This window comes from Pantherophis guttatus, chromosome 1 (genome assembly GCF_059756535.1).
Source record: "Pantherophis guttatus breed Tessera chromosome 1, ASM5975653v1, whole genome shotgun sequence".
NCBI classification, from domain to species: Eukaryota; Metazoa; Chordata; class Lepidosauria; order Squamata; family Colubridae; genus Pantherophis; species Pantherophis guttatus.
Genome location: NC_142063.1, coordinates 82,430,464 through 82,502,552, shown reverse-complemented (window position 1 = coordinate 82,502,552; position 72,089 = coordinate 82,430,464). Strand labels below are relative to the sequence as shown.

Sequence of the window (72,089 nt, the reverse complement as noted above, 5' to 3'; positions counted from 1 at the left end):
AATTTTCTTCCACTCAGAGGTAATAAATGCTAAAATAATTTGGGCTAAAAATTTCATTTCACATATATGTACTACTAAATCAACTTTAGAATATTTTGCTGAGATATTTTCCTTTCCAATTTTAATGAATGTTTTATTTTTCTTATAATGGGAAAAAAGTATCTTCTAACATTAGCTCCATGAGTATTATAATAGAGATTTTAATTCCACAGCCATTCTAATATCTCCAGCATCATATTTGTATCATCATGATATAAGAGATCAATCAATTCTCCTTTGTATGCCAGATGTCTTTATTCATATATATATATATATTAATCTGCAAATATTCCACTTGCCCTCAATATCTGTTAAATACAAATAGCACTCATTTTGCAAAAGTGCCCAAGAAACAGTCTACAAATTTTATTATTATATCTCACATTTCAATTCCAACACAATTGTATGAAAATTCTTGACAGTCTATGAGCTGAAAAAACAATAAGTAACAATAATATTTTAAACTATGAAAACTTCTAGTCAAAAATACAAACATACATCCCAGATCACTTCTGACATCAAGACTCAATGCCCTCCAGAAAAGTTCCATTGTGACAAACTTCCAAAAGTCACTAGACTTGGGGCCAAATGGGAGGCCATTCCAGAGAATAACAGAAAAACATTTCTGGGCTCCAGCCCTGTTGATGTTCCCAAAATGGGGAATAAGTAGCTGCTTCTCCAGAATGATCAAAGCGGCTAGATTGATTCCAATGGAGAAATGCAGTTCTGAAGGTACCTTATTAAATCATAAATGTCTTTATATGTTAAAACCAAGAGTTTAAATTGCATTCGAAAGTTGAGATGAAGCCAATACAAGACCACCAAAGAAATGTGTATGTGTCAACCAGCAAAAACCAAGCAGTATCTAGACCTCTGCTTCTTGTTCCAAGTGAAGTTTCCAAGTAGTCTCTCAAGACAACCACGTGTTAGACCACATTGTAATTGTCTATGCATGTGGTAATTAATAAGGGTGTAAACCACTCTGGTCTGGGCCTCCCAACTCAGGTGAGAACAAAACGGGCACATCCGCCACAGCTGTGCAAAGGCCTTCCTAAACATGGCTTCCACCAACTGATCCAGTAAAAGCTATTCATCCAGGAGAGCAATCAAATCATAGACCTACTTTTTCAGAGTTGGTACAACCCCATGAAGAGACACCGGGGAGTATGGAGGAACCTCAGTGTACAAACAGTAGGGTTACATTTAAGTCTGTACTGTCCCATTCAGACTCTAACCCATTCCCTAGGTCTATAGGTACTGGGAAAACAAAACAGACAGCCTCTCCAATGGGAGCAACGGTTGTTATGCACTCTTGAGCATTTTCAGGATACTAGTAATACCAGACTCCAAGTCACCAGATGGTCTATCCCAGAAGCTTCATATAAATGTTTAACATCAAGGATAGATAAATGATTCCTGCAGCATCTACAAGGCAGCAGCCAAAACATCATTCTCTCTCTCTCTCTCTGATCACTATTAACTAGAACCAACAATTGACATCAATTTACATTTTTTAAAACATAAATGAAAGCTTGCATTTAAATATTGATGTTCAAAATATGCATTCCCATTTTTAGACTTTCTTTTCTAAACCTCTTTCTAAGATTGTAAATGGATGGTCAGTGTATCATCTTACTATCTATTGCTTTATCTTTGCATTCATGGACCTTGAAAATTGCCTTCTGCCATCACCTGATTCCCCCCCAATTTCTGTTATTCCTGGGAAAGGTTTGCTTGTCCACTTGAATGGTACAGTATAGTAGAATCCATTTGAAGATATGCCCTAGCACTAGTTTCAAGCCATTTCAATCAGAGCTCAGAGGCTGCTGAAGAAATGTGAGCTGTCTCTGATATAAACATATCATATTACAATTCTGCTTATCCTGGCTGGACAGACCTAATGTACCTTGAAATAAGTTTTGTTATGATGAAGTAGAGAATTGATCTTGGAAGGTTTCTGCAGGCCAAAGAAGAGTATAGAGTCATGAACATCATGAACAATGAAATCTAAAAGAAATACACAAGTATCAAAGGGATAGTATATGTATATTGCTTCTGCTTGCTGACTTCTTTTAAAGGTTTTTTTTTTCTTATAATTTATTTGCATTTTTCAAATGGTAAATCATACTTCCACATTCTTAACAACCAGCAAAGTTCTTCCAACTTCTAGTATTTTTTTTTTTATAACAAGAACACTAACAATCAGTGTTGGGCTCTCTGTAAACAACTTGACTTGAATTCATAATTTACTGGTGTGCAGAAAAAAACTGATCTTTCAGTTTTTCAATACATGAAATCTTTCAATACTTCAATACATGAAGTATTGAGAAAAAAATAAGCAAAAACTTGAAAGATAATTTAATGTTCCAGAGAGAAGTAAGCATTAATAATAATAATAAAAATTCACTGCCATATTACTGAGCAATAAATAAATAACTGGTTAAATACCCCAAATATATGTGAATTGTATTTTGGGTTTTTTATTATTATTATTATTATTATTATTGTTATTATTATTATTATTATTATTATTATTATTATTATTATTATTATTATTATTATTATTAAAAAAAGACTCAACAAAGGAGAGCTTTAAACTGATGATAGTAAGAAACTACAGAATATCTGGACTAGCCTTCACAGTCACAGGTATTACATACTTTGAATTTTGCAGTGTGAAATTATGTCTGGACTTCAGAAAGTGAAGCCTACAAGAAAAAGCCTACAATCTAAAATGTGTTCTAGATACACTAAATACACTAAATGTATTTAGTGTGCATAAATGTATTTAGTGTGCATAAATATTTCTCAAAGACATCCCAGGTTCCAACTCTGATTTTTATAACGGCTTGGTACCCTATAAGGTTTGGAGAGAATCTTGCAAATCAAGATGCTCTTCATGTCATGGTAACAAAAATATCAGATCCTTCCTACAAATATTAAGATTATAGGCTTTTTATTGCATATTTTTCTTCTTCGCCTTGCTAGAGTAGCAGATGGCACAAGATGGACATTTCTCAAAATTAACTAAGAAATTTCTACTGCTGAATAAAAGCTATTTACTTGTGGTGGGGAGTTTCTAACTTTACATTGACTTTTGCCACTTAATGAACTGTATATTTGCATTCACTTTGAAAAGAGAGAAAAAAAGATCTTCTGCCAATTTATCAGTGGGGTTTTTTGGTTCACTTGGGAAATACTTAAGCCATAGAATTAATGTAACATCTTCACTAAACACGAATTATTTCCTGCAGGGTAGAAAGAAGATACTACAGAATTCTTAGCCATTCTTCATCCTATTCCCCTGCTAATATTTCAAAATCCTAAAAGTAAGGTCTGGGCAGCTTTTATAAACACTGGGGAAAGAACAATAGTCATAATTAACAGAAAGGAGGACCCAAATTCTTCATGGGATTTTCCTCTCCTTCCCTCAGTGTGTATGTGCATATTGTTTTTATCTCCCTCCACTCCTCTTAAATTGTACTGAGTATTTTAGGAGTTACCTTTGAGTTTATAAATGTTTCCCTTGTCAAAATAGCAGAAAACTGTAGTATCCATTTTCAGTAAGAAAAGTTTCTGGGAACAGTCTAGAAGGACTTTTACAAGTGGTTTCTGACCTGACCCACTAGCTATTTACCCTTTTCATAATCTATTGCTGTTTCATCAAGTCAGTGGAAAGTTAGGGAAAAAAAGTTTCTTCAGGATGTGACAATTTTGGAAGGATAGAGGTGGATTTAGAGGCAGACAATGTACAACTTTGAATGAGAATTTGAGACTGGGAGTCACTCAATCTCACAATTTTGGCCATTACTGTAGATAAGAGTAACAGAGTTGGAAGGGACCTTGGAGGTCATCTAGTCCAACCCCCTGCTCACGAAGGACACCTGTATTAAGGATTCAAACCACCGAACTGCCAACCTTTCTGATCAACAAGCTCAGTCTCAGCCTTTTCATTTGTTTGCTTATTTGTTTACTGATGCCATTCTGATGATTATTTACTCTGAGCTGCTTATCTACCCAACATCTGTGAGAACAATTGTTAATTGTACATAAGAAGATACAACTTCCCCTTTTAAACTGAAGAACAGAAAACTACATTTCATTTTGCCTGTAGTCTGATAGGCAAAACTCTGCCTACAGCCTGGAGTTCAGTCTTGCTGGGCTCAAGGTTGACTCAGCCTTCTATCCTTCTAAAATCAGTAAAATGAGGAGCCAGATTGTGGGGGCAATATGCAAATAATGCTTCTATATTATAAACCACCCAGAGAGCTCTGTAAAGCACTACTGGGCAATATATAAGCTTAAATGCTATTGCTAAATGCTATTGCTATATGGATCACAGCAAGAGGCAACAGCCAAGTCACAAATCCATGTCAAGTTGTGCTCAAATAGTCAGATATTATTGGATTCTCCTTAATCCCAGCAGGGTTGAAAGCATCCAAAATTCCAGGGGAAATGTTTGTATGTGTGTGTGTTTTAATAAGCATCAGGCTAATGTTCTGATTTCTTTTAACAATTCCATTTTTACAGCCTTTTTCATTTTGAGGAGGAATTTGAACACTTAAGCCATCACTGCACCATATAAGACTCACACATAAGAATGTTTAAAATTAATTTACTGAAAATCCAATATGCTATAACAGCAAGCCAGTTCCAGCAGGTTCCTAAACAATATGTTTACTTATAACATCTGGCTTGTTAAATAAAAATAACCATCTGTTCAATGGCAATTACTTTTAATATTATGCGCAATATGGCAGCCTTTTTAAACACCTAAGTTGACAGAGAAATGACATTTCAACAGTACATCCACTGCAGTTTTTAAGAGGTTCCTACTGTGTGGAGTATTATGATTTTCAGTCCTACTTCTGTTTCTGAAGGTGTAGCTCACACATGGCAGTTAAAAAAAAAAAGCTTGCTTAAATGCTGCTAAAGTGACAAGTAGTTCTGGATAAAAAAAGGAGAAAGAATTGCTTTCCACTTTTTTCCCATTTACGTCTATTTTAAAATGCATTTGTCAAGGTTTGACAGCTGAGACCATTTCAAAGGAACCATTTTGTCCAAAAGTATTTCTCACTTGAAAGTTTAATTTCATACTGTCTTTGAAAGTGCACAGTTCATTGCCTTTTCAGGATATTTTTGAAAAAAGGTTCCCAGTTTAGCCTACTGCCCTGGCATTCACTAACAGTCTCCCATTCAAGTAATGACCATGCCTAATCCTACTTAGTTTCTAAGTCCAGACAATTTTTAGGAAGTTGCATGGTTTTCATCTTGAAATGATGTTTCGGAGTCATAATTTGCTGTTTCTGTGGTATCTCTTCCTAATTAATTCTAATGTTATGTGATATCTTAATATACTCCATATCACTGATAAATAAAACTTGCAGAGGGTTTGAGTGTAAGGCAAATGTTGAAGCATTAATGGAGAACAGTGGAGGGTTTCAAATTTTTTTACTACTGGTTCTGTGGGTGTGGCTTGGTGAGTGTGGCAGGGGAAGGTTACTGAAAAATCCCCATTTCCTCCTGATCAGCTGGGACTTGGTAGGCAGAGAATAAATGGGGGCGGGGTCAGTCAGAATTTTTACTACTGGTTCTCCGAACTACTCAAAATTTCCGCTACCGGTTCTCCAGAACTGGTCAGAACCTGCTGAAACCCACCTCTGATGGAAGGACATCAAAGCATTTTGCTTTCTTCATTTCCACTAAACTCACTTTAGGTTGTGAATTGCGAATGCAACCCTTAATACTCACACCTTTACTGTACTTGTCTCTTTCTATATAGTTACATTCCACTCCTGCTCCTGCTCCTGCTCCTCCTCCTCCTCCCTTCACAAGACTCTCAAACCCCTTTTAGCTCCACTATTCACAAGGCATACAAGACTATATAATTGATACTTTAAGGTGTAAAGACATTTTCACTGACTTTTTTTGTCTCTTGCTCTGTGGCAAGATTTTGTGTTGCTTTCATGTTCTAAACTTTTATCTTGCTGTTTTGTCCAGTATTTTAATCATTCTTCAATAAAAACAGCATGGGTGGGATATCTGTCATGCTGTGACAACAGGATAGTTTTTAATTGCCTTTCATGAAAAGTTGCCTGGGTGGAGGAAGAGGAAGAAGAGGAGGAGGAGGAGGAGGAGAAGGAAGTGGGAAAGAGAGAAATCTAATAAACTGCAAAGAGGCATAGTATTGTTTGCACTTATTAACCCTATAAAGAGTTATGTTTGTACTTCTGGCCATTCATCAATATCTGCCATGAAAATCTGTTGCTTGGAATTTTTTCCTTCTTTTATATTTGGGGGGAAATGTCAATTGAAATAGCCTAAAACTGAGCTTAAGAAAATGGCACAGCCTATTCTTGTTGAGACCTTAATAAAAATATTGTGCATCTGCTTTTTCTTTTTCATGTAATTTTGTCACCCACAAAAGTTGTCTCTCAAACTTTCCTATAGATGTTACACTGGGTGGCCCCTGATTCTGCTATACCAAATCTCTGTGTGATTCTCTCTGTCTCTCTCTCTCTCTGTCCCTCACTTTCTCTCTCTCTCCCTTCCTCCCTTCCTCCCTCTCCCTCTCTCTCCCCATCTCTGTCTGTGTAGATAAACCTTTTACCTTAACTAGACATTTATATTTTACTGAAGACATCTAACAGATATCACAAAGATGATCATACAATTATATCAGTGCAACTATATAACATATAACTATATAACATAGTTATGTAGAACATAAATCACTGGTAAGAAAATGACTTCTGTGCCTCAGTTTGTGTGTGTCAGATGAAATATTTCATTGTATATGCACAATTATCCATATATCTCAAAATTCCAAGAAGTTGCTCCAATCAAACAGAAATACACTGAGGTAAAACAGGCAAATCTGTGAATGAATAATACTATTGGCAAAATCTGTCTCTCACAGTAATTTTCCTGTTGTTTGTTATCCTGGAGATGCTGTGTACAGTATCTTGGACTTGAGATCCTGGTTTTTTTTTAAAAAAATAATCTGTTTCAAGCATAAGCCCTGGAACAGAGATACTTCAATGAAATTGGCTGTGCCTAATACAATGCATCTTTACAATAAAAAGTACCTTTCCCGCTCATTTAATATTCCTGGTTTGTCACTAGCTAAAAAGTTATCTGGTTCTCTTTCACATTTCAAAATTCCTTGGGTTGAATCTTGATTTTTCTCATATTTCTGGTTACAGTTAAAGTGAAATGGCTACCCTCATTTTGTTTGAGGACACCTGACTTAAAATGTCAATTTATCACCTGTAACCTAAGCAAGTTTAAGATACAGAGAATTTAAGAGAACAAAGACAAATCAAGTAAAATGATTAAAGAGAATCAACAACACATCCTAATCTTTAGGGTGGGAGATCAATAGTTCTTACTCCAGACACTTGAACATTAATAAAAGAAATCAGAAGCAGGGAAAATGGGCAGGGCCAAACTGTCTATCTGTATGCAGAGGAACAGCAGGTAAAATTGCACAGTGTAGTATCCCCCCTGTAAGGAAAGCATCCTCTTTTTCTGTCATCACTATCATTTCATTGTCTGTCTTCTGGATCTAGTCCATAAAACTTCTTCCCATTATACCAACCATACACACTATATAGCCAGGACCTTAACTGTGTAATTCACATTACAATTCAAAATATAGCTGTGTAGTTGGAATAAACTATACACAACAGATCTGTCAGCAAGGAAATCTAACTGATGCACAATATTATACACACAGACTGTAGGTAGCATGCAACATTACTACACAGCTAAGCAAACTTGAGGCTTTTTCCAAAAAAACAGCCTGAAATATAGAGTAGAAATACTTTGAAGCAGTTCAAGTGTGTTTCTGCCACAAAACTATTGATCCTAGGGGTTAAATCCAGTAGGTTCTGACAGGTTCTGGAGAACCAGTAGTGGAAATTTTGAGTAGTTCAGAGAACCGATAAGCAGAAATTTTGAATAGTTCAGAGAACTGGCAAATACCACCTCTGGCTGGCCCCAGAGTAGGATGGGAATGGAGATTTTGCAGTATCCTTCCCCCAGGAGTGGGGAGGGAATGGCTATTTTGCAGTATCCTTCCCCTGGAGGGGGGTGGGAATGGAGATTTTGTAGTATCCTTCCCCTGCCATACCCACCAAGCCACGCCCACAGAACTGGTAGTAAAAAAAATGAATTTCACCACTGATTGATCCTTTTAATATTATCCAGTAAGACTGGATTTCTGGATTTTAGTTAAGCCTAATAACTATTTACAAACTCTTTCAAGATGAGACTATTCTTTTTGTTCTCAGGACAGTGTTGTCATTATTGCAACCACTATTGCCTGCTGGATCTGCATTAGGTTAAAGCTGAAGTGAGATTTATAAACAATTAGGCCATCAGAACCTCTTTGGATTAGCCACTTTGCTCACATCCCATGATGGTATGAGGGAAGACTTTGTGAGACTGGCCAAGAGATGCTGCCAAGGGGATAATCAGATAAGAGATAGAATAGCCCACAACTGGATTGTGGGAAGAGCAAGAAGTTCAGAAGGAACCTTCCCTAGTTTCTTGGACTGTAAAGGATACAGAGGAGAGATGTACTTTCAGACTTGCCAGATTCTATCAATTATGATAAAGTAGAATTATCTTAGTTTGTGATTTCCAGTTTATCTCATAATTCCCTTCTAAGCCAGCTGTATTATCTAGTTGCACACTGTATTGTCTCTTATCTAATTATTTCTTAGCAACATCTCTTGGCCAGTCTCCCAAAGTCTTTCCAACATACTGTCACAGATACTGATTGTTAAAGTTGGATAGATAGCTACTGTGCCTTATTCCTTGCCAACAGGAAGTGCCAAGTTGGCCTTCCCTTCTCCTATAAAGTTTGGGTTAGACTTCTGTGTCAGGGAACATATGTGTCTGTGTCATTTGGAGATGGTGGCATAGCTGTTGCATTTATACTTATGTGAATATTAATGTCACTTGAATGTGCCTGGTCTTCCACCTACCTCCCAACAGGAAGATGGATCAACCAATCAGCATGCAGGATGCGCATCTCCAGAAAATGCGTAGGTGGGATTTGAGAGGTGTGCGCATTGGCAGACATTTGCAACCTATGTATATCAAGCCCTTTGCAGCGTAGTATGTGTCAATGCCTGCACACAGTCGTAGACAAGTCTAATTCAAGCTTAAGCAGCAAGAAGAAAAAGGAATAGTATTGCCACACGGATCAATTCTAGGGTGATGTGGCTTTTTGAAAGCACTCATATATCATTCTCCACTGCCCACCAGCCTGTAATCCACTTTACCATTAAAACTTTTTTTTTTTTAAAGAAGATCATCCAGGTTATTTGTTGTCTATGGCAATAGAATAAATATCTAACTGTATTTTGTTGCATTACATGCTGATGTTGTACTGCTGAAACGTCATGATATGACTCCACTCATTATCTTGCTGGGACATCTGTCAATATTAATACAGCAAGTGTGTCTAAGCAAGCTTTCTACTAAACAGATCACAAATGCACACACTGTTTAAGTAATTAAATGGAAGCCTAGGGACAGGAGATTAACATACCAATTATTCTGGATGATATTATATGTTCAGATTTTGCTTTTGTTTATATGGCAAATCCACATGGTGATGGATGAGCTGTTACTTTTCTTAATTAATAATATGACCAAGAACAATATCATCAAACTGGGCATCTTGGGGCCACCTTACAAAGTGCTTGCGGTGCAAATTTAATTAGTTTAGTAAATATCTGAGATATCTTCGAGTAAGAGCACAAATCGTGATGTTGATTTATGAAACACTATCCTATCTGTTTTGGTAAATTGCCTGGCAACAATATCAGCAATCTTTCACTAGCTTAATAATCAACATTTCCATCACTTGGATGCTATTATGCTTCCAATATTGCTTGTTTTTAAACTATGGCACTTATTAGGGAGGTCTGAATTGAACATCACACTATTGAATTAAAACAGAAAAAAAGTGTACCTTTTTAACACAGAGACAGACACACAGAGACACAGACACAGAGAGAGAAAGAGAGAGAGAGAGAGAGAGAGAGAGAGAGAGGGAGGGAGGGAGGGAGAGGGAGAGAGAGATGCTTTCCCTGTGAAGAGAGCACAGAAAGAGAGTTCAAAATGAGCAGGACAATTGAAAGAAATGAAGCAATAATAAAGTTGATGAATCATATTTACAATAAAAATGTTTTAAAAAGGTATTATCATTGGCCAGCAAAAGTAAGAATTTAACTTCTCACTCTATCTTATTTCTCTCAATATTCATAATTAAACAATGAACCTACAATATATAAAACTAGGATTTAGCTTTCCATTGCTATAAACACTGTCCAAATTGTACCTGAATCTTCTACAAATAAAGGACCTCATTTGGAGGTCTTTTCTTGTAAAGATAAGACACATGAGATTTTGTTTCCTAAATATACAGATTGTTCTATAGCAAGGGTGTCAAATGGGCAGCCCATGGGCCGAACTTGTCACATGCAGACCTTGTCTATCCCAGCTCCATGAAGGGAAAAAACATCACGAAACATCACATGACGGCAACATGATGCCGCAAGTTTGACACCCATGTTCTATAGCAATACTGATCAACAATACTGATCAAGCATCCTAAACTGTGCTTAATATTGATAGAATACTTTTTCTCTCTCCTTTCTCTATTTCAACCTTTCTAATTTATCTAAATAATAGAATGTTAATAATGTTCAATTAATATTGTTTAATCATCATTGTATCAAAATGTAGTCAATATATTAAGATGAGCTGCGGTGGCTCAATGGTTAGAATGCAATACTGCAGGCTACCTGCAATTTGATAGTTCAAATCTCACTAGACTCAAGGTTGACTCAGCCTTCCATCCTTCCAAGGTCAGTAAAATGAGGACTCAGATTGTTGGTGGCAATATGCCGATTCTGTAAACTGCTTAGAGAGGGCTGGAAAGCAATATATAAGACTAAGTGCTACTGCTATTGCTATTTATATGAACAAAATAAAAAGAATATTGATCAACTGGAGAGAGGAAAAGGTAGAGTCTAGAAACCAAGTGACTCTGCTCCCCAAAGCTTTCAAAATGTGCTCATTTTTTGTCTTCTTGAGCTGGTTTGTTGCTGCTGCCTTCATGAGACAGAACTTAAGTCTACTTTCTCCTTTCCTTTTCCTGCCAACATTTTTTGGGAACTAGTTCTCCAAACAGTCAAACTGCAATTAACAACTTACCTCTTCTCTACAATGCATCTGTGAATAACCTCTCAATATAATGGAACCTATTCCAGCAACAAGACCTGTGTATATGGAAAGACAACATCCACAGACTTTCATGCTGTACTCATGGAGGTATGCCATCAAGGTCAAGGAACTGATTATCTTTCTTTAGATGTTAAATCCATCTACAAAGCTCCTGTACAGCTTTGTTCTTAATCAGAGGTTGTTGGGGTTTTTTGCATTACACCTACCTGGAAGTACATTTCAGCAAATATTAGCTATTCTAAATTCAAAGCAGCAAAGGAACTAGGCCCTGAATCCCTTAGTCAAGTTTGCAGACTGTCTACAATCTACAGTCAAAAATGTAGACTGTTGCATAAGAGCCTAAAATAGCCTGTTTGATTAATGTCATTTGCCAAATAGTGTGGAGCTGATGCAAAGCTGCAACCATGGCAGTGAAAGTTAAGTTATTGGAGACTAAGAAAAGAGAGGAGGTGTTTGCAATCACTCTGGGAAATATGACAACTTTTCTAAATAGCCTCTTTTTCATTGAGCTTTTCCTAGCATTTTTGTAGCATTAATAGATGTATTGAGAAAATGCGCTTATCCTAAAGGCAAAATATAATGCCAGTTTTAAAGAGGGCAGGATTTAAGAGCAGTTAAGGCCAGCAAAGAAAAGAATGTATCCTAGAATGTAAATGCTTTAAACTAAATCAAAGCTTTTTGTAAATATTTGGAAGTGAAAGAAATAGATACAAACACCATACTGAGGAATAGAAAGATTGAAATTACTAGTATTAATGAAGCCTCAGAAAACTCTTTTCTAGTGCATGATTACAAATTCTTATATGTCCTTGCCTTCTATGCTAATTAAATAAACAAGTTAATAATAGAAAATGGTGATTAGAAGCCTCCAGTGCAACATCCAGTTCCATTCTTGCTTTCTGCTTAAGTGGTGACTACACTATTGCCAGGTAATAGATGTCATCAGAGCCTGCTATTATTTTCAATGAATAATTGGACAGAAAGGCATACATTTTACTAGGAGAGAAAAATAAAGCTAGTATTTTTCAACCACCTCTTTGGATGATTATACTAAAAAGTGGAAAACAGACATTAGAAGGGAAAGTAAATGAAAATAGATCAGTAGAATATTTGGAAAAATAAGTAGAATGCAAACTTATACATGAATGTGTATGCGTAAACATTAGTACATGAAGTTGGGAAACTAGCACTATAAAAATGAAATATGTCAGATTATCAGTTAGGAGGACTACAGAGTGACAAGAAGACAGTAAGCCAGTTGTTTGCAGTTACTGAAGCAGATTGAAGCAGTTAAAATTGACATTTCTTTAGATAGCATCACAGTCTGATTGCCAGAGAAAAACAGAAAAACAAAATATGAAGACACCCTTCACTATGAATTGTTGCACTTTACCATAATCCAACTGTATTGTCCAGGATCTTTCTAGCATGCCCATTACATATCTGCCTGTGTTTTTATTTTTAACTCATGTATTTTCTTGAGAGAAAAATTGACATTGCCAATGAAGTAGCACAGCATTTGGTGCAACGTAGAACTGCAAATCCAATGGCAGTCCCAAAGGTGCTTTTTCAGGGGGGCAACTGGACTTTCTTCTTTTTTTCTTTGAAGATGTTTCGCTTCTCATTCAAGAAGCTTCTTCAGCTCTGACAGGATAGTGGAGAAGGATTTATATTCCTTGCAGACAGCTGGTCACTTGCATCATTTTAGAGGGTTGTTGAAGCACTTGGTGGTTTATCTGTCCTCAGGTTCACCTGAGTAGTGCTCCTGGTTCCTGTAGTCTGCAGTTTTTTCTCTGGGAATCGACTCCTACTCCCACACCATTCGAAGGGTGTTCATCCCAAATTGTATAGCTAAAAGTCTGTAGAGATTCTCAGTCATCCAGGTCATGGTTGTCCCAAAGGTGCTTTTTCAGGGGGCAACAGGACTTTCTTGTTTTTTCTTTGAAGATGTTTCACTTCTCATCCAAGAAGCTTCTTCAGCTCTGGATCAGCTTCTTGGATGAGAAGTGAAATGTCTTCTATACAGCTACTATTAACCTCTAGGGTCTGCTGTGAACATGCTCCTTTCTAGCTGCTTGCTGAATTTTCTTTCATATGGTCATTTTGGTTTAACTTGCAGAGAGACTGGATGTTGATTCCCCAGCTATGTCGAGCTGGAACATAGTGTCACTTGCTCCTCATGTAGGAGTTGTGAGTCCAAGAAGACCACTCAGATTGCACATTACTTTTGAATGGGGAACCCCATTCAAATGTAAAGATGGATATTCCCCATATCAATGTGATGTTAATATCCATGACCACTCAATCTTGATAGGATTGAGCTGGAGTCAGTTTCTCTCCCTCTATGTCTGCACAGTTTGTAGGTACTGTGACAGGCCCTTAAGAACCTCATTTGGCCAATCCAGTATTGAAAGATACAACCAGATCCCAAAATGTCAGAACATCACCCAGTGATTTCATATAGATGATAAACAGAATGGGAGAAAGCATCCAGTCCTGAGATACCACACAAAGGAGAGGGCTAAAGAGCAACCAGAGATTAAAATGGCCCCCATTTTAATACTCTTCCAGAAGGCACTGAAGACCTGGTCCTGCAAGCAGGTCTGGGGAACCCAGAGCAGGATGGAGCCCATTAAATGGCTTGTGTCGCTGGGGCGAGGGGGAGGAGGGTGATTTTATTATATTATACTATATTAATTTATTTGATTCTTTTTATTAGTTTTATTGTTTCTGTTTACAGAAGTTTTATATTCTGTAAGCCATTTTGAGTCGCCATGGGTGAATAAGTGGCAATATAAAATAAATAAATAAATAGATAAATAATAAATAAATAAATAAATAAATAAATAAATAAATAAATAAATTCTGTCCCTCATCTACCCCCAGATTTACTGGAAAGTGCAAAGGAAAAAAGAGAACTACAGTGAAGTAGATCCACCAATTCCAAAATCCTGGAGCTAGTCTAGAAAGATACTATGGCTGACATTAAAAACTGCTGGGAATGACTCAGATGCATCTTGGCTTTACCACAGGTTATCAACAATGCCTGGCTTCATACTAAATCATGACTTGAAAGGCTGGGACTAAATCAGTGGGGTGAAATTCAAATTTTTTTACTACCAGTTCTGTGGGGTGGCTTGGTGGGCATGGCAGGGGAAGGATACTACAAAGTCCCCATTCCCTCCCCACTCCTGGGGAAGGATATTGCAAAATCTCCATTCCCACCCCACTCTGAGGCCAGCCAGAGGTGGCATTTGCCAGTTCTCTGAACTACTCAAAATTTCTGCTACCAGTTCTCCAGAATCTGTCAGAACCTGCTGGATTTCACCCCTGGTCTAAATCTTTCTTAATTGTGATTGCTTAAATTCAAAATAGGTTAACAATAACATTGCCTTGTTATTTCTTGTGATGCTATGAAGAAGTTCTGGAGATTTTGGGGTTATCTTGGCATGAAGCATGATAGTATGCGTCAGTTTACTTTTTTAAAAAAAATTGAAGGCATTTCTCTCCTGTTGTATATCAGCATAAATATTGGCTGTGTTTTACATGACATTTATAGCCCCTGAGATATTTGCCAATATGGAGGTGTTTTTTTGTTATTTGAGTATCAGCAGTTTATGCTGTAAATCATTCTCTATATCTTCTGAAGATACGAGCTCCCCCCGGAGATACGTAGGATCCCGGATCTGCGCACCTTCCGCCGCGCGCTTAAGACTTTTCTATTTTATCAAGTTGGCCTGGCCTAAATCTTCCCCCTTTTTAAATGTGGAAATTTTAAATTTTTAAATTTTAAATTCATCTTATTTATAGGGGTATGGGTAAGGCGTTTTAAATTAGGGAGCCATTTTGGATTTAATTCTGTTTTAAACGCATTTTAATTGTTTATATTGTATGTTTTTTAATTTTGGCTGTTCACCGCCCCGAGTCCTTCGGGAGAGGGGGCGGTATAAAAATCTAATAAATAAATAAATAAATAAATAAATATACCTTGAGAACAATTAGGTATCTGCCAAGTGATCATGACTAAGTTTGAAACAAACACATTTTATATGGCAACAGGTCAGACACTTTTCCATCAGAAGGTGATTCAGGTCTTCCAGGAAGTAGCCAATGTTAATTAATTTAAAGCAAAGAAATGCTACTAGCATCTCCAGTTTTTAGCAGGAAAAAAAAAGATTTTTCACGGAAGAATCACGAAGAATCTGTGAGGTATTTAACCAATATTGATACAGACAGTAGGTTTTCTTATCTATCAGGATTGTATATGACTTTGCATAGGCATGAAGTGGCTTGTCCCAATAAAGTGTAATAGCTCCAATTAGTTTATAGTCCCACAAAGCTTTGGCTGTGATTTCCCTGAATTTTGGGCAAAATGTTAGAGGGGAGAAATGATTAAATTGAGAGAAGTAATCATGTTTACAAAACAACAACAACAACAACAACAACAATAAATATAGCAGGAAAACAGATGGGAGAGCAAATAACAGGGGCTGCTTTTCTATTATACATTTGATAATCTTCAGGTCCCCAAACAAGAAGTTACTCCTTAAAAATAAATTCTTCAGAGTTGTTCAATATGCCAAAGTCAATGAGCATAATGTGTAGATTGCTAATTTTAAATATTAGATGCTCAGATTTCTCCTCAACTAACATACATGGATGTGCTGTATGAAAAGTACATGCCCTGGAACATTACAGAAGTCTTTCTTGGTAGTACCCCCTGCCTTTTGGAATTCTCTTGGCCCTGAGATCCAGCAGATCTAGCAGATTCATAGGCTTCTGCAATGCAAATGTATACAGATCTGGCTTTTCCTGCAAGACCTATGGTAATATGAGGCTGAGTCCGGAGAAACTCTACAGTTTGAAACATATATAACAGTAGCAATAGCACTTAGACTTATACTGGCCCATGAGCAGTTTACAATGTCAACATATTGCTCCTAACAATCTGGATCCCCATTTTACTGATCTTGGAAGGATGGAAGGTTGAGTCAACCTTGAACTGGTCAGGATAGAACTCCTGGCTGTGGGCAGAGTTAGCCTGCAATACTGCAATATACATGCATATGTGTGTGTGTGTGTGTGCTGTGTTTCAGGAGACAGGTATGCTTTGTTTTCTTGGTTTTAGGTTTTTTATTTTGACTCAAGCTTAGCATCACATTAGAAGCTGTGTAACATTTTGCAGGTAGTGTGCCTTCTATTCCAATGCTTGCAAGAACTATTAGCTCTTCACAGCCTTTTATAAAATGAGGAAGGTAGATCTTGAAGGGACGGATGTTCCAAAGGGCATGGGATGTTACTAGGGGATTTCTAGGCCCCATAGATAGCACCATTGAAGAAAAGAATATGGAATATGCCTGTCCTATTCAACCTAGTGGAACAGGCAGATACAGTATTTTCAGGGAGAAGTTCTACAAATAACCTAGCCCTATGTCAATCAGGGTTTTAAAGGTGGAAAAAAACTGGAAGCTAGTAGAGCATATATAGCAGCATGTAACACAGATGAATCATGGGGCATCAAAAATTGCTGTCCTGTCCTTTGTGAGCCAGTTGTAATTTCCGGATGTCTTCAAAGGCAGTCTCATGGAGAGTGTGTTGTAGTAATTCAGTTGGATTACTACAGTGCCAGCAGATTATCTTTCTCAGTACCTCATGTAGAAGTTAAAGAGGTAAAGGACCTGAGGGTTAAAATCCCTTACATCCCATACAAAAAATAGTCAGAGTCCAGGCCAATGTTTCTCAGCTTTGGCAATTTGGCAGCATGCTAGTTTAGGAATTCTGGGACTTGAAAGCTACACATTTTTTAAATTGCCAGGGATGAGAAACACTGGTCTACTCTCAAAAGTAGATTATGATGAAGGCTGTGATTTGTGATGATTTTATTAACTTAAAGTTGCCCTAAAGGACAATTTTTAAAAAATCTACTGGTGCTATCAGAAGAATAAAAAGAAACTGTAGACTAATTATGTGATTGTTTTTAATACCCTGCCTTTATTTGAATAAAGAGGCTTGTTAAGTGCAATATAGATAACTCCTGTACTTAAATATCTTTATTTATTTTTGTATAAATTATATAAACTGCAGAGGCTCAAGGCTGTGTACAAAGTGAAACACACACTGACCAATATAAGAAACAATAATCAACAATAATGGCAAAGATCATCCTCTAGCAGATTAATTACCAAAAGTCTTCTGGAAAAAAAAAGAGATTTAATGATTCCCTGAAATGGGACCATTAGCTAATTCAGCTCTTATATTGGTGATGTTATCAGACAAAACAATCCAATTGTTCAATAGCATACAGGCAGCTGCAGCTTGTACAGTTTGCCTTTAAAGGCAACACCTTGTAGAGCAAATTCCATGATCTAGATACAAAGTGTTAAGGTCATGGTTACCCATCTTTAGAATATCCTATTTTATATAAGGCTATCATAGACACATCAGATGAAGTTAGCCAAAGTGCAATGTTCTGATTTGTAAGGATGGTGACATCTCTTCAGGATTGGGTGCTCTCTCTGGCCAGTCTCTTTATTGAATAATCCCCTTGTAGGTTTATCAGCAAAGTGATATCATCGAGTGCTGAAAAGGGAGCACTGTGTGCATTCATCAAAGCCGTGACCAGGAAGAGGAGCTGCCCAGGGGGCGTGCGCGTGCCGGATAACATACTTCTGGTTTCTGGCGTGCACATGTGCACTGGCCATCAAGTCTTCTGGTTACTGTTGTGAATGCGCATACACTGATCAGCTGGCAGCCCGCATGCTCACAGCATGCATGCTCATGCACATGTGTGTCCGGCCAGATGCTTCCAGCCCCGGAGGAGGCATCCACAGTTCTGCATTGGGGGGAGGAAGTATTCATCTTGGACTTTTGAGATGGGAGAGGCCAGAACAAGGGGCAGCACCAATGAGAATTCTCCCTGCTTGAGCGTCATCGGTCTCCAGGCAGAGTCCTTTGGGACTTCACCTGAAGGAGGAGAGACAGTTCTGCTGAGAGAGAGAAGCGGAGAAAGTGGGAGGGGGGAATCTTGGCCTGAATAACCAACTTGGTCTTCTTCTCTGTGCAGAACTCTCTCCTCCAGTGGGTGAAGTCAAGGGAGACTCTGCATGGAGACCGATGATGCTGCAGAAGGGAGAATTCTCATTGGTCCTTCTTCTTTCTGGACACTCCCAATTCCAAAACTCAAGGAAGCCGCATTCCCGGCTCACAGACCAGATCTTCTGATTTTTGGCACTGCCACACGCACAAAGACCAGCTGATCGTCATGTGCACATGCGACAGAAACCCAGAAGAGGAAGGGGCAACACTGCACATGCCAGGCAACATGGCTCCACATGCCACCAGTGGTGAAATCTAAAATTTGTTACTACTGGTTCTGTGGGCGTGGCTTGGTGGTGGTGGGATAATGTGACTGGGTGGGCGTGGCCATTTTTTTTTTAACTTTTAAAACCATTTTTTCTACAACCTCTTCGGTGAAGAGGTTGTAAAAAATGCTTTCAAAAGGCTCTGATGATCCCAGCTGAGTTGCCTGATCAGCAGAGACTTTTTTTTCTTTTAAATGCCTTTGACGATCAGGCAACTCAGGTTGGATCGTCAGAGGCATTTAAAAGAAAAAAAGGCTTTTTTCTTTTAAATGCCTCTGACGATCCAACCTGAGTTGCCTGATCGGCAGAGACTTTTTTTCTTTTAAATGCCTCTGCTGATCAAACAACTCAGCTTGGATTGTCAGAGGCATTTAAAAGAAAAAAAACCCTTTTTTCAGGGATTTTTGCTACTGGTTCTTCGAACCCCCTCTTTCATCGCTACCAGATCGATCCGGTCCGAACCAGGAGCATTTCACCCCTGCGTGCCACTTCGGGCACGTGTGCCATAGGTTTGCCATCATGGATATAGACAAATAGATTTTGGCAACTTTCTGGAACTCATATCACTGTAATTAACGGATAAAGAATTAAAGATGCATAGCTTTCCTGAATTCAGGTAGTAGATGAGATAACTAAATCAGTGCAGATTTCCATCTGTCAATTATTTGAGATATCTGTTGAAGGAGGAAATAGAACTTCCAAGTTAAAGTGCCTGGATGAATCAATCCAACTTTTGAAACATGTATGTAAGAGGCTTTTGTACCCATTATTTAGGAAAAAAAACAGTGATATGTGGAAGAGGGGAAAATTAATTCAAGAAGTTCAGAGATAAGGAAAAACTATTCAGGAGTCATAACATATCTGAGTAAAGTTTACTTCACTCTATCCTAGTAAAAAGCAGGTAGCATGTTTCCATCAGGTGACACAAAATACTTTAAGTACTTTACGGAATGTGAATTAAGTACTTAATGGGATGTGAATTGTATTTGGGAATATTAAATGTAATAAAATAAAATCTGAATAAAATAACAATGAATGTAAAGTAGCATTGCCAGTTTGGAGTTTAGACCAGGGGTAGGATTCAAAAATTTTAGCAACCGGTTCTCTGCCTGGTTGCTGGGTGGGTGTGGCCATAGTGGGCATGGCCTACTTGGCTTCCTGCACCACAGTGGGGGGGTGCGTTTGTGCCATCCCCAGGCTTCAGAGGCTTTCCTCAAGCCTCCCGGAGGTTTGGAGCTCCCTGGGCTCCAAAGGCCCTCCAGAAACTGGAAACAGGCCGTTTCCAGACTTCCAGAACTTCTAGGAGGCCTGTTTTTCACCCTCCCAGAGCCTCTGTGTGGGCCCTGCACTTACCTGGCATCCAAAACGGGCCATGTGGAGACTCCTGGGATGGAAGGGGTGGGGTGGGCAGGGCCAGCCAGTCCTTGCAACTACCGGTTTGGTGAGCCAGATGTAAATTAGCATCCGGTTCACCCAAACCACTCCAAACTGTTCAAACTGAATTCCACCCCTGGTTTAGACACAGAATATATGTACAGCAATCCAGGGGTAAGTAGTACACATTCCCTTAGCAGCACTTGTGCCTTTTAAAGTAGTGGCCTTTTGCTTGCAGACTTTTAGAGGCAAGTATTATGGAATTGTGTGCATTATGTGTGATTGCTTATGGTCAGGCAATGGCAAGCAGAGATAAACTATATATACTCTTCCATATTACATATAGAATTTAAGTATGGAGGACACTCTCTCTGTCTCTCTCTCTCTGTCTCTCTCTGTCTCTGTGTATATATATATAAAAGCAGATACAAAAGCACACACACACACACACGCACACACACACACACACACACACACATATATATGTTTTCTCAGGTTTTCGCAGGTGTTTGTATGTAGGTCTTTGGTTATTCGGGTCTTCTCCCACGTAAAATTGAAAGTGTCTTGGCGACGTTTCGACGAAGTCTCATTCGTCATCTTCAGGCTGGTGTTCTCGGCTTCGTGCTTCCAGGAGCAATGTGAGATCGCAGCTGTCTCTTCCTTTTAACTGCTAGTGGGGGTGTGAGCTGATTGGGTGGGAACTTGGCTGTGTTCTGATTGGGTGGAGGTGTGCTCTGATTGGATGGGGGGTTGGTTGTGCTCTGATTGGCTGGGGGTGTGTTCTGTTTGGGTGGGGGCTTGGTTGTGCTCAGCTTAGTCTGAGTTGCAGGGGGATTTGAGCTGGTGAGCTGCGTTGTTGTTGTTTGGCTTCGTGTTTGTGGCCGTGCGAGATCTTCATGGTGGGTGTCAGTCTGCTTCATGTATGGATTGGAGGGGTTTAAAGTGGCTAATGATGCAGCTGCGGTCTGGCTTCTGGTCCTTGGTCGTGGCTCATTATCAGTGTGGGTTTGAGTCTGTTTTCTGCGTGGATGTGTGGTGGTGACATCCTGTGTGGCTCTCGTGAGTGTGGGTCTGGTGTCATTCGTCGTGTTAGGGACTCGTTTGTCAATAAGGGCGGGTTTCCAAATGGCTGGTAGGCGGGAGGTATCGTCTCGTTTGTTCATGCTGTGTGGGCGTTTTTCTATCTCGATGGCTTCTCTGATTATTCTGTTGTTAAAGTGTTCAGTTTTGGCGATAGTTCTGGTCTTTTTAAAGTCAATATCATGTCCTGTGGCTTTAAGGTGTTGGACCAGGGAAGAAGTTGGTTCCTCTTTTCTGACTGAGTTCTTGTGTTCTTCTATGCGTGCATTTATTCGTCTGTTGGTTTGTCCAATGTATGTGGTGGGGCAGGCGGTGCATGGGATTTCATATACTCCTTGATTTTCTAACTCAATTTTGTCTTTGGGGTTCCTTAGGATGGTGGATATTTTTCGGTTTGTGCAGAATGCTGTCTTGATGTTATGTTTGTGGAGGATTTTGCTTATTCTGTCTGTGGTGCCTTTTATGTATGGGAGGAGTGCTTTGCCGTTTTCTTGTTCTCTGTCTTGGATTTTAGTGGGGGTTTCTTTTTGGATTAGGTTGGTGATCTTATTTCTTTGGAATCCATTGGATGTTAGTACGTTAGTGAGAGTGTGTAGTTTGGTTTTTAGGTGTTGTTCGTCAGCTAAGCGTTTTGTTCTGGAAATGAGTGTCTTGGCTACAGAGTTGATCAGGGCAGGGTGGTGGTGTGAGAGTGCGTGCAGATAGCGGTTTGTGTGTGTTTTCTTCTGGTAGATAGTGTGTCCTAGGGAGCCATTGGATTTTCTGTAGACTAAGACATCCAGGAAGGGAAGTTGGTTGTTCGCTTCTGTTTCCATGGTGAACTGTATTTTGGGGTGTAGGCTGTTGAGGTGTGTGAGGAAGTTGTCCAGTTTTTCTTTCCCATGTGGCCAGATTATGAAGGTGTCGTCCACATATCTGAGCCAGAGTTTAGGTTTGTGATCAGATTTTTCCAGAGCTTGGGTTTCAAAGTATTCCATATAGAGGTTGGCAATGACAGGTGAGAGGGGTGATCCCATGGGTGCTCCTTCTGTTTGTTTGTATTTCTGTCCATTATAGATGAAGTATGTGTTGGATAGGCAGTGGTTGGTCAGATCTAAGATGTGCTTTGGGGGGTTATATTTGTTTTGGATAATTGTCAAGGCTTCTTTGATTGGTACTTGGGTGAAGAGGGATATGACATCGAAGCTCACGAGTAGGTCACTGGGCTGTAAGTTTTGTTGCTTTATGATGTCTATGAACTGGAATGAGTTTTTTACGTATGAGGTGATGGATTCTGCATAGGGCTGTAGTTGTTTGGCGAGAAATTTGGCTAGGTTTTGTAGAGGTGAGCCTATGGAGCTGACTATGGGTCTAAGTGGGGTTCCTTCTTTGTGTATCTTGGGGAGACCATAAAGCTTAGGGCATCTGGATGATTTCTCTCTGGGAATGATTCTTTGCTGAATCTCTTCGCTGATGGGGGAGGCTTTTATTTTGGATCTGGTGGTTTTTTCCAGGTAGGTGGTGGGGTCTGTGTTTAGGGGTTTGTATATGGAGTCTTGGAGTAGGTTGGTTAATTTGGTTTGGTAGTCAGATGTTCATAACCACCGTGGCATTGCCCTTGTCTGCTGGTAGGATTATTATGCTGGTGTCTTCTTTCAGGTTAAGTAGTGCTGTCTGTTCCTCTTTGGGTAAGTTACTTTTGGGTGGCTTGCTGGTGCAGAGGATGTTGGTGATTTCGAGTCTGATTCTGTTTGCGTCGTCGGGGTTGATTTTGGTCAGGCTGGTTTCAACTCCGCATATAATGGTTTCAGTGGGGATGCTTTTGGGAGCGACTGCAAAGTTGAATCCTTTGGAAAGGACATTGGTTTCGGCTTTGGTGAGGATCCTATCTGAGATGTTATGCACTGTTTGTTTCATGTGTGGCTGTGAGGGTGGAGGGGATTGTTTCTGGCGTTCTTGTAGTCTTCGGAGTTTGTTGGTGTGTGTGTCTGTCTTGAGGGTGGTCTGTGTTTCGGCTCTCCAGACGGCAAGTTGTTTGGATTTGTCCCAAAGTGCGGGGTGGATCTTGTTGCTGAGTTTGAGGTGAAGTGTGAGGAGATCCTTGTTGATTCGGTCTAGGAGGAATCTTTTTCTGTGGAGTTCATTTCTGATTAGGGCTAGTTCTGTTCTTTTCAGAATGCGTTTGGTGGATGCAGAGTTGGAGTGGAATTTCAGTTGGAAGCCTGTGGGGATTAAATTTTGAACAGAACTGCCCCACCACATACATTGGACAAACCAACAGAAGAATAAGTGCACGCATTGAAGAACACAAGAACTCTTCTTGTGTGAACCCTCTTCACCCAAGTACCAATCAAAGAAGCCTTGACAATTATCCAAAACAAATATAACCCCCCAAAGCACATCTTAGATCTGACCAACCACTGCCTATCCAACACATACTTCATCTATAATGGACAGAAATACAAACAAACAGAAGGAGCACCCATGGGATCACCCCTCTCACCTGTCATTGCCAACCTCTATATGGAATACTTTGAAACCCAAGCTCTGGAAAAATCTGATCACAAACCTAAACTCTGGCTCAGATATGTGGACGACACCTTCATAATCTGGCCACATGGGAAAGAAAAACTGGACAACTTCCTCACACACCTCAACAGCCTACACCCCAAAATACAGTTCACCATGGAAACAGAAGCGAACAACCAACTTCCCTTCCTGGATGTCTTAGTCTACAGAAAATCCAATGGCTCCCTAGGACACACTATCTACCAGAAGAAAACACACACAAACCGCTATCTGCACGCACTCTCACACCACCACCCTGCCCAGATCAACTCTGTAGCCAAGACACTCATTTCCAGAACAAAACGCTTAGCTGACGAACAACACCTAAAAACCAAACTACACACTCTCACTAACGTACTAACATCCAATGGATTCCAAAGAAATAAGATCACCAACCTAATCCAAAAAGAAACCCCCACTAAAATCCAAGACAGAGAACAAGAAAACGGCAAAGCACTCCTCCCATACATAAAAGGCACCACAGACAGAATAAGCAAAATCCTCCACAAACATAACATCAAGACAGCATTCTGCACAAACCGAAAAATATCCACCATCCTAAGGAACCCCAAAGACAAAATTGAGTTAGAAAATCAAGGAGTATATGAAATCCCATGCACCGCCTGCCCCACCACATACATCGGACAAACCAACAGACGAATAAGTGCACGCATAGAAGAACACAAGAACTCAGTCAGAAAAGAGGAACCAACTTCTTCCCTGGTCCAACACCTTAAAGCCACAGGACATGATATTGACTTTAAAAAGACCAGAACTATCGCCAAAACTGAACACTTTAACAACAGAATAATCAGAGAAGCCATCGAGATAGAAAAATGCCCACACAGCATGAATAGATGATACCTCCCGCCTACCAGCCATTTGGAAACCCGCCCTTATTGACAAACGAGTCCCTAATACAAAGAATGACACCAGACCCACACTCACAAGAGCCACACAGGATTTAGCCACCACACATCCACGCAGAAAGCAGACTCAAACCCACACTGATGATGAAGCACGACCCCGGACCAGAAGCCAGACCACAGCTGCATCATTAGCCACCTTAAACCCCTCCAATCCATACATGAAGCAGACTGACACCCACCATGAAGAGGTAGCACGGCCACGAACACGAAGAAAACAAGAGCAACACAGCTCACCAGCTCAAATCCCCCTGCTACTCAGACTGACCCGAGCACAACCAAGCCCCCACCTAAACAGAACAGTTCACACCCCCACTGGCAGTTAAAAGGAAGAAACAGCTGCGATCACACACATTGCTCCTAGAAGCACGAAGCCGAGAACACCAGCCTGAAGATGACGAATGAGACTTCGTCGAAACGTTGCCAAGAAACCTCTAATTTTACGTGGGAGAAAACCCGAATAACCAAAGACCTACATACAAACACCCGCGAAAACCTCAGAAAACAAATATATATATATATATATATATATATATATATATATATATATATATATATATATATATATATATATATATATATATATATATATATATATGCTCTCTCTATATATATATATTATATATTTATATATGTGTGTGTGTGTGTGTGTGTGTGTGTGTGTGTGTGTGTGTGTGTGTGTGTGTGTGTAAAGAAAGAAGCAGACATTCTGCGAGCTCCGGAACTTAAAATGTTAAAATAATTATTTTTTTTTATTTTCCTAAGCTTTAGAATATTTTGTGTTTTTATATATATATATATATAGAGAGAGGGGGGCGAGGGAGGGAGGGAGGGAGGAAAGGAGGAAAGGAGGAAGGGGGGGAATCCCCCATACTTAAATATGTTTTGCTGTGACACCACTGAGTTTATCTCTGCTTGCCATTGCCTATATACGCGGGAGAAAACCCGAATAACCAAAGACCTACATACAAACACCCGCGAAAACCTCAGAAAACAAATATATATATATATGTTTATTGGACCCGTGTCCCTCCTGGTTGGTGCTGGCCTCCCGGGAGGTTACACGAGGCTGGCTCCAGGGGATCATAAGTGCTTCTTTGAGTGAGGGTGCCTTTCCTGCCGCCTTGAAAGAGGTGGTAGTGAGGCCCCTCCTCAAGAAGCCTTCCCTGGACCCGGCTGAATTAGCCAACTATCGTCCAGTCTCCAACCTTCGTTTTGTGGCGAAGGTTGTTGATAGCGTGGTGGCACGACAACTTCCCCGGCACCTGGATGAAGCTATCTATCTGGACCCGTACCAGTCGGGCTTCAGGCAGGGGTACAGCACAGAAACGGCATTGGTCGCGTTGGTGGATGATCTCTGGAGGGCTCGGGACAGGGGTTGCTCCTCTGTCCTAGTCCTATTAGACCTCTCAGTGGCTTTTGATACCATCGACCATGGTATCATGCTGCAGCGGTTGGGGGGGTTAGGAATAGGGGGCACCATTTTGCGGTGGTTCTCCTCCTTCCTCTCCGACCGCTCGCAGTTTGTGTTGGCAGGGGGACAGAGGTTGACCTCGAGGCATCTCGCATGGGGAGTGCCGCAAGGGTCGGTCCTCTCGCCTCTCCTGTTCAACATTTATGTGAAGCCGCTGGGTGAGATCATCCGTGGTTTTGGGGTGAAGTGTCATCTGTACGCTGACGATACGCAGCTGTACATCTCCACTCCAGACCACCCCAACGATGCCCTTGATGTGATGTCCCGCTGCCTGGAGGCCGTGCGGGCCTGGATGGGGAGGAACAGGCTCAGACTCAACCCCTCCAAGACCGAGTGGCTGTGGCTTCCGGCGCCCCGATATAGTCAGCAGGTGCCATCGCTGACTATTGGGGGTGAATCTTTGCCCCCCACAGAGAGGGCTCGCAATCTGGGTGTCCTCCTGGATGCACGGCTGTCTTTAGAAGAGCACATGACGGCCGTGGCCAGGGGGGCCTTTTATCAGGTTCGCCTGATTCGCCAGTTGCAGCCCTTTCTGGATCGGGACGCCTTGCGCATGGTCACTCATGCCCTTGTCACCTCCCGGTTGGACTACTGTAATGCTCTCTACATGGGGCTCCCCTTGAAGAGCATTCGGAGGCTCCAACTGGTCCAGAATGCGGCCGCGCGGGTGGTTATGGGTGCAACTCGTTGCGCCCACGTGACACCCCTCCTGCGCGAGCTGCATTGGCTCCCAGTGGTCTTCCGGGTGCGATTCAAGGTGTTGGTTACCACCTTTAAAGCGCTCCATGGCATAGGACCCGGGTACCTTCGAGACCGACTTCTGCCACCAATAGCCTCCCACCGACCAGTCCGCTCCCACAGAGAGGGTCTCCTCAGGGTGCCATCGGCCAAGTTATGTCGGCTGGTGACACCCAGGGGGAGGGCCTTCTCTGTGGGAGCCCCAGCCCTGTGGAATGAACTGCCCCCGGAAATACGTAAGATCTCCGACCTCCGGGTGTTTCGCTGCGCTCTGAAGACCCTGTTGTTCCGCCAGGCCGGGCTATTAACATAACGTTTTAAATTGGGGTAATTTTAAATTCCTGGGATTTTAATTGGAGCCTAATTATTTAATGATTTTAAATTTTAACTGTTGTTTTTGTTTTTGTGTTTTTAAATAGGCTGTACACCGCCCTGAGTCCTTCGGGAGAAGGGCGGTATAGAAATAGAAATAATAAATAAATAAATAAATATATATATATATTTTGATGGAGGTCTGTCTGCAGCATAAAAATCTGATAAATGTCTATGGTTGACACCATCTCAGTTCCATTTACTTAGGCATTAGAAAACGTGAATCATGGGAGGTTTATAGTTTGAAAGACTGGGGCTTAAGGTGTGTTTACCTAGAGCACTCATAAAATACTTCATGAAAAAACAAAAACCCTATATCTTTAAACTGCTACTTTTAAGCATGTGTGTGTATGTGTGTGCGTGTATTTATAGATATAGATAATGGACTTTGGAAAACAGAGTGGACTTTCAGCAATCTCACAGTTTTCCCAGTGCTATATAAAAACAAAAAGTGTCTTTGGTTCACTATGGCATTATTTTGGAAAGCTTGTCAAAGTAAGTATAGTGAAGCAGCAAAGGAGAGTTCACAGGTTTTTCCCCAAGCTGAGTGAAATGAGTGAGGAGGTAGAGTTCATGGAATACAGTTATAAGAAAGAAAATACCCCCCAACAAACAATGGAATGTCAGTTACACCCATAACAAAAATGCAGGTGGGGGAAAAAAAATCTACATCTTGAAGGTATAATGAGGAGATATGGCTTGCAGCGTACTACTTCTTGTTTGTTTTTAATATAATGCAATAAATGGGTGAGGGCTATAGTAACAAATCTGATAAAATCATCATGTATAAAAGTTTTAAGGCTCACTTAATTTATCTGATAGTGCCAACCCTCCCTCCCTTCCTTCCTTCTTCAGATGTGAACGTTAATTCAATAAACAATCCAAATACTTGGGCAGCTCCAACTTTGAAATAAAGGCATCCAACCAAGAATATACAATGCTAAATCTCCCCCCCCTTAGACCCCTTTACAACTCAGAGTATTCTGAAAGTATTCTGAATTTTCTAATGCACCACAAAATGTGAATCAACCTTCATTCTTGTCTAAACCTTAATGAGGCATTTCACCATATGGAACGGATGTGCTCCATGTCTCTGTGAAACGTCAAGACCCAGCTAGTCCGACATGATGCCTACCTTGATTTGACAAGAGCGGCCACTTTGAAAATTTGTACAATCCTATCCTCGCCCATCTGGATAGTATCTTTCACAGTTTTCAATAACCAACATATACAAAACCACGGGCAGGATCAATACTATAATTGGAAATTCATATTTTACCATTTTAATGCTATTTCCATAGTACTCTATTATTATTGGGTTTTTTTTAAATAAATAGCAACTATAACACATGTATGAGTTCAATTATAAACACAGGATCTGACTGATAAATAATAATAATAAAACACCTCCCAAAATTATTTCAATTATTTTTTCTAAAACTGAATGCCCATTCGGTTTTAGGAAAAATAATTCTTTGGGAGGTTTTTTTCTTTTTTAGTACTTAGTACTTTAGTACTTTAGTACTTATTTTAGTACAACTTCTTGGCACAACCTACTAATGCAGCAATGGCAATATTATTTTCACAGAAGGAACCTTATTTTTGGCATGTTATCCTGTCACAAAGCTCTCTGTCTCTATCTTGTACTTTTTTTAATGGAAGCATTCAGCGCCAGTAAGCTAATAAGAATTGCAAAGAATATTGTACACATTGTTTTCAAACAACAACAACTAAATACTTTTGCTGAAATGACAGGGGAAATAATACACAAAATGGCATATTCAGTATTAATCCAATATTATTGCACGATATTTTTTTTCCCTATCATAAATTGCTTATGAAGGATTTTAAACTGTACAACATGCTACCCACAGTGTTGCTAGGTAATTAGAGAAAAAGCTTTGCTAATGGAAAGCTTTTTGGCCTGTGATACAATTGTGGGCAGGCTGATTAGGCTGAATAGCCACAAAAGCTGTGCTTTGTGGTTCTCCATTATCCTGATTTCTACTGAAAGAACTGCTGCACACGTCGTCACAAGGTGTATTTTTGCATGCCTGGCCTATCTCTGTGTTGTAGCTGTTATTCACTGATAGCAAGCCCAAGTTTTCATTTATGTTCTAGGAAATAATTTTGCATAACTTAAAATAATAATCATCATGAGCATGCCTTTAAAATCTTCCAAAACTTAACTGCTATTATGATGCACAAACATATTTTAGCCAAGTAAACAACCATGGAAAATTACTTTTAAAATCTATACCTTGAACAAAGAATGTAAGAAAAACATCCTAAACATAAGAGAATGACAACCTGAGACTCTAAGCTGCATGAAACTCTTAAACTCCTTTTTTCTTTATTAAATAATTGCATTTCATTTTGAAATGGAAAAAGATTGAAAACTGTAGTAGAAAGAGTACAATAGGTTTGATTTTAAAAAAAGACACTTCTAAAACCCTTAAGAAAAAAAAAATTCATGGGCCTTTATTCCTGAGTAAATAAACACATCTACTGAACTGGCTATTTTTCGAATCTGTACCTGTACCTGTACCTGTACCTGTCTGTACCTGTACCTGTACCTGTCTATGCATTTCTAATATGCATTAGAAACTTACTGGTATTTAGCTCACTGGTATTCACACCAGTCTATGTTCTGTAAGGGAATGGCCTCATGGCAAAATAGCAAATGGGAGAAGACATCAACAAATTCACATCTGATCTGTTGACATCACCATAAGGGAGAAAGAAGATACGCATGAATCACAATCTTAACTACATGAGCTGTGCAGATGGCCATAGTATCAGGATACCTGCTATGAAAGTGTTGTGATAGAACAAATCATGCTTTGCCATTTTTTTCATCACTGTTTATACCAGGTGTTTATGTTCTTCTGAGGGAAAAAACAACAATAACATATGGGGTTAATAATCTGTAAGCAGATTACCTAAAGGCTTCATTTGTAAATATAAGCATTACTTGGGATCTCCAGCAAGTGAATGTGTTGCTTATAGGGAGTTCTGATCCAGAAACACACAGAGATTTTCTTTAAAAAAAAAAGAACATTACCTATTTCCCCATTGTAGGTACTTTAACTGAAATTATTTTAATTTAACCGATAGTCTCCTGCGTATTTATTCCTATACCTGCTTTATAAATAATTCATTCTCATCCAGTACATATAGTGACACAAAACTAGATACTGAGAAAAAAGCTTTCAGGCAAAGCATTTTGTACCGAGGGAAGGTGGAAGTGGATATATCTTAGATTCTTTCATAGTTGCCTAAGTACACTTCTAATTGTTAAGGGATCGGATTGGAAACTCTGTAAATATTCTTGATTCTAGGCATGTTAGAATTATGGTGATTACTTTTTGCCTGAATTCTTACTTTATTTGAGGTTGATATGGAGAAAAGATAGGTAGGAAGATAATCAACTTATTTTTATTTTTAAAAAAGCATGGAAACTAGAAATGTAAATGAAATCTGCCACAGGGTTCTTTCAAGGAAAATCACAAGATTCACTGCCATAGTAGTATCGACATTTAATTCACAAAGCTAATAACATTCCTCTCAAAAATGTTTTAACTCAAACATTGCATTAAAATACATTTATTTGAGGATTCACTGAAACATAATGTGTGATTTTCATGATTTGCCATATCTCTTTGATCATGAAGACATATTCAGAGATACATGCTTCTGGACAGTCATTGCTGGGAAAATGAAACCAGTAGATGAGGATCGTTGCCCCATCTTCTTCAGTTGGATGTCTGATCAGTGTTGCCTTTTTCTTGCAAGCAGTAATATACAGAGGAAGGGAAACTGAAGCCAGGGAACCTACCAGTCACTTTCTTTAACCTGTTCCCATCAAAAACATGTTAAGAATGATAGCACTTTACATCATTTTTTTCTGAGCCATAAGAGACCATCAGGGCAACACAGTAGGTTTTCTGCAATTCACAGACTAGAGATATGTACATTATCCCTTTGTCCAGTTATAATCAGAAAGCCATTCTATGTTTTTCAATTTAAATGTATTACTGGTTAGGAGACATTAAAGCAGTATCAAAATACAATAAAAGCAAGTTATCACAGCAAAGTATTAATTTAAGCAAATAATTAATATATTTCTGCATCAAGGTTTATAAAAATAATGGATTACCAGATCTATTTAAGGCACAAACATAAGGGAATGATTTTTCATAGTCATAATCATAAGTTTATTTGTCAAGCATATGTAAGATAACAGGTAAAAGTATAAACATAATTTGAATACATGAAAAAAGTAAGTAAAAAGGAATATTAGGACAGGGACGGTAGGCATGCTGGTGCACTTATGCATGCCCCTTACAGACCTCTTAGGAATGAGATGAAGTCAACAGTAGACAGTTTAAGGTTGAAGTTTGGGGTTGTGGGGGTTGGGGAAGGAACTACAGAGTCAGGTAGTGCATTCCATGCCTTGACCATTCTGTTACTGAAGTCATATTTTCTGGAGTGGTTTACCTTGAGTTTGTATCTATTCTTTACTTGTATATTGTTGTGGTTGAAACTGAAAGCAGTCATTGACAGGAAGGACATTGTGGCAGATAATTTTAGGTACTTATGCTTAGGTCAGACTGACGTCAGCATAGTTTTTTTTTTCTCCAGAAAGCTGAAATATTTCTTTATAAATTCTTTTATATATTTTTTTTAATTGGATGTTTTATTTAATCATTCATACCTTATGTTCGATGGATCATGACACTGTAAAATATTCTTTTAAATTGTTTTGTCCATTTATTTATTCTTTAGATAGATTACATTTTCCGAATTGGGTTTATCAGGACACCATTCTGCCATTTCTTTTTAATAACATTCTGTGACTGTCTATATATCCATAGGGAAATGTTCAATGAACAAATAACTTTGACACATTTTACTTTATGTTTCTTCCTAGCTCTGGTGCCCTCAATAGGTGAAGAAACACTGGCATATTTTCTGTCAAGTTTGTTTTTGCCACTAAAACCTGCCTATATTATTTGATACATTAGACAAAACACCTAAAGTTGCTCATTAAAGTTAGTTTTTCAGCTTGATTAATGACATAAATTTACCTCAAAAATAACAGAGGAAGGAAAGAAATCCATATGGACTGTATCAAGCTTTCAGCAATAAGTCTGGGATGTAACAAATAGTAGAGGAGAGACCATAGCTCATCTTATCCTATAGGATTTTGGACAAGGTAAACAGCACTGATTAGGGAATAAAACAAATCTTTTTCTGAAAGCTGCCTAAAAGCTAGATCAATCACTGCTTTCTTGGGTTCAGTATAAATCCACAGCAGTATGGTATGCATCCAGCTAAGTTATTGTGTATGTCATCTTTAAATTTTCTCTGATAGTTCAAGAAGCTTCAAATATTTAAACCAGGAAGGTAAGCCCACAATACGGCTGTTTCTACTTTCAGCTGTATTCATTAAAGGTAAAGGTAAAGATTCCCCTCGCACATATGTGCTAGTTGTTCCCAACTCTAGGGGGTGGTGCTCATCTCCGTTTCAAATCCAAAGAGCCAGCACTGTCCGAAGACGTCTCCATGGTCATGTGGCCGGCATGACTAAATGCTAACGGCACACAAAACGCTGTTACGTTCCCACCAAAGGTGGTCCCTATTTTTCTACTTGCATTTTTTTATGTGCTTTCGAACTGCTAGGTTGGCAAAAGCTGGGACAAGTAATGGGAGCTCACTCTATTAAGCAGCGCTAGGGATTTGAACCGCTGAACTGCCGACCTTTCAATCGACAAGCTCAACATCTTAGCCACTGAGCCACCGCATCCCATTATTAATTATTAAATAATATTCATTAGCTGTGCTTATTAAAAATGTGTATGACATTCTGTAATCTAATTTTTTAAAAATTAAATCTAGAATTTATAGCCTCCTCCTCTGCTAGCCCATTTTCAAGTACATCTATCATAGTATTCTGATATGTTTTCTTATATTAAGCTTCATATATTTTTGCATTATTGCTAATAAAATGTAAAACAAAAGAATTGTTGATGAAGTTCCTCTGTTTAGAAAAAAAAGGGGGACTGGGTGCAAGGCAGGAAAAGTTGAAGTTATTAAGTTAAATTGTAAGGTACACAGGGAAAATGGAGCTGGATTATTTTGGCTGCTAGTTATGTTAGACTACCATTAAAGTTTATCCAAATGCTAAGGCCCAAATAGTGGGAAGAAAGATAAAAATGAGTCAGCAGGGAAATCAAAACTTGTAACCTGTTAAAGTAGGGGTGTCAAACTCACGTTGTCACGGTGGCATCAAGTGACGTATTGCAACTTTTTCCCGCTTCGCTAAACCAGGTGTTGGCATGGCCAGCGTGTGACACATCCGGCCCACGGGCCACTAGTTTGACAGCCCTGTATTAAAGAGATAAGAGGTCCAAAGAGACTGTCATGCCCTAGCACAGGGCTGGGCAATTATGGCTCTTTTATGAACTGTGGACTTCAATTCCCAGAATTCCTGAGCCAGCATGCTGGCTCAGGAATTCTGGGAGTTGAAGTCCATAGGTCATAAAGGGGCCATAGTTGCCCAGCCCTGCCCTATCATATAATTTGTGTATATACTGTTGTTTTTCTCTGGTCTCATCTAGTGGCTGGGGCCAAATACCAATATTTATTGTTTGGAAATTGATCCAGCCCTTTAAGACATCCATCTTTCCATCATCCCTGATTCCAAAAACAAGTGCATCCTGGGAAGCCAGACTCAATTTTCTTGAGCAGTCTGAGGAAACAGAAGCACCAGGAAGAATCCAGCTTAATCTGTGACACATGTTCATCTGAGGACAAAAATCCACATCTCATACACACAGCATCACTAATGAGACTGTTTTATTGGAGGATAGGTGATTTTAGCTGCATGTCAGGCTGCACACAGGGTAACATTTAGTGAGGAGAGAACAGAGAGCAAGAGTTCCCACTACAGAGCATATGTCAAAAAAGTCAAGTTGGAAAGTGCAACTGCACAATTGAGCCCTTCCCCCTTTTGTGAATGCTCATGAGGTAGAAATAAGAAATGAATTAGGGACAGATACTCAGCTAAGGAACGTGGTGGCTCAGTGGCTAAGATGCTGAGCTTGTTGATTGAAAGATTAGCAGTTCAACAGTTTGAATCCCTAGTGCTGTGTAATGGGGTGAGCTCCCATTACTTGTCCCAGCTTCTGCCCACCTAGCAGTTCGAAAGCACGTAAAAATGCAAGTAGAAAAATAGGGACCACCTTTGGTGGGAAGGTAACAGCATTCTGGGCGTCTTTGGCATTTAGTCATGCTGGCCACATGACCATGGAGACATCTTCAGACAGCGCTGGCTCTTCAGCTTTGAAACGGAGCACTGCCCCCTAGAGTCAGGAATGACTAGCATATATGTGTGAGGGGAACCTTTACTTTTACCTTTACTCAGCTATGGAACCCAGACAAGCAGAGAGATTCACATATATTTAGTCTGGAGGTACAATTTATAAAGTGGGAGAAAAGAAAGGATAAGCTTAGAAAAAAATTGCCTAAGGAGATAAATGGACCAAGAGGTAAAAAATTATTTTAAAGAAGAGGGAATAATATTAATGAATAAGGAAGAGGTAAAAAGGAAAGAGGTAAAAATGAGACTTTTTTTCTTGCTAGAGCACTTTGCCCAGCTGGGTTTCCACTTGCTGCAACTAACAAGGGAAGATCCAGGGGATTGATTAACATACTCAGCCTATGCAGGAACAAAAATTTCAATAGCTAGGAAATCGCCCAATGAATTGGATGGGGGAGGAGGAAGGTTTGAATAATTGAGAGGAGGAGGAGGAAGAGGAGGAGGAAGAAGAAGATGGAAATCTGACTTTTTTAAAAAAGGATCAAACATCTAGATTATTTCAAAAGAGTTTTACAGAGATTGCAGGAACAGAAAGTATTTTGCAAGGTATAGGGAAAAAATTGATTTGCTTAATTACACAATCTACTTACTCTATTGCGTAGGAGAAAGGCAGTCTTCTGTCACTGAGAAAGCCTTTCTGCAGGACACAAAGAGATTCATTCCACTGAACTGCCTACTCTTATTTATAGTGACTCTTGTATTTATATGACACTATATTTCTACAGTACTACTGCATGTATTAAAATTGCTTTTGTTTGCTTAAAACTAGAATCTGAATATGTTTCTTATTAGATGCCCAAGAGCCACAGCAACATTATTCCCTTAGAATTCCATCCAAGTTTGTTGAAATTTTTGGCAGTAGATTTTTATTTGATGTGATTGGCAAAGTTGCTGAATAAGGGGGTGATGGCAGATCTCAGAGGGTATCATCTTTTAGAGCTCAGTTTAATCTCTGTTTTATAGCAAGGACTATTCTGATCATACTGTTAGAGTATCCTGTGATTTCTTATTCTGCTCCTAATATACCGGACATTTCTTAACTCTGTGGTTAACTGGAAACCAATTTTAAAATGGGTACACAATTTTGTATAGTGGAAAAGGCACCAGGCTAGAAACCATGAAGTTTAGCCCCACTTTAGGCATAAAGCCAGCTGAATGACTTTGGGTTAGACACTGTCCATCAGCTTTAGAATTTACAAAAAAGATTAAAGTCTTATTAAAATTCTATGAGAGCTTGCTGAAGATAAAATACAGTGCTCAAAAAAATAAAGGGAACACAAGCAGAAGACATCCGAGATCTGAATGAATGAAATAACCTTATTAAATACTTTGTTCATTACATACAATAGTTTTGTGTTCCCTTTGAGTTGTTTGAGCAGTGTATAAACTACTGTATGTAAAGAACAAAGTATTTAATAAGGCTATTTCATTCATTCAGATCTCGGATGTCTTCTGCTTGTGTTCCCTTTATTTTTTTGAGCAGTATACATTTAAGATATCAGAGAAAGCAGTAAATTGGGCTTTTCTTCTTGTCTCAAGGAAGCTTTTGCCACTCTAGGTTGAATTCCCTGTCAGCATGTCAGTTCTTTATAAATCTAAATACTTTCATATCAAAAGGCTAGTTAATTTAAATTAATCTTCTCATAAGTCAATGTAAGACTGTTATTTTTCACAATAAATGGACTTAGTATTTAATCCATTCTCTGGCATGTTTTGTGGGCAGATCTAGACATTGAGATCCTGATGTGGATTTAGACTTCAAGAATGTGGGTGTGTGTATATATGTGCATGTGTGCACGCACACATACACCACAACACATACACAAATAGATAAACACACACACACACACACACACACACACACACACACACCACTCACTGGAATTGGCCATGAGGAAAGAAGGAAAACTATTTATTATATTAGCCCCCACACACACTCCAAATCCCCTAAGCCAGTAGAGCAGTGGTGGGATTCAATTTTTTTTTACTACCGATTCTGTGGGTGTGGCTTGGTGGGTGTGGTGTGGCTTGGCAGGGTGCGGCTTGGTGGGCATGGCAGGGGAAGGATACTGCAAAATCTCCATTCCTACCCCACTCCAGGGGAAGGATACTGCAAAATCCCCATTCCCTCCCCACTGTAGGGGAAGGATACTGCAAAATCTCCATTCCCATCCCACTCTCGGGCCAGTCACAGGTGGTATTTGCCAGTTCTCTGAACTACTCAAAATTTCTGGTACCGGTTCTCCAGAACCTGTCAGAACCTGCTGAATAGCACCCCTGTAGTAGAGGAATCTATTTGGTTATGGTTATTAAAAGTCACCCAACTTAATTGGCGTTCTTGATCTAGATTGAAAGGATTGATATTGATGCATAACGCTGAAAGAGCAGTAGCTTTTCACCCTTCCAAACCATATGAGACTTGTTTCCCATTGTGGTTGTCCATTGAAGGTAATTTCTACTACCATATTAATAGATGATGCATGAAAGTGTTTCCCTTCTAAAGAGTTCTTTACCATCTGGATGTTGTTCCCAGGGGAAATACCCCACAATCTTTTTCATGTGTTTGAATGTTTAGCCAAATCTGAGAAGTACACCAAAGCAATTGAAACAGGGATAGATTAATATTTTAATTTAGCATTGTTGTTAGATTAAGAGTGTCCCATAGTAGAACATCCTGATTTACACAACTCTGTAGCTTAAATTATTGATTTATAAAATACTGTGCCTCCTGTAGAGTATTTAATTTATGTTTCTTTAGTTTTTGGTCATTGTTCTATATCATATTGGTTTGCCAATATTCAGAGCCCTCAGATTTAGAAAATAGAATTTAAAAAATGAAATGCAACCAAATATACTACAAATAAGTAAGAAGAAATATTGAACAAAATTGAATCTTGGCCAGATTAAAATAAAAATGTTTTCCTATACTGTCGATACACCTTCTTTTTTCTATTAAAGTTGGCCTGTAATATTTCCAATGAATTTAGTCCCAAAGAATAACATATTTGTTTCAGGTTTTAATTTAATGATATTTCCATAAGGAAAAGCTAGAGATGATGGTTGGGGTTAGGGAAAATAATCTGAATACCAAGCAAATATCTGTGCAGCTTCATAATCAATTCAGATACAAATAGAAATATCTTCATCGCTTAACCAGGGCTTTGAAAAAGGTACACAGAAAATTGCATGTCAGAATGATAAATCTGTCAATTTGTAAAACTGCTTATTATTATGGGGTTGGTACTGACAACAAAATGAGAAAAAGCTTCTGGAAACGTTCAACCTTAGAGAACACCACACACCTGATCTTCTTCATTTCTACTTGCACAGAAGCTCATTCCATTTGCTCATGTTAATATTTTTCCCTGGGACATGTCTCAGAAGAAGAAACACTTACAACTTTTAAATTAAAAAAGGTATCATACTGTTTGCAGGAGTCTAATGGAAATAGAGCATTAAGCATTAAAACATATATTTTATATTTTAAGTTCTGTAGTATTATTAATATTATTTTTTAAAAATATTTATTTAATGGTGTCAAAACCCATATTATGAAATTCTATTCCTGAGAATTCCAATCATGATGAATTTTTGAAAAAAATGGATTCCCTTGGCCTACCTTAGAAACTCCTTAAATAATTAGCACTGTACTTATTAATGCCAAATTATGAAGCTGGTGGAATACATAAGCACATCAGCTCTATTTGAAAGGCATCCATGTTATTATGGAAGTATTCTTTCTTACCAAAACCTAAATGTTTGGATATTAGTGTTTAACTTTCATTCTTTACGTGAGTAAAATAATTAAGGAAGGAAATTAAAATGAAATTTTATGCATCCCTGTGTGTCTGTGTGTTTAAATAAAACCCGCAAAACGTGGTAACTCTAAAATCATACTTTTAATGTGCCTTTTTGGACTAACTATTTGTTTTGCTTTATTTGCAGAACAGGACTACAATTGTGAATCTTACTTAACATTTGAATATGTATGTATGTATGTATGTATGTATGTATGTATGTATGTATGTATGTGTGTGTATGTATGTATGTGTATATATATATATATATATATATATATATATATATATATATATATATATATATATATATATATATATATATATATATATATATATATATATATATGCATATTCTTTCTAGCCAGGTTTTACCTACGTAAACTAAGTTGTTTTGCAGCTCTGGTTGTGTGAAATCTCATTCACAAGCTTCAGGGCTTTTTTTCTGTTGGCAAACTGCAACTCTGTGTTGCTCTCTGGGAGACTCAGATAGCTATTTCTGCCTTATAAGGCTTCGTCAGTGAGCCACACCCACTTCTCAGATATTCCCCCTGTAAAGGTACAATGTGTCTTTTTCTTTTTCGTAGGCTTTTATGTGCATATTCTTTCTAGCCAGGTTTTACCTATGTAAACTAAGTTGTTTTGCAGCTCTGGTTGTGTGAAATCTCATTCACAAGCTTCAGGGCTTTTTTTCTGTTGACAAACTGCAACTCTGTGTTGCTCTCTGGGAGACTCAGATAGCTATTTCTGCCTTATAAGGCTTCGTCAGTGAGCCACACCCACTTCTCAGATATTCCCCCTGTAAAGGTACAATGTGTCTTTTTCTTTTTCGTAGGCTTTTATGTGCATATTCTTTCTAGCCAGGTTTTACCTACGTAAACTAAGTTGTTTTGCAGCTCTGGTTGTGTGAAATCTCATTCACAAGCTTCAGGGCTTTTTTTCTGTTGACAAACTGCAACTCTGTGTTGCTCTCTGGGAGACTCAGATAGCTATTTCTGCCTTATAAGGCTTCGTCAGTGAGCCACACCCACTTCTCAGATATTCCCCCTGTAAAGGTACAATGTGTCTTTTTCTTTTTCGTAGGCTTTTATGTGCATATTCTTTCTAGCCAGGTTTTACCTATGTAAACTAAGTTGTTTTGCAGCTCTGGTTGTGTGAAATCTCATTCACAAGCTTCAGGGCTTTTTTTCTGTTGACAAACTGCAACTCTGTGTTGCTCTCTGGGAGACTCAGATAGCTATTTCTGCCTTATAAGGCTTCGTCAGTGAGCCACACCCACTTCTCAGATATTCCCCCTGTAAAGGTACAATGTGTCTTTTTCTTTTTCGTAGGCTTTTATGTGCATATTCTTTCTAGCCAGGTTTTACCTACGTAAACTAAGTTGTTTTGCAGCTCTGGTTGTGTGAAATCTCATTCACAAGCTTCAGGGCTTTTTTTCTGTTGACAAACTGCAACTCTGTGTTGCTCTCTGGGAGACTCAGATAGCTATATATATATATTTGTTTTCTCAGGTTTTCGCGGGTGTTTGTATGTAGGTCTTTGGTTATTCGGGTCTTCTCCCACGTAAAATTGGAAGTGTCTTGGCGACGTTTTGACGAAGTCTCATTTGTAAATGAGTTGCAAATGCTCCTGGAAGCACAAAGCCGAGAACACCAGCCTGAAGATGACGAATGAGACTTCGTCGAAACGTCGCCAAGACACTTCCAATTTTACGTGGGAGAAGACCCGAATAACCAAAGACCTATATATATATATATAAAGATATAAAACTAAAAAGCATATATATATATATATATATATATATATATATATATATATATATATATATATATATATATATGCTTTTTAGTTTTATATCTTTTAAATGGAACATACCTGAAAAATCAAACCAGCTGACTTTCCCTTAATGTTGATAACTGGATCAGGATATAAAATCATGGCAACACTTAAACATGGATACATCACAGGTAGTGGCATTGATCAAGTGGGTATATGAGTTATCCTCTCCTGTTGAAATCAATGGGTTTGGCTGCCTCAGGCTATTTGGTTAACATCTTTAAGTGCTGGACCCAGGTTGCCTAGGCCCATATTTTGGTTATTTGTACAGTCCAGATTGCTTCTGTGTGGTTCACTCTTATGTACTGAATTCAGATTGATTGATTAATTTGATTCTTACATGGAGTCTTGCTGTGGGCTATGAAAAAGAGAATGGCTTTTGCAAAGTGTTAATGTCAAGCAGAGTCATAATCAAGCAAAGACTAGAGCTTCACTCAGATCCAGTGAAGTGAACTGAAGTGGAACAGCTACTCATTAGGCTGATCTCACTTCCTCAGATGCCTGGCTTCTGCTCTGATTAAAGCTAATTGTGCTGATTATAAATAACAACTTATTGTTAGTAACACAATTGTGCATCAATGAAACTGTGACTTTGGGAGATAATTTCTTTAATTCCCTTCTTTCTAGAAACATTGTTGGGATAACTTTACTTTTCTCTTTATCGGGTTTCATCTTACTGATGGTGGGAAGGCTGAATTAAAATAGAATTTGAAATATAGGCTTGCCAACGTATTTGCCAAATCCAAACTGCTGGATTTGAAGAAGTAGTTTCCTGACTTCATCCAAATTAGAATTAATCAAATAAAATGTCTCTGAGTGAACTTTACAACCAGAAGGTAGCATCTGATAAGAACATGGTGTAACATTACTATGGGCTGATTTGGGACATTTAAGTTCTACATTTCAAAGGAACTCCAAGGCCATCTATTTCTGTTGATAATAGCACTTTTTAACATAAATAATATTCTTTATTATGATCATATATTAATTTTCACACCAGGGTATTCTATTCTATTATTTCAAATTCTGTTCATCAGGGTATTTCAAATTATATTCAAAATCATCAATATATAGTTTTTGTTATTTGTCTCTTTCCCCTTCAGGTCATCAGGCAGTTTCAGTTTGCCTTCTATTGTAAAACTCATGATCCATCCTGGCAATCATATATTGTATGTACAATGAAGGTCCTTAGTGGCCTCTGAGCTTGGTTGTTTTCTTGCAGACATTCCATTACCCAACTAGGTAACATCATCAATGCTAGTAAGGAATAGAGTTTTCTCTCATTTTATATTTTAATAGCTTGCCTTGTCCGTGTTGATAACTAATTAGGCTAACAATCAAGAAGCAAACAATGCCCCAGTCAAGGAACTGCTAAACAATCTAACAACAAACAGCCCAAACAAATAACCATAAGATTACACCCAACAATACTGACAGGGCAAGCCATTAGAATATAAAATGAGAGCAAACCCTACTCCCTACTAGCACTGATGATGTTACTTAGTTGGGCAATGGAATGTCTGCAAGAAAGCAGACATTCCAAAACCACTAAGGACCGAAACCACTAAGGACCTTTCATTTCCACCCCGAGATATAAATATTATCTTCTATCAACATATGTACAAATAAAATATATTACCTGTTCCGCCTATAAATAAATTTTAAAAAAAATCTCTCTCCAAAAATAAAATAACATTTTGAACCAGAAAAGTGGATGCATCAAATGTGGACATTTAGTCCATCTATCCAAAGAAGCCCAATCTGACAAGACATTGTTTTCAAAGCATTTATGAAATAAAAGGGGGGGAAAAGAAACCGAGAGCATTAAAGTAAAATGCAAGGTGCTTGCTGAAATAACAAACCGTAATGATAGACAGGAGGAATATATAGGGTTCTTTCTTTAACTTCTATTCTTCAGATATTTTATGAAGAAATAAATACAGATGGACTCCCCCGTCTTTTTTCTCCTACTCATCCAATTATAAGCAATTTAAAAAAGAAAAATTTGCTTACATAACTTATTTTCAGCCTCAGCATGAGAGTTTGATTTTTGGGATACCTTCATTTTGTATAATGCTATTTTAGCATTATTTATTTGAACTTACTTCTGTCATGTTTATCAGAACTAGCCTTTGAACCCGTTTGCATGGATTGGGAGGTCTCTGGGATGTAGAGAAGCCATACTTGTTCCCTTTTCATTTTTACAACTCATTTTAGAAATTAAAAATAGAAGATATTAATTATTCCTAACTTCAGAAAGTTGTAGAACTTCCTTAGTTGGAATGCAGCATGCAGACAAAATTGTTTTCAATCCTCTTCCTATGGCAGAAGCTCAGATTCCTTGAAATAGGAAGCCCACTCTCTTTCCCTAGATAATTGGCTGCAGCATCAAATTATGGTTATTGTTTGAAATGCATTTTCCCTAGGACTATGTTGATAACCTTTTGATAACTTAAAACTGGGACATATGTCATGTATTCTGGCTTAATAACGAATAAGCCAAGGCAATATAGCATCTGAAAAAATTTGTTGTGTTTTTATAAGATGTGACACACTCAGGATCATAGGGATAGGACGGGATGGGTGGGTAAATGTGGATGATGGATATCAGCAGCGTTCCAACATTGTAGTGGAACTCACAGCAGGATGGTACAACATTGTATTCATCAGTCTGATGAAAGCAATGACTTCCTGTGAGCACTGCTGTAAGTTCCCTCAATTTATTCTCATAATTTAGTTTGCAGTCTTTTAATAGAATGGAATAGAATAGAATTCTTTATTCACCAAGTGAATAAAGGACATACAAGCAATTTGTCTCTGGTGCATAAACTCTCAGTGTACATACAAAAAACAAAGTAATAAGTCATAGATCATAAATCGTAAGATACAATCATAAATCACAAGATAGAATCATAAATCACAAGATACAAAGAAAATTTGGTAATCATACCAATAGGAGAAAGTAGTAGGAAAGATGAGAGCTGAGAAAGATGAGAAGATGGCAAGGATAATAACACAATACAGCCTACTATATGGATTAATATCTTTATCCATAAAACAGTGCTATGGGAGTTAGGTGTTTAGCAAAGTAATGGCATTGGGAAAGAAACTATCTTTGTGTCTAGTTGTTTAGGCATGCAATGCCCTATAACGGTGTCTTGAGGAAAGAGGTTGAAAGATTTTTTGTCCAGAATGTGAGATGGGGGGTGGGGTCTGTAAATATTTTCTAATAACCCTTGTTGTTCTCTATGAACCTGGAATGGGCTCTGAGACTAAGTCCAAATCAGAAGTATAATTGGAGAAGTTGTCTCAGGCTTGATCCTAACTTAGTTCTCTTGAACTAAGAAAATGAACATTTGAAGAACAGTTGCAGCAACTGGGTATGACTAATCTAGAGAAAAGAAGGACTAGGGGTGACATGATAGCAATATTTCAGCATTTGAAGGGCTGCTACAAAGAAGAGTGGATCAACTTGTTTTCAAAAGCACCAGAAGGCAAGACAAGAAACAATTGATGGAAACTAATCAAGGAGAGAAGTAACCTGGAATTGAGATACTTCCTAACAGTAAGGACAATTAACTAGTGGAAATGCTTGATTTTAGCAGGTATGGCTGCTTCATCACTGGAGGCTTTTAAGAAGGGACTGGACAGTCATTTGTCTGAAATGATAAAAGGTCTCCTGCTTGAGCTAGAAGACCTTCAAGATCCCTTTCAGCTCTATTCTGGTTGATTGAACATAAAGGTGGGAAGGGGAGAGACACATTCAGATCTGCAAGATTCCGTTATTGTAACTTTACAATAACTTTAATTCATTAACAATTATAACTTTGGTTTTCTAGTCTGGACTACTCTGAAGGACTGACAGAATTCACTTTGGTTTGTCTACATACTTTTCTAAAATAGAACATCCACTAATAAACACAATACTGGAGATGAATTTTGAGTAATACAAAATGTAGAGGAAAGACTAATTGTTATGCTTTAGATATGATACACCTACTAATAAAACCCAAAACTATGTTTGTCTTTTGGCAACTCTTTAATGACTGATTCATATCTAGCTTGTAACCAATTACTGCCCCAAAGCTATCATCACAAGTATTATTGTCCAAATAATACTTTTGTACAATAAAGTCCAAAAACTTTACATTTAACTCTATTAAATTTTATCTTATGATTATTATTTGGTTATATTTTGGATATTTACTCCATCAGTAGAAATACCAAGCTAGGTCTTGGCCTGCTTTCTGTGATCAACAAAATAAGTTATTCCATCGAAATATATAATCTAGCAATTTTATAAGCATGGCCTCAACTCTATCATCCAAATGCCTAATAAGAGCATAAAAAATCAGCCACAGATCATTCTTAGCACTCCATTCAACATCACTTTGTTATTTGATAATTCCCATAGCTGGGATAGCTAATTTACTGTTGCTGTCAGGCCTGGAAGCCATCTTTTGCATTGGGCCTTCAGGCCTGCCACATTTGCTACTGTGGGAAACTGGGAGTGGGGATTGTATGGAGCATGGGTGATATATAGTCATAATAACATTCCTTTCTCAGACAGCCAAGGACATCTTGCCCTGCACCTGGAGGGCTGGAACTGGGAGGCAACTCCAGTTGGGACAGTGATTTGATTGGGCCATGTGACTTGGACAGTGACTTGTGGGCACTGGGCAGGGACTTGAACTTTCCTTTGGGTGGGGAAAACCTGGAAGTTTTCAAATTTGGGTTTTCCCAGATGTGTCAATATGACATCTCTAATAAAATGAAACTTTAAGGAACATCAAGCCTGACAGTAGCATGACTTGTCTAAAAAAAAAAAAAAGAGTCAGACAGATATAACTCAGAACAAGGTAACAAAGTCATCAGTCATGGTATATTCCTGCAGAATTTCATTTTGTTCCCAGGATTTGACTGCACAGGAGGTAGTCCAGTAAGATTTCATTTCATGTACAAACATTCATCATTATAATCTTGCTATTGTCATGTTGTCCCCCCTTTAGAATGTGTTAAAATGCCAGACATAACTGATAAAGTTGTTTCAACATGGGAAGAATTCCTGGAAAGAAATCGATAATAATTATACAGAAAACTTCCATGTCTCAAGAATTGTCTGCTGATTTAATATGATTTCTTTTCGGACATGTCAAGTGGCGAATGAAAAATCAGTAAATTGTGATCTCCAAACAGAAATTACAATCTTTCAATTGTCAAATGATTAAGATTGTCAAATGATTAAAAAAATAAAGACAATGTTGTTAAATGTTTATTCCTTATTTTACATTCATCTATATACTATTAAAACTCTCATGATCATAACCTTTAACTGAGTGAAACACTGTGCATCATAGGACAATTTTTGAACCAAGACACTTCAAATGGACTATCTTACAGAAGATCCAAAATCTATGGCCCATCTTTCCTCATAGAATGAAATTTGGAAAAGTTATGGCTGTTTTGATGCTCCTGCTGCTCCTGCAGTCACATATGTTCCATGACAGTTTCCTAGTCAGAGCAATCATTGCTCCCTCCGCTCCCCTCACCCAGTAGCAGCCACTTAACTGCCTGCTGGGAAAGGAAAGGAAGGGAAGGAGATTTCTAATGCTCCCTGCCAGATTTTCACAAGGAAACTCAGTAGAGAAGCCATCAGGAAGTCAGAAGGCACTTTTGAACCTCCTGATCTTTTGCCCACCCATGGTCATTTTATTTCTCTGTTTAGGTAAAAAAAAATAATATCTGAAACGATGACCTAATAGGGCATAGATTGCCTAGTTAGAAATAAAATGATACAACTGGGCAAGCATATGAGACTAATATATTGAAACTATTGCTTGCTTGATGGGTTCTTTTTTTGGAGAGGGGAGTGGTAGTATGTTGCACAGTTTGAATCGAAAAGTGAAGGGTTGCTTTGTTAAGTGTCCAATCATACTTGAATGGTTTCTATTACATCTTTGCAAAGCTAAAATCAATAGCAGTAAATGACAAACACTTAACATATACTTTTAAAATGGGCTACCAATTTGGAAATAAATCTTTTTCTTCATGGTAGAGATTTTGAGATTAGAAATCTCATATTGTTTCGTTCATAAGTAAAATACCTGATTTTAGAAGGAACTCTAGTGTAACCACACAGCAAAAATCACTCAAATATTTTTGTTGACCCAAGGAACCTGAAGGCCTTTTGGTCAGTGGTGGGATTCAGCCAGTTCGCACCACTCCGGGAGAACCGGTTGTTAACTTTCTGAGCAGTTTGGCAAACTGATTGTTGGAAGAAATCATTAGGGCAGAGAACTGGTTGTTAAATTACTTGAATCCCACCACTGCTTTTGGTCCAGGAGATTGAAAATCACAGTCACTCCTTGCTGAAGTTTACAAAGCTCAGCATTTTTGGCAAAAGTGTGAGCTGTTATCTAGGTTACTGTGGCCATAAGTTATTTCCATATAATGACTTTTTAAAAGATCTACATGCACACACATGCACACACACACACAAATATATAGAAGAATTACCCATCTCAGACATTTAAGCTCCTCCTGGTTCTTGATCAGATGGAATGTGCACAAATATATTTTCTATATTATAAGGTAAATAGCCCACATATTTTACCTCTTAATATTTTAGTTTCATCATATATTCTCTTCTTGCACAGAAGTATATAGAATTTTGGTTTATGACCATAAATAAATAAGTTAATTTAAAGCCCTTATTTGCTATTACTTACTGATTATAGCTCATTACTAACCTAAAATAAGTTAGAGTAAGGGAAAATTGGAATACATAGTTGAAGTTTCATTGTTTATTGCTACTTTATGCCCCATCAAAGCTCCAAACTAAGATATAGTGATGTAAAGCAAGAGTATTTGGGAGAGAAAAAAAAAACCGTCCAAAAATAGCTTTACAAATGACTACTTTTCACTAGCCTGCCTTTGGTTTGTTTAAAAATGTGTGGTTAAAATAAGAACATGTGGTGATATATGAATACCTGCCAAAGGCATTCCTGTTCTTTAAAATTAGAAAAAATTCCTATCAAATTTTCAAGGACAGTTACTCTTGAATCATCTTCCACACTTGAAAATATGACAGAAGCTTGAAAAATACAGAAGTTATTTTTGTTTATTCATATTCCCTTCAAGAGAAATAATGAACTTTTTCAGACTCTTTGCCAACAAATGAACATCATTTTGTCAATTGATTGGTAATTGGTTGTTTTAGTGTTTGTAAACTCATGCATGTGCTATCAGTGATAGTGCCTAACCATCTTACGCTTAGTTAAGGTCTTCCTCAAAGGACCACAGTGGCTCACATGTTTAGGATGCTGGGATGGAGTTTAGCAAGCCTGTGTTTGAGACCCAAGAGCTGCTGTGGAGTGAGGTTGAGCTCGCGTCCTTCACTCCAGCTCCTGCCAGGGAAATGAAAGGAGCCTCCAACTGGGAGTCCACCAGACAACAATGATGTCACTGGCTAATCCTTTCAAGCTGGAAATGCTTTAATTTCATTATTAGCAGTTTCAGTGAGAAATCTGGTTTTATTTCATCTGGGTATATAAGATTTGTTCTTCTTGTGTTGAGTAGATGACAGAAACTGATGATTTTATGGTCGCTTGCGATTGGGCTCAGAATTGTTAATGCATTTTTTTAATGATTTCAAGATTCAGCTAATCCTCCTTTTTTTTTAATTATTTGTAATTTTCCCCCTTACTTTCTGTCAAAAAGATTGCCATTTGCTGGGTAAGTTTTTCTTCAATCTGTTTAGAAAGAAAAAAAAGTATATGTTTAAACTTTTGTAGAATTCTAAAAAAAAAAAAAAAAACTCAGAGAAAAGGTAACTGTAGTGTTGATTTCAGAAGTTTTAAATTGATAAAGGGTACAGTTGGATTTCAATTAAAGAAGGATTTAGAAGTTCATTAAAAGGATTCTTTCCAGTGGGAAAAAATATCTTGTTTATATTTAAACTGATAAGTTGACTGGGAAGGTTAGACACTAGAGGGCACCAGATGGTTTCCTTAAAAGAAATGTTAGCAATTTGGGTATAGGAGGTTGACTTCGTGAATTATTTTATTCTGTAATGGAACCAAATGTGTTCCTCTTGTTCAATGTGTTATTGAAGAGAAACAAACTTCACTGAATAAACCTGAAACATATTTTAAGAAGGATTTAAAAATAACAACCCACAAGAAAGAAATGGGAATAATGGATCTACAAATGGAATTTAATGATAATTTAAAAACACAAAAGGGATTTATTGGAGTTAATATATTGAGATTGCAAAAAGACTTTGACCAAAATGAAAAAAATTTTGAGAGAAGAGATAAAGAAAGTATGTAAAAGCAGAACTTGTTTTGTGGGACTTAAAGGTCACTGGGAGAAAGAAGAAGAAAAAAATACAAAACTGGCTTATTTGATCATGATTAAAATAATGGGCTCTTATCTCTAGTGAAGTCTTTTTTTTTTTTTACTGGGATTGGATAATTATTATTCATGATGATGTTTAATTGGGGTATTGGATATAATTTGTAATACTTATATTGTAATACTTATATTGATTTTTATATAAAAATGAGCTGCTACATTATAATTGTTATCTATAGATGTTGACATACATCTGATAACGTTTAATGGAAATTTTTAATTGGGACTGGTGATGAATTTGATGAGAAGGAATAGGAGGAATATCTTTAAATGGAAATGGAGATACCTAAACTGTTATTTATAGTAACTCTTGCTGGATTTTTGATGATTAATAACAAGAGGTGAAGAATTAAGAGATGGTTTTATAGAAGATGGGATGAAGTATGGAATGAATAAACATTTTGTTGTATTCGAAGAAACAGTGATAAGTTATTATGCTATTATTATAATACTTGCAGGAATTCTGTAAGCATCTTGCTGAACAATATTTTTGTCTTTGTGATGGTGGTAGTGGAGGAGCGCTTTCATTTTGTCATTGAAATGAGATTAGAGCCAAATTATTAATTGTAGGAGATATGCTATGTGTTATCATCTATGATTACAACTATACATATCTTTAATTATTCTCCATGATTTTTCTTAACATTACCACCTTTGTACAGAAGCCCCTCAAATTCTAATTTCTATTGTCCCCATAGACCTTAACCTTCAATTAAGCTCAGGGCTTTTGTAGTCTAAATTCTATTCCAACTATGTATCTCAAGCTGTAAATGTGTCATGATCTAATCTAGTTTTGTGGAAGTCTAATTATACTATTTCTGAATGTAACATGTTTCTTTTTCTGTAGTTCCTTTTTCACAGGCTGCTTCTATATTCAGAAAAAAAAATTCATCACCACTGTAAACCTAGCACAAATAGGATGTTGTTTTTCCTACAAAAGTGCAACACAAATTAAATGTTGGTTCAATACATGACTTAATATAGTGTTACCAAAGTTGTCCCATATGGCCAATACCTTTCCATAATATTTATTTTGAAATCAGATCTTTTCAGCCCAAATTTCCTTCATTGATATTGCTTTCCTGTTTTATTACTTTGAGTTCAACTTGCAGAAAGATAATAGCCTATTCTTTGTGCTTGGAATAGCCTCTTTTAATTGTTCCTTGCCATGATTTCATGTTCATAGTTTTATCTATTTTCCTTCTCATTATTTCTTCTTTTATAGCTAAGTAGTGCAATTTTAATATGAAAATGAAAATAAGGAGAATAACTGTAATTAAAACCTCAACCCCCCCCAAGAAAAAGGAACAAAAAATGATATTAAGGAACAATTAAATAAAACTATTCAAAGGGCAATTAATTATCTATTTATACTGCCCTGCTCAACAAGAAGCAATAATGAAAAGGAGTAGAATGTAAGAATTCTGCAATTTTAAATAGTCTCTATCCTTATTTAATGGAAATGGCAACAAGCATATAGCTGGATAGTGTCACTAAATACAGGGAGAACAGGAGTTTCTTCAGTATGCTAGTAGATGAAAAGGCTACTTTTAAAATACTGAACACTTGTTGCAGATCTGTTATGCTTTCTTTAATGTGTAACTGTGATTTATTTAATTTATTCAATTGGTATTACCTCTCATATTTCACATATGTGACTCAGTGGGGTTCAGAACAATTAAGAATAACATAAAGAGTACAAAATAGAAATAAAACAACAAACATAGAAGCATGTTAAAAGATTATTATTAAAAATTCAGTTCAACATAATCACAATGAACAGGGAAGTACGAGTAATACTTCATATTCAGTTTAGCTATTGAAAGCCTCACCCTCCTAGCTGTCAAAACAACCAGTATAATCTTGAACTGCATCAATGTTTATATTACAGAGAAAGTTCTTCTGTCTATGGCACTGGTCAGATTCCATATGGAATCATCCTGTTCTGGTTACTATAGTGACAAGAATGTTGACAAATTGGAAATAATCACCTCTAAATTTGCCAGCATAATGCCAGCCAAATGCTGGCATTATGCTGGAATGTAAAAAGAATTTACATTCTTTTTTTTTTCTTTTTGAACAAGAATGCAAATGATCAGCTGTCTGCAAGGAATATAAATCCTTCCATTCCCCACCATCCAGTCAAAGCTAAAGAAACTTCTTGGATGAGAAGCGAAATGTCTTCAAAGAAAAACTAGAAAGTCCAGTTGCCTCTTGAAAAAAAAAAGCGAAGATATGTTCTGGTATGTCAGGAATCCAATAATCAGAAGCAGCAAAGTTAATTCACCCGAGATGGGCAGGTCAATTTCCATTTTTTCACAGTCTGATGCAACACTCAAAACCCAACAGGGCAAATTTCAGAAAGAACACCCTACACATATCTTCTGAACCCAACCAGTTCTTGGATTGGCACTCTCATTAATGACCTAATCATGGATAAGGGAAGTTTTATGACTTCAGACCTGGGAGCAAGAACTTCACAGTGTTCTCAACCCTTCCTGGAAGGGGAAGCTGGGCACTCTGAAGCAGTCCACCAGAAATCAGTGCCAATACCCAGCCCTCACCTTCTTACATGCTACCATGCATACACACATTCAAATACCAAAGTACAAGAGCTGTCCCCTGCCCCTGCCACCAGCAGGAGGAGGATTTCTCTCATTCATCCACCACAAATTCTAAAAAATATTGGGTTGTCATTTACCCAGTTCTGCTTTCTCTGCTCTGTAAGAAGTCTCTTTCAAAAATATATTTGTTGTTGTCTGGCTGAAATATAATTGATCTTCTCCAAAGAATTTATCAGCCCGTCTGTAAATCTTATTCTTGAAAAACTGAAGGAGTTCAGTTGTTTTTGTGTTTCCTCACATCACAGCTTATGGGAGGCTTTTTTTTTTTTGTTCCTTATTTTTAATTGAACTTCAATATCATATTGTCTTGAACTGAGTTGGTTTCCCATCAAATCTTAATATGAATCTTGGCCTCTTAAACTCTCCAGTTCAAATCAAGTCATATCTGATTTTTACAAGCCTAACTTTGGATCAACTTTATACAATATTGTAGTTTTCCCCAAGCTGATGTCTTCTTGATGCATTGAATTACAACTCTCACAATCCTCAGTAAGAATTGCCATGACAGGGCCGTGTTGTAGAGCTATTCACCTGGAAATGACAGCTTGAGAAAGGAGAATGTAATAACACTAACTACTGCATAATTATATGGCTTGTTTGAAGAACACTAGTAATCAGGATAAGAATAACTGAGAATAAAGCTCCTAGGCTGCTAAATATAGGATTCAAGGATTCAAGGGAAACATATGTAGGCAAATAGTTAAAAATCCTCATCTTAAAAGTAATAAAATGTTGCATTTTTAAATATAAGTTTGGTTTCTGGAATTAATGCTCTGTGTGGGAGGGGGATAAGTGATGTGTGTGAGAGAAAAACAGATAGTTGGGAATCCATGCCACACAAAAAATAATCTTTGTGAGTAGCAGTTACAGCACAGAATGTATTTAAAAAAAAACTTCAAAACATAAAGATATATGCTCATAAGAGGCATTTCATGTGAAGTATTGCACTTTCAGTCAGAGTGCCAAGGTTGGATGCATTCCAGTCATTTTGGAGTGAAGCCTGGCTAAATAGACTTTTTTAAAAGATCTGTGTTTATATATTAAAAATGTTAAAAGGAGCATGAATGGCAAGTAAAGAAGTAGCACAATGGAAGGTTTGCTTAGCAATACGCTATGAATGAAATAAACTTCAGTAACCACATAATTCACTTATATTCCTTGGAACTATAAATATCTTGGATATCATTTTCTCCCATTTTATGATAATGGGCAGCAGAATAACTTGCTAACCCATTCAAATGGCATAGAAGGGTGCATTCATCACTCTAAAATGTCGCTCATTCCAAGACACTTTCAGCATTTCTTTCCCCTGTTAAAGTTGCTCTGCCTTTGCAGTGCTTTACTCGTTTATGTTTGTTTGTCAGCAGCTGCACATTACTGGCAGTTGTAAAATATAAAGAAATTTGTCAAATGAAAGATTTTTTTTCCCCCATCATGACACAAAGGCACTTGGGCAGCGCAATTTAGTAAACTATATAAGCTAATACATTGCATGATATATTGGAATTTAATCTGCAGCAGATGGTTCATTTGGCTTTTTTCCCCCCACTGTGAGGAGATCATTCGTAGCAATTTTTATGCACTGCCTGCTATTGTAAAAGGATTGATGTGAGTACTGACAATCTGACAATTCACAAAGCTGAGTTACATTCACCTACCTATTGTGGACAGTTTGAGGAAAAAACTAAAATAGAAGACCACACAAAAGCACTTATGGAAATGCAGTAAGGTTTGAGTATCTACAAGTACAGATTGTCCTCGACATACAACCAATTGTTTAACCGCTGTTGGGAGTTACGTTGGCCTCAGAAATGTAAAACACTTCCAGCTATTGCAAAATGTTGCACTCCCTTGCCCCATGGTCACATGATTACAATCTCAGTACTTGGTAAACTGTTTACATTTAACAACTGGTTGCCAAGCACCTCATAATCCTATGATTGCATTTGCCATCTTCTTTGCTGGCTTTCCCAGTAAGTCAATGGGGAAGACAGCAGGAAAGATTGCAAGCTGTTTGTGCCTGTTTAGAAGATTCCCTCTCATCTCATCTCTGAGCTGGCTGAAAGAGTTGCCTACTGAGGGGAACTGAATTCCTTTGGCATGGTGGAAAAATTGAGCTCATATCTCACTGATCCCAGTTCTGTACTTGCAGCCTGCTGGAGCAGTTCCCTTCCACACATAAAGGGGAGCCCAACTCCTCTAGCAGGATGCAGAAATAGGAGCTCAGATTCCAAACTACAATGAAAGGAAATATAAAACCCTACCTCAAATGTCAGACAGTGGGCCAGAAACATTTTATAATATATCCTGAGGTCAGTGCAGACAAGTGGAGGGTTAGATTAATGATTAACTTCACAGCTAGCAAGTAAGTCTGTTTGTACCTAATGGTGTTTGTAATCTAATTTTATCTGTCCACCATTGAAACTATTGATAAGGTCCCATTATATGTTATTATAAATTACAACTGTATATAGGCATTTAACAGTAACAGAATTGGAAGGGACCTTGGAGGTCATCTAGTCCAACCCCCTGCTCATGCAGGAGATCTGTACTAGGGATTCGAACTGCTGAACTGCCGACCTTTCTGATCGACAAGCTCAGTATCTTAGCCACTGAGCCACCTAGTCAGGCTTACTGGGTTTATCCATTACTAAACCTTAATCAATAGGTTTGTTTGTTTGTTTCTCTATGGCTGTCCAATTATGTCTCTATTTACAATTTCTAAGCTTTTCTATCAACTTCCTTGTCTTCCACTTTTCCTTTTATGGGTAGACTTGTCTTGTCCAGACCTTTATTCATTACTGGGGCATAGCAAGGACTACTTCAACCTGTCTCTTAACTATGAAATGTGGAGAAAGCCTTTCTCTCAACTCAAATCCTAGCCATCCTCGATCTACCCCAGAATTGGTTGCCTTAATTATTGGTTGTAGTTTTCTAGGCTTTTTATCCAGTTATCTGTTGCCTTTGGCATGACCTGCTGATGGGGCTTCAGCTTCTTGTCTTTTCTTTGTCTTTTGTAACCACAATACCTTTAAAATATAAAACACCTGCATGAGCTTCCGTGAAAAAGAATGATTTCCTACAATGGCTTCCTTAGATATCTGAAATCCTTTTTATTTCTCCGTGGCATCTAAAAAAATAAGTTGCATTGTTAACTTTATAAAATACCTGAGAGGATCAGTGTATGCTTCTGCACATCTCTATTATAATTATTTCTTCCTTTCTCAATCTCAGGCAAATTGGAAAAAAGCTATACATGCAGAGACTTTAAGGGGATTCTCCTATTCACTTCAGTGCTAATCTGTGTATTTCTCAGTATTCCACAATTCTAAATCAGTTTGGATTCCTATCTTTTATTGGTTGTCATTTCTCTGACAACTCAACCATTTTATGAAATTCTTATAGAGGCAAAAAGTTATGTTTTTGACAATGTGTTTTACATCTCAAGCTCTTCATATACTGTACAAAATGTCAAAATATGTATTTTAATAGTTGTAGTGAGTGTTGGACCTTTAAGTGTTTCAGCAGCAAATTTGACAAGCTGAAAGTTTATTAAAGGAAGTTGGTGTATGACCAAAAAGTTAATTGAAGCTATTCTGTAGGTACTTTCTTCCAGTGACAGTGTGCATACCAGTTTCCACTGAATATCCTTTTTTTTTTTTTTTGCATGAAAAAAACATGAAAAGGAGCTCAACTAGGTGCTGAAATTCTGGAGAAACACTGCTGGAAATCAGTGGTACAGCTTAAAATGATTATGGGTGCAACCCGTTGCGCTCATGTAACACCTCTCCTGCGCGAGCTGCACTGGCTCCCAGTGGTCTTCTGGGTGCGATTCAAGGTGTTGGTTACCACCTTTAAAGCGCTCCATGGCTCAGGACCTGGGTACCTATGAGACCGCCTTCTGCCAGCGATAGCCTCCCACCGACCAGTTCGCTCCCACAGAGGGGGACTCCTCAGGGTGCCGTCGGTCAAATTATGTCAGCTGGCGACACCCAGGGGGAGAGCCTTCTCTATGGGAGCCCCTGCCCTTTGGAACGATCTGCCCCCGGAAATACGCACAATCTCTGACCTCCAAGTTTTTTGCTGTGCCCTCAAGACCCTGCTCTTCGGACAGGCAGGGCTATCTTTGTAATGGAGTTTTAAATTTGGAGTTTTTAAATTTTTGGGTTTTTAACGAATTTCGGCCACAAATGTAAGAATTTTAATAATTTTTAAATTTAATTATGATGTTTGTATTGTGTTTTTACTTGGCTGTGCACCGCCCTGAGTCCTTCGGGAGAGGGGCGGTATAGAAATAAAATTATCTTATCTTATCTTATCTTATCTTATCTTATCTTATCTTATCTTATCTTATCTTATCTAAAATGCCCTATGAGATGACACACATTCATTGATGTTGGATGGAGATGATAGATAGATAGATAGATAGATAGATAGATAGATAGATAGATAGATAGATAATATAATATATATACACAGAGAGAAAGATATGAGAAAGAGAAATGTAGTATGCTTCATAAAGGAGAACATATACCAACAATTTCCAATTGATATGTCAATAAGTTGAATATATCAAGATATACGGTTTCTCTTCTTTAATTGCTTAATAGGTAAGGAGGAAATTTCTTTTGACTTTCTTGTGGTGATAAACAAGGGGTTTGAAGTTGAAAAGACAGGAAAAGCAACATTTGCCCCCCTCTTGAGGTAACAGCACTTTCTTTAAGCAAACTTAAAGAACAGAGAACTCTACTTTTGGCTAAATGTAGAGTAAAACACATAAAGTAACTAAGGAAAAAAAAACCCAGGTGATTTTTTTTCCCCTGTTTACTTTAAAAGCTTTCTTTCATGATCAGCAGTCTTCAGAACGGGGGTTTCCAACCTTGGCAACTTTATGACTTCTGGACTTCAATTCCCAGAATTCCTCAGCCAGCACATGCTGGCTGAGGAATTCTGGGAGTTGAAGTCTTCAAGTTGTAAAGTTGCCAAGGTTGGAGACCCCTGCTTTAGAACAATATAAGTTATAAAGTTACAAACTACAGTGCATATTGTGGAAAAAGAACCTTTTAGAGATGAAGCAGAGATTTGTTATGTTAGATGATAAAGAGGTAGAAACAATAACCTTATTGATTAGTTCATATGAGACAAGGATTACAGGGCTTAAACATTCTAGTAGACAATATGCTGCAGATGATAAATTAGTACTGAAAGTAAATAAAAATGCTGGAAAGCACCATTTGCAGTATCTATTTTGCAGAAATGATAATTTTATAACACTGAGCAAGATTAGTCTGCTGCAGTCTTAGAGTAGCATTTATTTCGAAAGCATTCCTTTTAAACTGCAGCTGGAATGTATGTTTCAAATTTACATTATCTATTATTTTAAGATGCTATGACTTATTGCATGGAATCCTACAATTATGTCCCCAAACAATGTCCTTTAATAAGGATAATAATTTTTAGAAATACCTCCACAAATGGTCCAGAATTATTCATCCCTGCTTTGTTGTAAATCTGTGTTTTGGTTTAGAGACTGCAAAGTTTATTATGGGATCATCTGAAACAAAAAAAAAAAGTACTAGTCTTTTTATTACTAACATTTTTCTTTTACATTTTACAGAGAAGCTGGAAAAAAAATGGCTTTCCAGGAGTAGGGGAGAATTCCTGTATTGTATTTTCAATGTTTATCTGGAAGCCGCACTAATATTAATATTACTAATGATGTTTCAAATACACAAGCAATTGTCAAACACTAGTCTGTAGTACACTGTACATGCATGTATAGTCTTCATTGATGCAAAAATAAAAATAATCCAACCTAGCTAGAAATTTAAATTTAAAAAACAGAAAGCTTCAGTGGTTTTAATTTATAATTTCATGACTTTAATTCAGTTAAATCTGGATTTAAAACTGTGTGTATCAATAAAATGAGAAATAAAAAAGGTGAAGCTATATACAAGTTCCCATATTTCACTCCCTCCACTCATGAGAATAATATATAGAGGGACTTCCATAGTAGTTTGTGTATCTTTGACCTCTACTTGAACCCTCCAAAAGTGGTCTATGACCATACTAATCTGAAAACATCCTATCTTGTCTGATTTCAGAAGTTAATGGTCAGTCCTGATTAGTACTTGGTTAGGAGATTGCCTGGGATTACCAAATTGCAGTAAACTTTAGAGCCACTTTAGCGTAGCGATTAAAATACTGGTCTGGAAACCAGGAAAGCGAATTGTAGTCCTGCCTTAGGCATTGAAATATCAGCTGTGTGACTTTGGACCACCCACACTCTCTCAGCCCAACTCACCTCACAGGGTGGTGGTTCTGGGGGAAAATAGGAGGAAGAAGGAGTATTGGTATGTTTGCTAGCTTGGATTGAATGTCAAAAAGGTGGGATGAAAACAATTTACACCCCAAGCCAGTCTTATTAAGTTTCTTAGAAACACTTGCTTCAGAGATTTTTGGAGGGGTCAAAAAGAAATTGTGCATTTTGTTTATTTTCTGTATTAAAGAGATCTATCAGAGCAAAATCTACTTTTAGATTCCTGTCACAGACTTTTCTGTTTGGTTTGAAAGCTGAGGCAGAAATATTCATAAAGACCCGTTGTTGTAACCCTGTTCTTTAATCTCACAAAACGATTTCTAAATTGCAACAGATCCTTATAGAAAGGAGATTCCTTCTTAGCAGCTTACCTTTATAATAAAACCAATTAAATAGTAAAAACAACCTATTTATTATGGCTTTACTGGTTACAGTTCACTTCATGAGGTACACAAGATATTAGCCTAAAATGGCAAATGAATATAGAATATAGAAGGATATAGGGAAATTAACTGCAGATGAATCAAGCATTCTAAGATACTTGTAGAAACGTAAGGCAGCATGAATCATTATTATCTTTAAATGTTTGTTCTCTGCTTCACCTACAACCAGAGAACTGGATACATGTGCTTTTAATTACATCATATTACTAATTAGATTTAATTATCAATTGTCAGAAAAAAATCAAATGTGGTATAAAAATAAAAGATAGTACAAATTAATATTCATTTCAGTTTTCATCTACATTATTATCCATGGCATATAAAGGTAGTTAAAAATTATCTACTAAGATTTTAAAGCATACTTTTTAACAATTAGTGTCTTCTCTCAGTTCGGTGACAATATCTGCTAAGCCCACAATATCTTCCACAAGCCCACAATTTTTTTTAAAAAAGGAAAGAAAATAAATATTCAACTTTCTTAACTTTTTCTGTATTTTTCAGTCAGGAGTGGCTATACATATTCTAGACTGGTATCTACACATATTGAGAACAGGATGAGGAATATAAGGTAAGCCTAAACTTGAAATAACCAGTTCACTGTGCATCACAGGATTTCGACTTAGACTTAGAATAACTTTATTGTCACTTCGAATGTACACTAATTGGCATACAGTAAAAAGACATTTCATTGCCTACAGCTCTCATAGGGTTATCACCTCTAATATACACTACAAAAACATGACAAAACAAATAAACAAAAAAACATATACCCACATATATTATATGACATAAAAAAACAACACAGTCCAGTTTGGATGTATCCATGTACATGGCGAGAAAAATGAATCTTGCAAGTTTACCAGTTGGATGCATAGGGAACAAAACTGTTACAGAATCTGGTAGTCTTGCTGGAAATACTTTGAAATCTCATCCCAGAGGGGAACAACAGAAACAGACCGTAAAGTGGGTGTGTGGGATCTCTAACAATGCTTTGAGCTCTAAGCACATAGCATTTATAAGCAGTATCCTGAATAACAGGAAGCCAGTTTCCTATAATCTTCTTGGCTGTCCTTACCACTCTCTGTATGGACTTTCTATCTGAGGCTCTGCTGCCACCAGACCAAACGGTGATGTAGTTTGTTAAAATGCTTTCAACTGTGCCTCTGTCAAATGTGGCCAAGACAGGAGAAAGATGTGCTCTCCTCATCCGATGCAGGAAATGCAAGCAGTGGTTTGCATGCTTCAGTAAGGATGACATGTGAAGAGACAATTCAGATTGTTAGTTATCTGCATCCCCAGATACTTCATACTGTTGACCACCTCTACAGCTGCATCCTTGATACCGAGTGGAGTATGAGTCTATGCCAGCTCTTTCTAAAATCTACAATGATCTCCTTTGTTTTATTAACATTTAGAAACAGGTTACTTTTATTGCACCAGTCTATGAGATCCTTTTACAAAAAAAATGAAGGCTGTTTTCCAAAGGAATTTATGGATGGTCTGAGTTCCCTGTCATTCATAGGCATACAAATAATCTCTAGGACAGGTGGTGCTTCTTTCCATTTCTGGTTAATTTTCCTTTAATGTGCAGGGATCACGTGCCTCAGCAATCCATCAGTTCAAAACTCATGATTGGATTACTGTAATGCTACCTCTGATTGGTTTGCAGTACAGCTATCTGAGCGAAGGCATTCAGTATAAATGCTCCAGTTATGGAATTTCCTATTTAGATTCAGCTGGCATTTAACTAGACAAACTTTCAGTCAAATATATTGACTCAGGCAAACAGTTAAACTGGGTGCCACTATACATTCTAATTTGGTTCATTTGTGATGTTCTGTCTAATAGTTATAATTGTATTTTAGTAAAATGATTTTGAAACTATCAATCATAAGTACTATATTTTAGAGGTGTTAGCGGCTCATTTGTTTAAACCATTTTTAAGTTACTGTAAACTGTTATTTTAGACAGACAGACAGACAGATCAATCAGTTTCTGAATTAGATCATACAATATTCAGACACAATATTCATGTTGGAAGCCCAAAAGCAGAACATGAGATAATAGCTATCTGTCGTGATCATTTCCACCAATGTTACATAGGAATAAATAAATCTAATGAGGTCCAGAGTATACTGATGAACTCAGAATGAAAATGAAAGAGAAAACATATTCCAGTCACTGCTTCATTGTTGTTGATATTTGTGTGTGTGTGTGTGTGTGTGTGTGTGTGTGTTCTATACAAATCTGCAAAGCTGACAACAGTTCATTGGACAATTTGTACTCTTGGGAATGAAAAAGAAAGCAGGGCATGTTTTTCAAGGTTTCAGGAATACATTCCTTACATCAGGTGACAGGTGGCTGACCAGTTACCAGTTTACCTGGATCAGCAGTATACTGTACATGATTTCAATTTTATTTATTTATTTATTTATTTATTTATTTATTTATTTATTTATTTTATTTTATTTTTTAAATTTTTATACCGCCCCCTCTCCCGAAGGACTCGGGGCGGTGAACAGCCAAAGTTAAAAAGACACAATACAAACATTAAAATACTTTAAAACGAAATTAAATTTATCTTTGGCTTCCCCAATTTAAAACCCCTTACCCATAAAATTCTCCAATTAAAAGACTTTTAACCCATCCTGGCTTGCTGAAATAAAAAAGTCTTCAGAGCCCGGCGGAAGGTCCGGAGATCTGGGATCAGTTGTATCCCTGGGGGTAGCTCATTCCAAAGGGCGGGTGCCCCCACAGAGAAGGCTCTTCCCCGGGGGGTCACCAGCCGACATTGCCTGACCAACGGCACCCTGAGGAGGCCCTCTCTGTGGGAGCGTATTGGCCGGTGGGAGATTATCGGAAGCAGAGGTGGTCTCGTAAATAACCGGGCCCTAAGCCATGGAGCGCTTTGAAGATGAGAACCAATACCTTGAAGTGCACCCGGAAGACCACTGGAAGCCAATGCAGTTCGCGCAGGAGAGGTGTCACGTGGGAGCGCCATGTCGCCCCCATAAGTACCTGCGCGGCCGCATTCTGCACCAGTTGGAGTCTCCGAGTGCTCCTCAAGGGGAGCCCCATGTAGAGAGCATTGCAGTAGTCCAGGCAGTAAGTGACGAGGGCTTGAGTGACCATGCATAAGGAGTCCCGATCCAGAGAGGGGCGCAACTGGCATATCAGGCGAATCTGATAGAAAGTCCCCCTGGCCACGGCTGTCATATGCTCTTCTAAAGACAGCCGTGCATCCAGGCTTGTGCAATTTTAAATGCACAACACTGATTTTAGCTGATAGTTCATTTGTAACTGTTTGATGGGGATTGTTTCAAAGAGCTGTTCTGCCTGTGGAATTGAACCTAAATGAAATATGAATCCCTGGAGTTATTCATTTTGCTTGAATAACTCAAATCATTAAGAAATGGCAACAACTTGAGAAAATAGCATCCTAAAGGATCTGTGAAGTATTACTAATAAAATGTTTTTCAAAAGTGTGATGGGTTTCTTTCTTTGCTTGAATAATGATGCAACAACAGAAGAGGAGGACATGTCCAGGATTAATTATCTCTCCTCTATCTTCATCCATTATCAGAAAATTATATGTATAATATGAGAATAATATTTCCTGTATATGATAATTGCATATAGTTTGCAAAAGTGCCACTTGTAATGGATGTACAGTAAAGAATTTCAGTCTCTAAATAAGCTTCACTTTGCTATCTATCACGATACCAAAGTGAAGTTTATTTAGAGACAGAAATTCTTTACTGTGAAACTGTGTGTTTTGGTCTGCCATCAGCCTAGGGAGCTGACAGTGGAGTCGGACAGTGAGGAGGCTGGGGAGGAACATGGGCCAGTCCTGGAGTCTGGGGAACAGTGGTGGATTGCCCCCAGTTCGCACCAGTTCTATAGAACTGGTAGTAAAGGTAAGTAGAACCCACCACTGCTGGGGAAACTCAGACGAGGGCTCTGTGTCAGAGGCAGAGATGGGGCCAAGGCCATCTGGGAGTTATGCGTGGACTCTGGAGCTTCAGAGTTGGGTGTCAGAGAGGCAGAGGAACAGGAGGAGCCTGTTCCTAGTGCGTGCATGCAGAGCTGCCAGAAGGCAAGAACAGTTAAAACTAAAGGGATGACTTGGGAATAAGGCCTGGAGATGATTGGCCCCTCCCATAAGGCTTAAAAGAGGAGCAAAGGCACGTGGGCCCTTTGCAGGAAAGCAATGTTGTTAATTCTGTTCCCAGTCGGCATCTCTGTTTGATTCTGGACTCCGTGTGGCTTTGCCAAGTAGGTCTTGGGAGTGTCAAGGGAGATAAAGGTTGGTGATTATCCCGAAGGACTTCTCCCGAAGGACTTTTTGCAACTAATTGGGACTCAACTGTGATTTTTGGGACTACTTGTGTGTTTTAATGACTCAGGAATCCTAGGTCATAACACTGTGAAGGAGGCAAACATAAATCCTTGATCTACTGTCTGGTATACAAAAAGCTATTTTGACTTTTTGTAGGATCACACAACCCATCTGAGGTTAACATTTTGACAAAATAGAAAGTAATAATAATAATAATAATAATAATAATAATAATAATAATAATAATAATAATAATAATAATAATAATAATAATAATAATAATAATAATAATATCATTCACTGGAAATTGTGCCAGAAGTTTGGATTTGAGTACAGCAAAAACCACTGGGAACATCGGGTTGAGAAAGTTTTAGAGACTGAGAAACTCAAGATCTTGTGGGACTTTAGGATTCAGACTGACAAGCAGTTGGTCCACAACACACCTGACATAACAATAGTTGAAAAGAAAAAAGTATGATTCATTAAAATTGCAATACCTGGTGATGCACGGATTGAAGATAAGCAGCAAGAAAAAATCACAAAGTACAGGGACTTGCAAATTGAAGTTGAGCGACTGTGGAAAAAGAAATTGTGTGTTGTCCCAATTGTAATTGGAGCCCTTGGAGCAATACCTAAAGGGCTACCCCGCTATTTAGAAATTCTAAATTTGCCGGACTTGAACATTTTGACTCTACAAAAAACCACTTTACTCAGAACAGCTTACATCCTCCGACGATACCTTAACAGTTCCTAGGTCCTTGGTTAGGACTCGAGCTGCTGAGCTATTAACCAGCCTCAAAGGCTGTGAATCTCACTAAAGATTAAATAATAATAATAATAATAATAATAATAATAATAATAATAATAATAATAATAATAATCTATATATTGATAATATTAGAGATACCCTTTGTACAACAAGAAGATTTTATATCAGATTTTTGAGGTATTTTCCAGACTTCCTCTCATGCCATTTCTGTCTGCTGTTTATGTAATAATATTCATGTTTCATGATAACATTTATAGTATACATTTTCTGGCATAGCATCAGTTTCAGTGAACTCCACCAATGAAATGAGAGAAGTATATCAGAACAGATTTTCTTGGTCTTCAAGTATGGTAATCCAAATAGGTTCAAGATGGTTATAGAAAAGCATTTTTTAATACTCCCCACTATTTTTCTTTAGCAATTTATAATTACGCACTGTATCTGTGTTAATTGTCATTCTGCTGGAAATGTAAGCTTATGCCAGTATTATCAGTACTAGTCTGTATGTTCTGTATAAGAAGATAAATATTGTTACATATTATTTAAATCTGAGAATTGCATCAAGACCGTTAGCAAGGACAAAATATGATGGATACATCATATTTCTGGATAGCAGTGTGATTCCTCAAGCACACCTTATAAGCCCATAAGAGCAATAAAAATTTGTGGCATGCTTCAATGTCCATTGTCATCATGATGCTGGAAATGTATTCCATCATAATCAGGAAATCTTTTGACAGTGTAAAGATCCTTGCCCCCTCCATTCCTAATAATTAGGACAGAATGAAGAACATGAATGCATATAACACATCTTTCCTGAACAACAGTGATTTCTATATAGGTAATAAGAATGTCTATATACAGTAGGTAATGGATAATAATAAGGTAATGAATCTGTGTTTGAGTCCATGCAAAAAATTAATAAATTTGCATTTTGCTGCAATTATTCGCAAAGGTTTCAAAAATGTGTCTCATTAAATAGATTCCCCCCTCCAAAAAATGAGTTACTCATTGAACAATAAATACAGATGAGAAGCAACACCTGTCTGCCAGGAATATCTACATTGTCAAATGTTTTTTTTTCTACATAGCTTCCCAAGAAAATTGAAGTGAAGTGATAATGTTTACATGTGATAGTCAAGAATATATTGAATGCCAACATGATATCTGAGCATTTGACTATGTCTCTGCAATAAGGCTGCTTGGATGTCATACTTAACTAGAAAAGCTTTCTATACAAATTGTTATTTTTCAATTATAGTACTTTTATGGCAACTTTCTGCCTTATGCAATTATCATCCTTGTTTATCACATAAAGATTCTGCTTCTCTTTGCCTAGGGTTTAGAATCCTCTGAATTGATAAACTGCTTTTGATATTGAGTATAGAGAGTTTTCAGTATCATTTTTAAAATGCTATTTTTAAAATGCAATCATGATACTGTATCATAATTGCATTTTATAAAATGCTCTGTGATATACCGGTGCAAAGTAGTGTGCAAATTAAATGAATAAAAATAACAGGAGTAAAAAGAAAATGGGTGTCTCCAAGTATTTGACTCCAATTGTCCCTAGAGGTTATTGAAGTTAGAATCCCATAATAGTTGGAAAGCCCCTGTTTCCCTCATGGGAAATAAATAAATAAATACAAATTTCCCAAAGGTGCTTTTTCAGGAAGCAACTGGACTTTCTTGTTTTCTCTTTGAAGACATGTCGCTTCTGATCCAAGGAGCTTCTTTAGCTCTGATAGGATAGTGGGGAATGGAAGGATTTATATTCCTTGCAGACAGCTAGTTATTTGCATCCTTTTAGAGGGTCATTGAACCACTATCCTGTCAGAGCTAAAGAAGCTTCTTGGATGAGAAGCAAAATGTCTTTAAAGAAAAAAAACAAAAACAAGAAAGTCCAGTTGCCTCCTGAAAAAGCACCTTTGGGACAACCATGACCTGGATGACTGAGAATCTTTACAGAGCTTTAGTTATACAATTTGGGATGAACGTCCTTCAAATGGTGTGGGAGTAGGACTCGATTTCCAGAGGAAAAAACTGCAGACTACAGGAACCAGGAGCGCTATTCAGGTGACCCTGAGGACAGATAACCCTCCAAGTGCTTCAACAACCCTCTGAAAGGATGCAAACGACCAGCTGTCTGCAAAAAATATAAATCCTTCCATTCCCCACTATCCTGTCAGAGCTGAAGAAGCTTCTTGGATGAGAAGCAAAACGTCTTCAAAGAAAAAAACAAGGAAGTCCAGTTGCCTCCTGAAAAAGCACCTTTGGGACAATTATGACCTGGATGACTGAGAATCTCTACAGACTTTAAATACAAGTTGCCACCATTCTTTATCTATGCATTCAATCCTAAACTCCTATTTAAATCTACCTAGCTCAAATCGCAACATTTTGTTTCAGGTTATATTAACATCACATTGATTGACTGATTTTGTACCAATAATTTTTTGTCAATTTGTCTACACAGTTCCAAGGTCTTTGTTTCTATCGTACCAAGTGTTAGTTTGCAGTATTTCTTGATTGCTAGTGTCTTCTCTGTTGACAGCTGATCTTAAAAGGCTGGAGCTATCTACCATTTCAACATTTTCTTTCTCGGTATAAAGGTTGATTACTGTGCCTGTAATCATTAGTTTGATCTTCTTTATGTTAAATTGTATTTTCATTTTTTTTTTAAACTGTGCTACTTGATGTTCATTATTAGAGCTTGCAGATCTCTTGCACTTTCTAATAGAATAGTGACATTAGCATAATACAGGTTATTGATGTTTCTTCCTCCAATTTAAAAACTACACCGGTATTCTTCCAGTTTAGCCGGTCTCAGTATATATTCAGATATAGGTTGAATAAATAAGGAAAGAATAATGAACATTGAATACCAGTGTATAAACACAACTCTGAAAACATGGTTGCTCTCATATACTTTTATTTTATTTGAAGCTCATGCTGTTAATATCAGATGCAGTTTTTGTTTGTAATTTATTTGAAATCCACTTAGGATCTTACCTTTGAGCACTATGACAATTCATTAAATACCATGGTTTCCCCCCCCAAATGGAAACCAGGTCAAAGTATAGTGATATTGTAGGCATTATTGCCTACAAATTATACAAATAACAGGAGTTCAATAATTTGCAGCTACCTGCATCAAATTTTATAATCTCATCATTTGTGTGATGATATCACGACAAAATGATAGCTCTTACCTCTTCTCACTGCTGGAACTATCTTAATGATTTGTGACATGAATAACAATTTTATATATAAATTATAATTATGAGATAGGGTTGACTGGTTCTCCTGCTCTTTGATTTTAGGAAAGAATAAAAAAAGAGCAGAGTGGGACTGCAGCCCGTATATTTGCAAATAACAGTTAGGATGAATTATTTCTCTCTATTTAGCTCTCATGGTTGGTTGTAATGAATTTTTCCATTATATTTTTCAGCTCACTCAGCTTTGCTAAATCCTTCCTAATTTTCTTCTAATGATTATTGGCTTGCAGTACCAGTTCTAATGTTATTGATATTGCTAAAACAAAAGCTACCTCTCATGTAAACTCTTGTAAAGTGAGGACATTCTTTTTTCCTTCTTCCTCCTATTTGATGATTAGATTGTTTTATTAATGTTAGGGTGTGCCAAATTTTTCAACTTTCAACTTCCAAACATTAGGGTTGCTCAAAAGTTGTGAAATACCTTGGGGATTGTAAAGATATGTTGGTTACTTTAACATAATTCAGATGTGCTTGGTAAGTAACTACATAAATATCACAACAGTGCTGCAAAATAATACTTTGTAGAAAGTTATCAATATAAATTATTATGTATTCATATCAGTAATTATATCGTGTCTATGTTATAGTTAATACAAAAATATCCATTGAATAGCTGATGTATCTACCATTAAAATAAATTATAAATACAAACCTATTGACCAGAATAAACCCATTCTGTTCACCATCTCTATAATTTTAGAATTTGGCCAAATATCCAAAACAATCTCGATATTGTTTTGAATGTGAAATTTTGTGAATGCTCTCAGTAGCTACTGGTTTTTTTTTTTTAAATGATTGCTTTATCCTGTTTTTGTTTTGTTTATAATTCTTAGCTGTCTTGAGTCAGGTACCAGAGAAGGGCAGCTGTATAAATATAGTACAATTCAGTGGTGGGCTGCTCCCAGTTCTGTCCGGTTCTTTAGAACCAGTAGTAAAAGCGGCGGGAAGCTCTGCCCACCTGCCTGAATGTCATAATTGATGATCTGAGCATGTGCAGAAGCGTGCACGCTCCTGTTGCGAACTGGTAGTAAAGGTAAGTAGAACCCACCCCGGATCAATTAAATACATACATACAGTACATCCATTCCTCTACATACTTAAGTCATGCATTTTTATACTTCCGTATGCATTTTCCCTTATCAACGTCTAGCTAGAATTTGATCCCTACTCTCTTTTCCCACACTGTAATGGCAAGAATTATATATACCATCATTTCTTCTGCTATATAGGCACTTTTGTGTTTGGCCATAATAATAAATAAGCTCTGCATCTAGTATGTTTTGCAATGTTTAGGGCTGTGCCCTGCCATGATATGAAACTGAAGCTCAATACAGAACGGGCAGTTTTCGAGTGGATTATGAGTCATCTGTTTTTAGCAACTCCTGAAGATTGGGAGATTGGAACTATCCAATTAGTCGCTAAATATTTTTTAAGCTGTTCCATTAATGTTTTCTGAGTAGGTTGTTGGTTTTAAGTGTCTCTCACTTCTGTTCCATATGCCGCTTTTTTCAGCAAATTAACTGTAATCAAATCACACTCAGTTGAGCATCTACCTTGTTATATCCTTAACTTTATCCATAAAGTTCTGATTCAGGTATATAATTCAAGAATACATTGCACTGGACACTGTGGCAGGCCATTAAAAGGGGATGGGGATTTAAAATTTTAACCAGACATGTCCTAGCTGGACTGTAAAAATCTGGATATAGTATATCCATTCAAATTTTTACAGCTTAGTTATGATATTCTTAATGTGATGGAGGAAAACAAAGCTTGTAGAGAATAAAAAGGCTGCATTTGGACAACATGGATTCAGATCATCAAATAAGAGTGTATCTAACAGTTCTAAATTAAACCGAGTTCTGTATTTGCCATTCTGTTTTTCATCCCCTGCTAATCCTACTTTGGCTGTAATGGTAAATGTAGGATATGAATGGTTGTATGCAGAGTTCTTCAGATATACAGAAATCATACAAATGAATTCTATGTTGAAATAGAACTGTGCTCATAGAATTCCTCTGATCATTTATTTTGTTTATGTCTTGCAGCACCTTAATATAAATAGGTTTAATATCTTCACCTTTGTTTCCTTCCCATCTTTCAGAATTAATTGTCTATATTGTGAGGCATGATTAATTAGCAATAACTAAAAAATAATAATATCTAACTATTTTTCAGTCTGGAAATGCTTCAAAAGAGTAAAACTGTGGTAAGGAAAATATGATTAGAAAAAGGGGGGGGGGGAACCGAGCCAGAAACAAGGGGCAATAAATCTCTTTAATTGAGAATCACATCAAAATAAATAAAATGTTTCAACTCCCTTAAAAACTTCATAAATAAATAGCTCTAAATTTATATTATTATATCATATTATATGGTTGTGTGTATATTTGTGTGTGAGAGAAAGAGGGAAAGAATGGAAATTTAAGCAAGGATAGAAACGGATTGCCTTTTTCAAGCTTAGCTAATAAAGGCATTTGATTAGTTTGTAATAGGAGGCAGTAAGAATAGTTCCTAATCTGATTAACCATAAATGTTATCTCTACAGAAATTCCCTTTTTAAAGTGTATAGGTGAGCTTTCTAATTTTACTTTATTGTTACTTTGAATTTGATTCATTGATCTGTTTGGTTTGGTTTGAAATAACAACCAAATTCTATTCAGAATTCTCATCATCTTTTGAGTAGATGCTTAGAACTATGCAATGTTGGCAATTAAAAATGCCCAAAAATATTACTATTATTTCAGTGGTGAAATTCAAATTTTTTATTACCGGTTCTGTGGGCATGGCTTGGTGGGCATGCCATGGTTTGCTGGGCGTGGCTTGGTGGGCGTGGCAGAGGAAGGATACTGTAAAATCTCCATTCCCTCCCCACTCCAGGGGAAGGTTACTGCAAAATCCCCATTTCCTCCTGATCACCTGGGACTTGGGAGGCAGAGAATAGATGGGGGTGGGGCCAGTCAGAGGGGGTATTTACCGATTCTCTGAATTACTCAAAATTTCTGCTACTGGTTTTCCAGAACTGGTCAGAACCTGCTGAATACCACCTCTGTATTGTTTCGTATATAACCTGAAATGCCCCAGAATGTTCCCTTTGCTCACAGCTGTTGCTGTCCCAAAAAGGACTAATAAAATTCAAGTAAGGAAACAAAATCCTGAGATAACTGAAGGAGGGGTTCTTTGCGGTAAACTAACCAGCCAACATCAAGACATCAAACAAAATATTATTGGCTTTTCTTCATGGAATTGTATACTGTATCAAAGAACTTTTTGTGAGTGTAATGGCATAGCTAAATATAGCATGGATAACTTTCTCTCACACATACAACTATTCCATATCATATCTATTGAATATTGTTTTTAATCCTTCTGGAAACACATTCTGCTTTTATACACCAGTTGAAAACATTCTGAACATTTCTTTAATGGATTCACATTAGCTTGCATAAATTTGTAGTTTGTCTCTCCATATATATATTTGCTTTAAATCAGCAATCATGTACAGGTGGTCCTCAACTTATGACCACAATGGAGCCAAGAATTTCAGTCATAAGTCAAAACACCAAATGACCTGCACCAGTTTTACCAATGGCTTTTAATATGTTCATAAAGCAAGTCACTATAGTCACATGGTTGTTAAGTGGATTGCATGGTCATTAAGCAAATTCATTCTTCTAAATGGGCATTTTTTTTGCCAGAAATGGCAAAAAAAAAAAAGAGGCAGAAATAGGCCAAAATGTTAGAAATTTGTTAGTAATGTTAGTAATTGCTATGCCATTACACTCACAAAAGGGCCATGGAATGCCACAATTAGTTGTAACTATGAGGCAGTGGCCAAGCATCTGAAATGTGATCACGAGATCATGGGTTGGGGGCAGCAGTCATAACTTCAATGACAGGTCAAAAGTCACTTTAAAAAAAATCTGCTGTAAATTCAAACAATCATTAAATGACTGGATGATTCCCCACCATCCAGTCAGAGCTGAAAATGTTTCTTGGATGAGAAGCAAAACAACTTCAAAAAAAAAAAAAAAGCCCTAGAATGTCCAGTTGCCTCCTTTCGGTCAATCATTAAACAACCAATCCTAAATTGAGGGCTACCTTTAATGCAAAGGACTGTTGGAATAGTTTTGGTTTGGTTTTAGAGCTGGGACCATAGCAAAGCCCCAAAACCAGTGGTGGGTTCCTCCCGGTTCGGTCCGGTTCCGCTGAGCTGGTAGTGGTGACAATATGATGTCACCGAACCAGTTCTTCCCCCCCGCCCACCGCCCACCCCGCGTTATTCTTATCTTTTATTTGGCCCCACCCCCAATCTATTGCTGCCTCCTGAGTCCCAGCTGATGGGCTATAAGGAAAAAAACTGTTTAAACTCTTGCCATGGGACTTCAAAGGGTCACCCTACAGCTGATCAGTGGTAAAAGGCAGTTTGGTTGTAGACCGGTGCCTCCAAAAACAAATTAGTAGACTGGTGCCTGCAAAAATAAATGGGTAGACCAGTGCCTGCAAAAATACATGAGTAGACCATTGCCCGCAAAAATAAATGGGTAGACCGGTAAGCTTTGCAAGCAGTTAAAAGCCTGGTAGACCAGTACCTCTACTAAATCCTAAAGAATTGTCACATGACCATCAAGCCATGCCCACAAAATAAGCCACGCCCACAGAACCGGTAGTAAAAAAATTTAGAACCCACCCCTGCCCAAAAACTTTCTGCTGCCTGTGTCTAAACAATCAGATAAAATAAATATTACTCATTAATCTGTTAATATAACTGCTTTAGTCAAATTGCCACTCAGTGTTTCAAATTGGATATAAAAGACTAAAATTTAATAAAATAGTGGTATATGTACACACACACACATTCTTCAATGCATTTTTCAGACTAGGGGAGCATTCCTAGGAATGGTTAAGGATCAATTAGTTTAAATTACTCCCCCTCCTCCTTCACGGTCATCCTAGGTTTTGGGATTAAGTAGGACTCTGAATTGAAGATCAGTAAAATGTACTTCAAAATGAATAGCTTAACTGCACTCCTTCATAACAGAGTGGATAACTGATTTTTTATTATTATTATCATTCTGCAACTCAGCTCTGCAAGTTCAGCACCAATGTGTTTCAGTTTAACTCCTGTGTCAGAAATGATCTAGGCTTTGCACATGAGAAAAGCATGATTCCGTTTCCCTCATCCACAATTGTGAAAAGTAGTCATGCATCCAATATTTAATTTGCGAAGACTTGTAATGGAAATATGGTCCACATTACATATATCCTTTGCTAGATACACCCCTGATGTGTTCTGCTTTGCCTACCAAGTCTCTATTGTGAATCACATATCTGTCATGGATTGTTTAATGATAACCCAATAACTCTCCAATCTATATTTCCCTCCTGAGACGGAAAGTAAATAATGTTCACATGCATCTCTCTTTGCTGAAGATTAAAGCCAAGCACTGCCCATAAATTTCATTTTATTACCTTAGTTGGCTTCCAAATATGGATATTATTTAAAAACATGTACTTGCTTTTTAATGTATTCGTAGTGATTTTTTTTTTTTTTGGTGTAAAACCTTCCAATGGAAACAGAAGTGCAATAATGTATGCAGATTAAGAATTATCTACTTGGAACACAGCCTTTTTACTTGATCCCCCCCCCCCCAAAAAAATAAAAAAACTGGGAAGGCTAACCAGGGGGAAAAAATTCTGCCTCAATAT

The 72,089-nt window shown here is 37.7% G+C and overlaps 1 long non-coding RNA gene across 1 annotated transcript; it reads right to left on the bottom strand.

The window, feature by feature from the left end:
• Positions 1 to 47,295: 47,295 nt before the first annotated feature.
• Positions 47,296 to 50,487, bottom strand: LOC117666087 (uncharacterized). Its single transcript, XR_004591605.2, has 2 exons — positions 50,441 to 50,487; positions 47,296 to 47,944 (listed from the first exon to the last, which is right to left on the bottom strand). It is a non-coding gene; the product is annotated as an uncharacterized LOC117666087 (long non-coding RNA).
• Between the last annotated feature and the right edge of the window lie 21,602 nt (positions 50,488 to 72,089).